This window comes from Penicillium nucicola (genome assembly GCF_028828085.1).
Source record: "Penicillium nucicola strain IBT 29836 chromosome Unknown utg000009l, whole genome shotgun sequence".
In the NCBI taxonomy this organism is placed as follows: domain Eukaryota; kingdom Fungi; phylum Ascomycota; class Eurotiomycetes; order Eurotiales; family Aspergillaceae; genus Penicillium; species Penicillium nucicola.
Genome location: NW_026643133.1, coordinates 651,864 through 721,659, shown reverse-complemented (window position 1 = coordinate 721,659; position 69,796 = coordinate 651,864). Strand labels below are relative to the sequence as shown.

General features: G+C 46.6%; 15 protein-coding genes across 15 annotated transcripts; 10 read left to right on the top strand and 5 right to left on the bottom strand.

The window, feature by feature from the left end:
• Positions 1–564: 564 nt before the first annotated feature.
• Positions 565–879, top strand: N7511_008522 (uncharacterized protein; the record flags this gene model as incomplete). Its single annotated transcript, XM_057130899.1, has 2 exons — positions 565–762; positions 856–879. The coding sequence occupies 2 exons, from the start codon at positions 565–567 to the stop codon at positions 877–879; spliced, it is 222 nt and encodes a 73-aa protein (XP_056981630.1).
• A 5,268-nt stretch (positions 880–6,147) lies between these two features.
• Positions 6,148–7,080, top strand: N7511_008521 (uncharacterized protein; the record flags this gene model as incomplete). The annotated part of the gene is made up of 2 exons (XM_057130898.1): positions 6,148–6,790; positions 6,896–7,080. The coding sequence occupies 2 exons, from the start codon at positions 6,148–6,150 to the stop codon at positions 7,078–7,080; spliced, it is 828 nt and encodes a 275-aa protein (XP_056981629.1).
• A 2,601-nt stretch (positions 7,081–9,681) lies between these two features.
• Positions 9,682–10,395, top strand: N7511_008520 (BTB/POZ domain-containing protein; the record flags this gene model as incomplete). Its single annotated transcript, XM_057130897.1, has 1 exon — positions 9,682–10,395. The coding sequence occupies one exon, from the start codon at positions 9,682–9,684 to the stop codon at positions 10,393–10,395; it is 714 nt and encodes a 237-aa protein (XP_056981628.1).
• A 705-nt stretch (positions 10,396–11,100) lies between these two features.
• Positions 11,101–12,426, top strand: N7511_008519 (uncharacterized protein; the record flags this gene model as incomplete). The annotated part of the gene is made up of 1 exon (XM_057130896.1): positions 11,101–12,426. The coding sequence occupies one exon, from the start codon at positions 11,101–11,103 to the stop codon at positions 12,424–12,426; it is 1,326 nt and encodes a 441-aa protein (XP_056981627.1).
• Positions 12,427–15,160: 2,734 nt separating this feature from the next.
• Positions 15,161–16,187, top strand: N7511_008518 (uncharacterized protein; the record flags this gene model as incomplete). The annotated part of the gene is made up of 3 exons (XM_057130895.1): positions 15,161–15,178; positions 15,246–15,330; positions 15,388–16,187. 3 exons carry the CDS (start codon positions 15,161–15,163, stop codon positions 16,185–16,187), a joined length of 903 nt encoding a protein of 300 aa, XP_056981626.1.
• Positions 16,188–17,300: 1,113 nt separating this feature from the next.
• Positions 17,301–18,348, bottom strand: N7511_008517 (uncharacterized protein; the record flags this gene model as incomplete). Its single annotated transcript, XM_057130894.1, has 5 exons — positions 17,301–17,321; positions 17,372–17,512; positions 17,587–17,952; positions 18,019–18,113; positions 18,168–18,348. The coding sequence occupies 5 exons, from the start codon at positions 18,346–18,348 to the stop codon at positions 17,301–17,303; spliced, it is 804 nt and encodes a 267-aa protein (XP_056981625.1).
• A 6,777-nt stretch (positions 18,349–25,125) lies between these two features.
• Positions 25,126–25,605, top strand: N7511_008516 (uncharacterized protein; the record flags this gene model as incomplete). Its single annotated transcript, XM_057130893.1, has 1 exon — positions 25,126–25,605. The coding sequence occupies one exon, from the start codon at positions 25,126–25,128 to the stop codon at positions 25,603–25,605; it is 480 nt and encodes a 159-aa protein (XP_056981624.1).
• A 3,083-nt stretch (positions 25,606–28,688) lies between these two features.
• N7511_008515 (uncharacterized protein) lies at positions 28,689–29,117 on the top strand (the record flags this gene model as incomplete). The annotated part of the gene is made up of 3 exons (XM_057130892.1): positions 28,689–28,908; positions 28,958–29,013; positions 29,067–29,117. 3 exons carry the CDS (start codon positions 28,689–28,691, stop codon positions 29,115–29,117), a joined length of 327 nt encoding a protein of 108 aa, XP_056981623.1.
• Positions 29,118–31,256: 2,139 nt separating this feature from the next.
• On the top strand, positions 31,257–32,216 carry N7511_008514 (uncharacterized protein; the record flags this gene model as incomplete). The annotated part of the gene is made up of 1 exon (XM_057130891.1): positions 31,257–32,216. One exon carries the CDS (start codon positions 31,257–31,259, stop codon positions 32,214–32,216), a length of 960 nt encoding a protein of 319 aa, XP_056981622.1.
• Positions 32,217–33,823: 1,607 nt separating this feature from the next.
• N7511_008513 (uncharacterized protein) lies at positions 33,824–34,127 on the bottom strand (the record flags this gene model as incomplete). Its single annotated transcript, XM_057130890.1, has 2 exons — positions 33,824–33,931; positions 33,966–34,127. The coding sequence occupies 2 exons, from the start codon at positions 34,125–34,127 to the stop codon at positions 33,824–33,826; spliced, it is 270 nt and encodes an 89-aa protein (XP_056981621.1).
• Positions 34,128–37,117: 2,990 nt separating this feature from the next.
• On the bottom strand, positions 37,118–37,423 carry N7511_008512 (uncharacterized protein; the record flags this gene model as incomplete). Its single annotated transcript, XM_057130889.1, has 1 exon — positions 37,118–37,423. One exon carries the CDS (start codon positions 37,421–37,423, stop codon positions 37,118–37,120), a length of 306 nt encoding a protein of 101 aa, XP_056981620.1.
• Positions 37,424–41,733: 4,310 nt separating this feature from the next.
• On the bottom strand, positions 41,734–43,569 carry N7511_008511 (heat shock protein 70; the record flags this gene model as incomplete). Its single annotated transcript, XM_057130888.1, has 1 exon — positions 41,734–43,569. The coding sequence occupies one exon, from the start codon at positions 43,567–43,569 to the stop codon at positions 41,734–41,736; it is 1,836 nt and encodes a 611-aa protein (XP_056981619.1).
• A 3,145-nt stretch (positions 43,570–46,714) lies between these two features.
• On the top strand, positions 46,715–48,199 carry N7511_008510 (uncharacterized protein; the record flags this gene model as incomplete). The annotated part of the gene is made up of 7 exons (XM_057130887.1): positions 46,715–46,775; positions 46,838–46,882; positions 46,938–47,308; positions 47,376–47,447; positions 47,504–47,667; positions 47,730–47,879; positions 48,115–48,199. 7 exons carry the CDS (start codon positions 46,715–46,717, stop codon positions 48,197–48,199), a joined length of 948 nt encoding a protein of 315 aa, XP_056981618.1.
• Positions 48,200–61,170: 12,971 nt separating this feature from the next.
• N7511_008509 (uncharacterized protein) lies at positions 61,171–64,071 on the top strand (the record flags this gene model as incomplete). Its single annotated transcript, XM_057130886.1, has 1 exon — positions 61,171–64,071. One exon carries the CDS (start codon positions 61,171–61,173, stop codon positions 64,069–64,071), a length of 2,901 nt encoding a protein of 966 aa, XP_056981617.1.
• Positions 64,072–69,119: 5,048 nt separating this feature from the next.
• On the bottom strand, positions 69,120–69,428 carry N7511_008508 (uncharacterized protein; the record flags this gene model as incomplete). Its single annotated transcript, XM_057130885.1, has 1 exon — positions 69,120–69,428. One exon carries the CDS (start codon positions 69,426–69,428, stop codon positions 69,120–69,122), a length of 309 nt encoding a protein of 102 aa, XP_056981616.1.
• Between the last annotated feature and the right edge of the window lie 368 nt (positions 69,429–69,796).

Sequence of the window (69,796 nt, the reverse complement as noted above, 5' to 3'; positions counted from 1 at the left end):
ATGGACATAGATAAGAAAGCACACCTATTCACATATACCGGGCCAACCTGGATCCATATCAGTATCTGCATGTGTGCCCCGTGACTTGAGCCTAGAACTTGACCGTCATACCGTTTGCTAGGTTTTTGTTTCTTGTAGCGTACGTAGCCTGCTACTTCTTCTAAGAATGCGTCTAGAATTGGGATTTGGGGTTTGAGATTCCGAATTCCCTTCGCCTCCGCTACCCCTTGCACTGCCGACCTGGTGGGCTCGTTTTTCTGCCATTTTGATTCTTTTCAGCCAAGATCCAGACAGGTGGGGCTTTGCCAGACGTATGGCTTCCAGAATGCGTTGTTGCCTCTCCAATGCTCGCTTGTCTATGCTCGAAAGACCCTCAAGTCTATCTATCTCCGATTCTAGATCGTGCACAAGAGAATAAGGATAAGCCAAACGCGTCTTACTGGCCCTTGTCTCTTCTTGTTGCCGCTCTTTCTTTGAAAGAATCCAGGACCAGTTGTCTACCTGGTTCAGCCATCCCGAACTTTTCAGGTCATAGTTCAGGAGTTGGAGGACTTGTTGCTCCATATGTACTATAACGGCAACACTTTGAGCGTTCATGCGAGTGATCACATGCTGATAGTCACCTTCCAAGACGCCATTGTGCGATACTGGCTCGTCGATACAGGGCCAATCTCTGTGGAGTACTGGCGATGGAAGGAATCAGCTTGTCCAAGTCTCTCGTTTGGCGTCAACACCTCACCTTTCTGGGATATTAAGAAACAAGTAAGTGCGAGTGCTCGGAACCCAGATAGACTCTTAATAGACCGAGCTTCTGCTAATAATTGTAAGAACCGAGAGAATATATCTTTGGCATAGAGTAACATGATGACCGTCGTTTGATCCATGACTGGGAGAGCTCTCCTAAAATAATCTCTTTCCTCTCGTTTTATATGCTCTTTTTGCGATCCCGTCGTCTCTGGACAACTTAAGTATTTAAAGAACTCCTCGACGATGTCCTAGCACATTGTAAGTTCTAGTCAACTCGTGTGAATCAAAATTCTCATACATCTACCAAAAGATCTCGAAGGTCGTTAAAATCCATGAGGGTCTAAGATGGTAGCAGACAATAGGATTGAGTACAGACTTTATCTACCGCAGTCGCTCTGCTGGCCAGTGATATATGGACAAAGAACCAGTTGTCAAATTGCAGTCCTGAAATGGAGCACAGAGAGACAGATTGAGTCGATGATGCATCGAAGGTAAAGACAGCTCCCAGCCAATTGCAGGGCCATCGGCTCTTCTTAGCCCATTATTTCAATGGCCCCACTATTCGACCATAAGCGCTGTTGGGATGACCCTGAGCATGTTCAAATGGGCTCAACCCCCGGATATCCAAATCTAGGGAGCGAAAGACCCTTTTTAGATCCCGGTGTCCAATTGTGACTTGAACTGTACCTGTCTTACGAAGCCGGCTTCTCTCGTGTCGTGTATTTATTCCTAGTGCCATATCCCTACATTGGGTGTCACTGAAACATGTTGCGTCGGCTCAAATATCCATTCACTCTTTTGAAACGGCGAAAGAGACTCAATTACATTAATGTAAATACGCCCCCAGTCGAAGGATGGCCCATAAAGGCTCAGATTCCTGATCAGTATTCCTTGTCTCCTTGCAAGGCATTGATTGACCTTGATGGGTCCGTTGACTCAAAGGAATTACCGGAGGTGCACGCACAACGACTCAATGCGATTCAGCGCCGGGCTCAACGGCTTGACCACTGGGGTCTGTTTATTGGACTCGTTCCAGTGTGCGGTTTGCTGTGTCTTTTCCACCGTGTCTGATCTTACTGACTGTACCCACAGCATCGGCGATATCGTTAACACTGCCCTTGCGGTGAGGCTACTCTATGGTTGTCGGAGGTTGGGCACCAAGCTCCCTCCATCGCTATATAAAAGGATGGTGGCCAATATAATCATCAGTCTTCTCATTGGTTCTTTTCCTATTTGCGGAACCATTCTTGACCGGTGCTTGGTCAGATGCAACAAACGAAATGCTCTCATCCTTCAATCTTTTTTCAATTCCCAGGGCTGCCAAAGGACGAGAGACTGAAAAATACAATAGCAAATGAAGGGGCGATACAGGATTGGTTAATACGAAGGCCTATCGTTACAGGGCGCATGAAGCATCCTAAGTTGATACGCGGGATAGTCAAGTTCTGGGATTTAGACTGATTTTATGTAAGACCACTAATAACCATGACTACTATAACTTAGTTTCGTAGATAGGTGGCGTTCCGGGTGAATGCTCAACTGATTGGATCGATATCGGCGACTATGTCTCATTGAACGTCAACAGTGCAAAGTGGTGAAACGCTCTCTCAACTTTGTCTTCCGCATATGTTGCATTGATCTCACCGCAATATGCTGTATAGTCTCTGTGACACTAGCACGGTTCTTTTTAGAATGCATTAAGCCCGACTTTTACGAAAAGCAAGGGGGAAAACGGAGATAAAAAAACGAACGATAGACTCTGATGAACACTCAGTTTGACTTTCGGTAATACCCAGGAACGCTAGACGTATCAATGTTTTTGGAAAACCGTTTTATGTTACCTGCGTATTCCAGATGTGATTTCCAAAAACACCCACAGTTGATCAAGGTATAATCCCTTAATCGGGCCTGAACAGCGTTAGCGCGTTATGTCGACCATTTTGAAAACGGTGGTCAAAAAATGAATTTGGAGACTAATACCAAATAAACTGACTTATTGCGAGTACGTCAAATCAAACTTTTGTATTAGTCCCAGAAAGTTGCTGCAAATTTGTGGACGCTGTATATTTATTTATTCAAATACTAGAAGAATGGAAGTGAGGACTCCCGCAGATGGTGTAGTCTCTAGATAGCGTTACCTTCAGATAAGCTTGTTGTGGTATTTCTGGCATTCATCATCACGGAGATCTCTGTCCATAACGGTTTGCGGATTTGAAACCCCAAGCACATTGTAACGTTGACATGACGTGTTTCCCAGATGGTCCTCCGGGCGTTACTTTTACTAATTGATCAAGGCGATTGGGTGATAATTGTGACAACAAAAAAGTGCTAAGAGTTTGCACGTACGATGAATGGGTCGGCCACATAGCTACGTAATAAAGTAGAGTCACGGCCAGCGGATCCTGCTACATACAGCGCATTGACAACCCATGATAGTAGCCCATATTCTGTGATAGCCAGTAGCAAAAGTAATGTATCTAAAGCAGCAGTGTCGACCCTGCTCTGCCGAAAATCACAACATGAATTCTTGTCTACAGTGCTTGCAGTTTTCCCATTTGTTTCCGTCCTATCGTGAACAGACCACAAAAGTTTTCGAATAAGACTTGTTCTTGCATCTGCAGACCCCAATGTGCTGGCAGAGATTCCAATAAGACTAGGCTGACATAGATACTTGTCTGCAATGCAGATGTAGATCTTAGTTGAAGCGAAACTGTGACATAGCGTATGATTTATTGTACGCATACCGGACCGAGCATTTGGGTCCTCAGTGGGTGAGAGCGAGACTTGTCTTTGATTTCTCTGAGCTTTCGTTCCAGGAATGGGTTAGTTGAAGGTATTTGTTGGTTTTCTCTTCTGAGCTTTTCGATACGAGTGCAAAGAAAAGGGGTGCTGTCGCTGGGCATGATTTCTGACCTCTACGCACCTCAAAAGGTCGGCTTCTTATCTTTTGTGGCGTGTACGTGAAAGGTAGACGAACAAAAATCATTAATTGTTGTGTCTTTTTTGGAACTTGGCATCCTCAGCTGCACAAAAAACATGCAACTAAATTTAGCCATGCGAAGGGCTGCGGCGCTGTCGCGCCACTATTCGATGTCCCTGATTTGATAAGTATGCACCACCGGCGAAACTTGCCCTCATTGCCTCATCCTCAAGTTTGATCCAATACCGACAGCAACCTTATCTGGTGCTCTAAAAAAGACCGCAGAAGCGGTTTGTCTGTCTTTTTTTTTCCATCTTTCAAAGCATTTCTGGGCGGATACCTTGGTCAACGAAAAGGGCAGGCATTCAATTTCGGACCATAAGGCTGCCGGAAAGATGGTATAAAGTAGGTGTCAGTACAACTTTCTTGGTTGAAGGAGGACTCTCAATGGCCCCTTCTGTCTTACCATGGGCTATCCTTCCAAGCTGTCAGGTGGACAGCTTGAGCACGTTGATTCAGCTGTATGAGCCCTATACCGATATTGAGCAGTTGAAATGCCAACCAGTCTGCGTAACCATCATTGGCTATGAACAGCCACAGGCATACGGTCCTGGTATTCATACATCATTATATGAGGTTCAAGGTGAAAACACCGTATGCAACTTTTTGCAGCTTTCTGCGGCCTGTAGCCTCAAGCCACAACCACTCTATGCCAAGCAGTCTGTTTCTATAGATGCCGAGCACACTGCTAAAATCTTTCATAGCCTATGCCTGGAGTTTAGTGACGTTATATGTATCAAAGCCCGAACCGTGGACGAGGCTGTTCACAGATTCCTACAGTTTCGAGACTGCACTGATGTTAGAGCCGATAGAAAGCCCCAGTTGATTATTCTCTTTGAAATGATTTCATCACAGACTACAGTAGATGAGACGGGCGTAAAGAAACACCTCGAAGCCAAATTGGCCAAAGATGGGAATGCCTCCCAGTGGACTTCGCAACTATTGCAGCATTTGATTGTGCAATTTGATGACCCGCAAAAAACGAATTTGCCCGAACTTTTGACCCGCATCCAAATGTATACTACCACAATGAAAAAGAGACGCGAAAAAAAGAGCCACATATGGACACTTGGAGAGCTCAACTATCTATTTGAGCAATACATCGTCACCAAAATGCCTTTTGTAGCATACCGTCAAGATCTGCCGAGGCTTAGCAGCCCAAGGCGGGGCGCCACCTGGTATCCAATGGCGTTTCGAAAGCGGATATGGCCCGGAAAAGAGATACAAAAACATAACGGCTTATCACAATGGCTCCAGGCCATGGATCACGATAGCGATTTGAACAGCGTTTTGGCCCCGGTCTTTGCAAAGATGTTTCTGGAGGATGCCGGCCTCCTCCCGCACGGTATGTATTATCCCACCGAAAGAGCCCACACCACACTTATCAGAGTATGCTGGTGCATTTAGATTTCCTCCCCGCAGAGCTCGTTGCAAGCATATATGGGCCATTGTGTAGACAAGCGTGGCACTGTGCCGTTCAGCAGTGTGTCTGGATAACCCACAAAGGACTTAGCAGCTTTTTAGATGATGTAGTCTCAAAAATGGGGCTCCAGATCACGGATCTCTGGCACGATGCGCAATTGGGGCTACAAAAAGTCCGAGGAAAGCCATTTTGCTGCATGTGTCCATGGAGCCTGCAACCCTGGGCCGTTTTCCCTTGCGGTCACAGCTTATGCGAGCGCGACGCCTGGCGTTATTCTGGGATCCAACCCAATGATGCCGGGCACCCGACTTTGGCCCAATTCAAAGCCTGCCCGGCATGCCATGCACCGGTGGACATAAAGTTACGGCTTCGCCCGTTACAGGCCGGTTATCGAGTCGCAACATTTGATGGAGGTGGTGTCTTAGGAATAGTCTCGCTCATTGCTCTTCGAGCTATTACCGCGAGCCTTCCAGAGGCACTGTCCGTACATCACTTTTTCGATCTCATAGTCGGTACAAGTACAGGTACGTTGAGTTGGGCCTTGTGAGTCTTGTGCACATAAACGAGGTTCAACTGACGGTCAGAGGAGCAGGCTCAATCATAAGCGCTGCGCTTGGTCTTATGCAATGGCCGTTGTCGTATTGCATTGAGATGTTTTGCTCCACGGCAAGTGACGTATTTATGAAGAACCGCGGATTAATAGCCCTTGTGCGAAGATTGCTCCGTCTCCACAAGACCGGGGCACGATATGACATGAATGTATTTTGCCACATACTCAGAAATGCCTTTGGAAATGACCTGATGCGACAGAGCACAGTGAGAACGAAACCAGATGTTGTACGTGTAGCCATCACGTCGGCAACCTTCGATTCACAACTATGCTTATTCCGTTCCTACGGAGACGTGGTGCGCGAGGTAGAACACGGAAAATACAAAGCAGAGAGCTTGTTCGATCTTCCCCTGTGGCAAGCGTATGTTTCCCGTTACTCTGATGACCATGGCCTTGGTTTGTTCCCAGATAGGATATGCTGATCTTCTCTGGTTCTTACGTAGCATTGCCACAAGCTGTGCTGCCCCCTTGGTCTTTGAGCCAGTGAACGGACTTCAGGATGGGGCTTTTGCTGCTAATTGCCCTGCTTGGGTGGCAATGATGGAGCTGAATGAGCTTTCTATGCTAGGCAGCCGTCTACTTGATTATTCGGTAAGCTTTGGGACTGGTCGGTTTCTGTGCCCGGACAAAAGCCGTTCGCGGAGATGGATAAAGCATCTCGTTCCAGAATGGGTTTCGAGATTAGGCTGTGGTTTGGGCAGTGTAGTGGACGCCGATTCTATGTATGGAAAATTTTCCAGTGCCCTCAATCGAGCCGAAAGGGATGGTAAACATTATCGCGTGGAGCCGTCGTTGAGAAAACCGCCAATTGCACTGGATGACGCAGCCTTCCTTGCAGATCTCATCACGGAGACAGAACAATACATGGAGTCCCCTCAAGTCCAGCAAAGCATTTCTCACTTACAGCTTGCAATGCTTGCGTCTTGTTTCTATGCTGCTTTGCTGTCACCGCCAACCTTTAACTCCAATGTAGGACAATACTGCGTCCAACTAGCAGTTCTGTCCCGATGGCCCGAAGATGGGGACATATGTCAGTCACTCGGTGAGAAACTAGAACATGCATCTTTTGTTATGGGTACCCTGACGCGCCCGTACACGATCCCTTTGTACTGTACGATTTACGTGAGCTCTCTAGATACGCCTATTGACATAGGTCTCACTGTTGACGGAATAACATCGCACCCTATCAGCGGGGCCCCGTTGTCTCTGATGCAATTGATGTACCTGCAACATCCGCCATTCTGGTCTCACTCTACTGCTCGTAAGCGGGACGGCTCTCATTTGGCCGATAGTTGCAATAAACGTCGCCGTACTACCTAAGATGCCTGCGAGATGGTTCTGGAACTGACTACTTCCCGAATGTGACATTCGCCGCAAAGCCTTTTCCTTTTCTCTGCGAAACTCTGAAAAATATAGCATTGCTGATATAACGATACTCTATGACCGTAGTCATGTTTGCAGTTTGCAGATTTACGGAACTTTGAATTTCCGTCGCTTTATTCAAGCCGTGCTCGTGCCTTGCATTGCCAGATTGGTTCTTGCAGCCACATCTAATCATTCATATGAAAGAACATCGTAAAGAAGAATGAACTGTAACTACCAAGATCGGTATCTGACTATGAGAGACTGAATGCGTTTAGTTTTCTCTGCCGCTGTACGCCTCGACGATTCTATAATTTGTGGCTGCAGCAAACTCTGATTCAATGTTCCAATGTGCTGCTACCATCGCCATTTGCTCAAGATTTAATCAATATTCTAGACTGATAACTTTGTGTGCGTCATCGGGTAACATTACCAAGGTCAAAATTGTAAGACTCGCGTTTGTCTTGGTAGCCGGAATCCAATCTTTGTGTGTGAGGCAAGCTTTTGTCTGTATCTTGGCATCGGGTTTAGAGCACTCCTATCTCGGTATAGAGCTCGTTGTGAACCGTGACAGGTAGAAGGTAGTATATCAGACTGGGTGATTGCGTAATCCCTAAGTGCGGAGAACGAATAGGAAATAGCATGCAAGTTTCAGCTCTTGCTGTGCTCATTCAATCTGTGCTTCTAGCGCCATTCACTCCATGCAGCTATACGGTGCTTATATATTCTTTTTAGCCTTGGAGGTGCTACTGTAACGAGGCGCTCCGTCAGCCGTTTTATTTGTAGCCGGATCTTCAACAGAGATCCTGATCCCTAGCTTGAGTCTGACATTTGGTCAGATCTGTGTCCTGTTCACAGCAATATTTGAGCAGATACATGTACCTTTCCTGCTAATGCATCGAATTTTCCCTGATATGAGCATGGCTACTTTTTGGAATCTCTCTTTCGCCACTAGGCTACGAGGCATCTCACAATGAGCTAGAAAACTTTATTTAAACCGAGTCCTTAAAGCTGTTTGACACCCTTGAACGCGGCGCGAATCTGAAGGATGTCGGTCTCCACGACACCAACCGTGTCATCACTGCAATATACGGTTCTCTAGGTCTATAGTCAAAGTCAAAATGGCGATCAAAGGCTGCGAATATTCTTTTAATCTTTCATTCTTTCATTCTTCTTTTCGTCACTACTTATGTTCTTCCAGGGATTTCAGGGACGAAGGCAGAAGAGGATTTGAATATCGTATGTCAATGACTGAATGGATGCGCCTGATGACACTGGTTGAGTATCAGAATAGAAACATGGTTTGAAATAATAAACAGGCATCGTAAGATTGGTATGCAAGTCATAATTAGAATATTTCGTCGGGCGGCTCCACGTTTGCTGTAGCAGAAGTCCCAAATCTTTGAGCGACATCAAGGAATAAACTAATGAGCAATTTTTGACTTTAAAGCAAGTCTCGAGTATTTTGCACAGTCCAACCACCTTGGTTCACCCACGCTCATCAAGCAATTCTGTGGACTTTCCTCGGCTAATGCGCGGGATCTAGTATATGCAGGTTGCATCAGCTAGTTTTATTCCTGAGGCCGATTATCAAGATAATCAAATGAAAAGCGGAAACGAACCATTCTATGGGGGCAACTCGGCTATCAGGTCATATGGAGCGTAAAGACGTGAGGGCCTCGATGAGATGCAGACTGGCCGAGAGCAAAGCCCATCTCGGGGAAACCTGGATGGCTCTATCGCATGCCATCGGCAGTAGGCGCGTGACCGTCGCTTCCCGCAATACACACATCGTAGGCTGGTTGACCAGTGGCCCGGGAAGCTGGAGTATGGGGGAGGTTGTAAGGCTTCTTCTATCACAAGGTCGCCCCAGTGATCCCTATCAATGCCAAGCTGTCTTGATACATGATGTGCGCAACTGAAAAGAAGTAAGAGTCTGGAATCGCAGAGTCATACCAGAAAGGCACACCTATCTGAAAGCCGTACCCAGATCCCGTTGATGAAGCGCATCGGGCTTACAGCTTTAACTCGATAGATTTCCGCAGAAATTAGATTTGTCTACCATCTATTGAGCTATATATGCAGTACAATACCTGGCATTGACAATCTCGGACTGCATTCTAACGAATCTTTGTTCACGACATCTGAAAGATCAGCGAAATTGACGCAAGTGTTGTCGTTGTCAAAGACTTCAAAGGTCCCCCTGACTGAGACAGTTATGCCATGCCTTCCGCTCTGTTGGCGTGACTGTAGTTTTTGCGTAGCGGATCCGATGCATCTCGCACCACACTGGCACATTACGTCTCGGATCTAAATTTGGCACTGATTAAACAATTATGTGTTATTCTTTTGTAGCCCATGGACATTGTTTGGAAGCTTTTCAAGGACCTTCCACCTGACTATACATTACCTCCAGTCCCTACACTGAATGCCCTCTCGAACGCCCTCTTTCCTTGCTATCCCATCTATTGGCTCAGCAGAGACCACGGTATGACCGAGCTATCCAAGAAAAGCGCGAAGGAGTTTGCAACATTGTAAGTAAGCCATGTCCACTGCAAGATGGCATGCCTGATAGAATTCTGCACTAGCATTCTCCCACTCTACTGTGGCCCGCACGTAAAAATTCGGATCGACTTCAGCGATCACGAGTATACAGTCTCTAAAGGTCTTCTCTGCGCCGAGTCGTCGTACTTCTCCGCAATACTTGAGAAGCAGGATCCCGGATCTCAGCAGCAGACAGCGACTCTGAGCAAAGTGGAAGGCATTGTCTCCAGACAAAGCGTCGAAGCCTTGATCCAATGGTTGTACCTTCGCATGGTGATATTTGATGTAGAAGACCCCGGAGATCAGATATCAGCCGCCATAGAGCTGGTGAGACTCGCCGACTTGTGCAGCGTGAGCGGACTGGAGCCTCAAATGGCTCGTTTTATCAAGAAGATTCTTGTTGCCCATCCAAACCCTCAATCCGAAGGGTTTTGGAGACACGTGGACACCAACACTTACTGCCTCACCCCACAGCACATTGCAGCGGCATCACATCTACCCCAGGGGCACCTGGTCCGTCGCATTTTGGCAGCGGCTTCCGTTGAAGGATATCTTCGGGATCAAAACCACAAATTTGCCGAGGAGACCCAAGAATATCCTTCCTTTGGAGCCGACCTCCTCTGGGAGGTAGGCATGGCCTTGAATGAGATCAAGCCCACCAGAAAGGTCGCATTTAAGGACCCCATCAGTGGACATAGAGCGGAGATCAAGACGGGTCGGGAGATTTAAGAAATTCGATTCAGTCATCAAACTGCACTGCAGTTTGGCAATATCTAAAGATGTCGATTTGCTCGTAGACTGTCGGGAAAGGTCAATAGAAATCCCCTCAGATAAATAATCAGAGACAAGGTCACCGCCGCCGTAGATTAGGTGGCCCGTTTATATATATCAGTGGCTTTTCTGGTTCACCGCACCCACTCATCGCGTGCCTTGGAAGGAAAATTGGAGCTCAGGCTCATCCCTGGCGCGTATAAACGCAGGGCTTCACCGAGAGAATGGATGCTGTACTTGTGATGACCGACAAGCAACTGTCCATATTCTGTCGAAGCGCGCGTAACAGTCTCAGGCCGGTGAGATATTTCCACCCACCACGCCTATTTTATCATGTTTCAAAAATAGCTCAATCGGATTTGAATTATTCTCCCTTTCAAGCCCCCTTCTCTATGTTCCAGGAAATAACTCAATGCTGAGAGAATTACTAGACCAGACTTCCGTGTGATTTACTTGCTAGTCGTGAGCACCTGCAGATCTTGAATATTCCGGTGCCTGGGACCTCAATGAACGTGTGAGACTGAGATGCCACAAGGGGTAGTAACGAGCCCTGAAGACAAATCAGAGTATCGAGTCCCTCCAGTCCATGGGAACATTGACCGCAGGCGTTCACCTTTGATGTCGGCCCGGTACCAGCAACCGCCGCAGTCTTCTGATCCGCATATGTCTGACCCCCATGTCAGTCATCTAGAGTTGCTGAAAGACTCTTTGAGTGTATCCCAAACCGCATCACGGACAGGTAAAGATAGGTGCCTGGCGCGTCCGACGGGATCCCAATTCCTTAATCAGGAGGAGCTATATGAGAGTATTGAGCTTCTTTTGGGGCTCGACATCCAACAGAATACAGGGCATAGCCAAGGCTTCGAGTCTTCATCGGGAGGCATGCCTTCATATCGCCCGTGTAGTGAGCCAGGTAGGCCCGGGCCAACTCTTGGCCTGAACGAAATTAGACATACGTCAGTCGGACCCCATTTTGATGGAAAATTAGTGACTACATTACAAGACGCTGCGTCTTTAGGTGACCTTTTTGATTTAGCTACGCGCAATGGGGTTCAGCTGGAGAATATCTCCTCAGGCCTCAGCTTGATCCGATCTGTCCTACAGCGGTCACATCCGGAGCAATTCGAATTGCGAGAAATGGGCTTGCCTGTGACACCAGCAGGAAGGGTACTTCGGCCTGGATCACAGGGCTATTTCCTACATCTAGTGTCACCTTTCCGAGAAAGGCCTCTTTGTTTGAGCGCTCAAGACTATTGTGATCACTACGAATACGAGATCCTCACGTGCGCATATATAACGGGAGCTATTCTGACACAATGTGAAGCAGCGGCACTTTCATTAGATGAGACGCGGTGGTCAGTGTTAAAGTTGGCCCTAGACAACTACCAAGACCCCCGATGGAACGTCATGCATCGAGCCTTCTGGCGAGTCTGGACCTTTTGCAGACTTTTCGGCTCTGGCAAAGGACGCGAGGAAGATTGGCAAGGCCAACAAGCCTGGCTTGAAGGACATACCATCCATAGCAACAACGGATTTGGCACTAACACTCAGCCTGGGAGCCTTCAAAGCGAGGTTCTCGACAATCCTCCGGAGTTCTTTGCCACTGGTAACCCAGGAGGGCTCACGTCGGAGGAATTAAAGGATATGATGTTCATCTGGCGCTGTCTCCGATGGCTGTTACGAATCCGACTGTACAGAGACACACTGCCACAAACTCCACGGCGAGACCAAGCGCAGGGCAGCGTGAAGCTGAGTGAGAAGACTGCGAACACCGACTGGCAGATCACAGATACTTTGGTTGATTCGCTGTTGAGCCTTGGACTAGCCGCTACCAGACATCTCTTGTCCACTCGTGGAGAACATCCCCTGCAAGTTGCCCACAATCTACAATGGACTTCACGGCCCATCATCTTTAGGCGAGAAAGGGGTCACGCATTCCTACTAGAAGCTTGCCAGAGGAAACTTCTGGAAACAAAGGAACGTGGATAAGGGATCCAGAAGAAAGAGATTGCGATGATGCCGTAGCAAGGAGTGAGAAACTACCCTCGCATTGGAATTCTATCCGTCGTGACTTATAGTTGGTAACCCGCGATTAAATGAATCGGAATCTACAGGCCCAAAGCAAGAGCCCTGCGCCATACGAAAAGCTCGCGAGTCAGCTATGTTAAACAACTACTGCGCGTTTTTTGACCTAAGAATTGTGGAATTGACGAAAGAGCTTGTATCTGTCAAGGATGTAGAGGCTCGATCGAGTATTCAGAGAATCGACTGAAAATTCCCCAATCTTCGTCTTTTCCAGTGGTCAAAGTCTACGTGAGAGTTGACCAGGCTGGCGAAGGGGATTTGCGAGACTAGCCCATTGACGAACTGAGTGCGGATCGTATTTTTGCTCCATCCGGATAAGAAAAAAAAGTCTCATCGATATAAGTAATGTCAAGATTAGAAAATCCTTTGGCTTCACGGAAACCACCATGCGACCTACCACTAAACAGATCAACTATAGATTGAGACACATGGGACTTTGGGAACAGTAATCTAGATTGCAGTAAAAATAGACTACTAAATGTTTTGTGCAGGCAGACCGATATGACTGCAAAAAGAACAGCTTTCCGCTATCAGACATGAGCGGGTCGGCCCTTGTGCTACCTAAGCGCTACCCAGCTTAATGCACGAGAGAAGGTCAATCACCTCTTAAAATAGTATGACTCTGACATGTGCCAAAAGCCAAAAGTATCCGACGATGGGCAAAATTGAACCACTCGGGGCGAACACATATTACTTGGACGGTGTGAAGCCATGTTTAAGCGCTGCGGCAACAGTTCGAGTTCGAGCCACACTAGAAAATGGTTTCCCAGGTTGCCTTGTACAACAGTACTTTAGGACTCCTACAAAGATTCTGTCGGTCGTCAAGCTCGGAAATTGAAATTAATTACCCGCAACGCCTAGACGAGGATTTCACGCTAAAGGACTCGCGCGATGCTTGCGCAAAGCTCAGAGGTTATATTTGCGAGAATAAATTCAGCTTTGGCGACCTTCTACAGACCACTCCCGATCTACAAACGGCACTGCGCGAACTCTCAAGACTGCAAAGTATGCTCTTTTGTGAACCTACCACCGGTTCCTTCACCAGCACAAAGCACATTGCATATCAAAACCCGACCGTGCCTACGAGGAATCTTCAGAAATTGCTAGATGAGATAGAAGAATGTGCCTGGTATATTGTGGAAATTTCAGAAGACGGGAGGGAAAGTGGACAAACAACGTGGAGATCAAATCAGAGTTCCCGCCGAAGTTATGATCATCATAGATACTCTGAGCATCATGAGTGCCGCTGATCAGGCCTTGGTCTGCGTCAGCGACAAGTATGGATTATTCGCGGGTTCCAAGAATTGCTATCCCAAGTATATGAAGTAATCTTCTTCTCTTTCTTCTCGTCCGATACAGTAAAAGGTAAATTTCGTTCCATCTCATAGCTAAATTGATTAAATCATTCTATGGGCTCCAAAGTAGATGTCGGTGGCATTGACGGCAATTTGCCCGTTGGGTCGGTTGGTTTAACTGCTAAAAATGGCGCTGATATATAGAGAGTAAGCCAGCTTTCGCAATGCAATGAAAGTTCAGATTCCGTTTCATGGGGGAAAGTTTGTCCCTCTTATAAATGAACGGCCCGAATGGGCGACAGACCGATGACGTCCCTGGTCAAATAGTTGTAGCTCTGGATGGTATGCGCATTAAATGCTGTTACCTATCATACAGGGTCCAGCCAGTTCCGGTACTTAGTCTCTTCACGCATTTAGGAGTATTTTTGCAGCCACCACTCTGTAGTACCTCGATCATTCTGGGCATTGGAGAGGGGACTGCTATTTAGCAGCTGAACATCTGTATTGGCTCTATGAAAAAGTAAGCCAAATGCCAATCCTCAAAAGCTTAATGGGAAAATATCATTACACAAACCTTATGTGAAGCCTTAGGAAGACCATGATATCAACATTCCCAGCTGTAAACTACCAGACTGTGGCTGCAGAGCCTTATTGATCTTCCTGTCTATGACTGGTGTCGGTTTCTCAACAAGGTTAGTGTATGTGAAAATCTCTAGATATTACGTTAGACAACGTTTCCAAGATACGTTGCCGACATGTTTCATCCGTCATATGCATCCGGCGGTGTCCCATCCCATGCCATTTCTCGTCCTGGTACCCACGTCTGCAAAGCACTACATGACGCTCATTATATTCCGATATGATTTTAAGGTCACTAAAATGAAATACTGTGAAGCCGTCTGAGCATAAGACCATGGCATTCCCAAGGCCGATTGCGCCAGCCGTAAATGCCTAGATGCTCGGGATGTGAGCCACCCATAATTCAAAGGAAAGTGATATCGATCCATAAGCAGAGACTGTTCAAAGAAAGGGCTATATTGCAGCGGCTCGTCCATTCCTCGTTCCGTACCTGGTAGGCGCACGATAAAGCGGGGTTGACGTGGTGCATAGCGAAATCCTTGCGCAGAACTATGGGAGCAACGTCATCATAACTCAGTTCCCTAAAGCCTGGTATGTGGTCAAAACACCCCGTCTGAGTGATTCTCGCCAAATATTCCGAGTCTTCAGATTCCCCTTCTCCACTGGTGCGCAATTCCCCCGCTGGCTTCTCGCCCGGCGTGACCCAAGGCCTAGTTATCGTGGCTAAGTACCCTTCACAGTCAACTCTACCTGCACATTAAGGGATGTCTCTGTCATCAAAGGTCGGTCCAATCTTGGTAAAAGCAAGAAGCATCATACCAAGAAGGCATTGATCTCACGAATTTGCAGATCAAAAGACTGAACGCCCAGTGGTCGTTCGACTGCTTACCTGGACGGGAACTAGGCAAAGGAAGCGTTGCCGATGTCTATCTAGGTGGGTAGAAATATCGGCCCCTCGTCCCGCACTTTCACCCATGTTGATTATCACTAGGGACCAACCACTGCACCCAGGAGAAAGTCGCCATCAAAAAGCAACGGATCCCCTGGTCATCTAGTCCGAAAGGCAACACACTGCACCACGAATACAGTGTCTACCAAGAGCTGGGCCGCGGTGAAGGTATCCCGACTGTCCATGACTACTGCCGTGAAAGATACAGATACAGAGGTGAGAATAGATATCGATGCTATTTGATTATGGAGCAGCTGGGCCCAAGTCTCTACAAGACCATGCACCATAGATTGGGAAGACCTCGACTGGCAAGCAGCGGACTTTTCTTCTCCCTGGAGGAGGTTGTGAGCATTGGAGACAAGATGATCTGTGCGCTGCAACTTGTACACAACAGGAACTTCATACATCGGGATGTTCAACCTGGAAATATTGTGTATGATCAGTTTCGAGAGCGAGTGCTGCTGATCGATTTTGCCGTTGCTGAAAGGTATCGGGGCACCACGGCCCACAGGCATGCGCCCTGGCAAGCCACTCAAATGGTAGGATCGCCTGTTTTCGCCAGTCTGAACAGTCATCGTGGTCATTCAGTGTCGCGGCGCGACGATATGGAGTCTCTTGGTTATGTCCTGGTGTATCTTATACGTGGACAACTCCCCTGGCAACACCTCCCTGCCGAGACCAAAGATCTGATGTTTGCGAAGAAATCCGCTATCACGACCAAGGAGCTTTGCGGTGGATTGGAACCTCTGTGCAAATTCCTCCGCTCGGTGAAACGGCTTGGGTTCGGCCAAGAGCCCGATTACGACGGCTTGCGCCGGGTGTTACGTGCTCTTGTCGTGTGAAATTCTCCGAGTCTATACACACATATCCAACAACCCAACTATCTTGTCATGAGGATCGGAAGAGTTTGAATTGGGAGCCTTGGACTTCGGCACCATATATATAATCAAATCTGTCTCGCCACCGAAATTAAACAGTCTGTTGCACAGGACTCGAGCTATATGGCTCTCCTGGTTGATGAGACTGATCAGATGTCCTCTTAGCTGAGCACTGAGTAACTATCTGTCTCCTATTTGATCTGATCCTTTTGGAACTCCAATTCTTCAGGCCCATTTACGGAAGAATCTGGCTTGCTCTGCCAAAGCCTAATGGCCTGGAGGTAGTGTAAGCCTACCTCTGTAGATTAACCCCGCATAGTCGCGCCTGCCATTTGAGGCCTCCCGAATAATTATCTCCCTAGGAATATACTCGGCCGCTAGTGTGATCCAAAGTGCTATAGCTTGACTCGCTGGTCCCACGTTCTTCATTGAAAACGTTGTGGTTCACCATCCCTGTGGAACTTGCTGGTCCCAATCTACAAGATGAGCTTGGTCGATGTGCTTTTGTACATGCTGCTTTATATGGCTGTGTGCAGACTCTGCAACCCTTCATTGATTCGCAAGTTGATATCTGAGAGATAGAAGGTATTGAACAAGAGACGAATGGCAACTGAGAGAAGTAAGAAAAGAATCAGCACCAACAAAGAGCGGGTCCTGGAAAATAAAGCAGTGAGCACCTTAAACGAGGATGGACCATTTCCAGTACGTAGAATAGTTTCAACACATTATTGATGTTCACTAATTACACCTCTGCTTATTTCCAAATTCAAATACTTTCATAGAAAGACACTAAGCATTGAGATCGGCGGAAAGCTGAAGGGCGCCTGGGTTCTCTGGGATACCTAGGACCGCCGCTTCCATAGGTACGATAGGCAACGGGCGATTTGAAACTGTCTAAAACAAGAACCACGCTACGGGCGAAATCACCTTGACAGATACTGAGCCGGTCAATCAAGCCAGAGCTCAGGGCAAAATGACACAAGCATTGTTGCCTGGATCGGAATTGGGTAGCCCGCTAGATCTACAGAATAATACAGGATCAAGAAAACACTAGCGTGATCAACGTCGTTCGACCTACTAAATGTCACCGCAGACATTCTGAATCGGTCAGCTGATGCTTCAAACAGCGCCGCAGCAAAGCCACATACCTTTCTTCTGTTGTTGAAATCAAAGTAGATTCCAAGCCAATAATCGCGGTCGCGACAGTCATCATCTCCACCGCTTGTTACGTTCCAATGGCAAGAAGGCTTGTGCTCATTCATAGCGTTGGAAGGGAAATCAACCCAAGGCTATACAGGGTCTATCAGCAGGATGAACTCGAATAATCTCTTGGGCACAGCAAAAGGCCCAAAGGGATACGGACCTTTGGAACCGGCCAGTCGGAGAAATGGACGGTCTTTGCTTCCATAAGAGCCTTTTGAGGATTCCAAACTTCGCGTGAACTCCCAAGATACTTGGCGTGGACAACCTCACGGAACTCTCCTGTCAAGAGGGTATAGGGTCGGTGGGGAATGATGAGCGCATGGTCTCTGTAGATGGCATTCACGATCTCCATGTCATAGTCTGATGTTTGTGATGTTGCAGTAGCAGTTACGATGCGGTCAAACTCGAGCTCAGAAGGCTCAATTATCATAAGATAGCTGGTCATAACGCGATGATCAGGATCCAGCCAGTAAGCTCGAGGGAAGGCCAAAGGACATGGAGGCAAAAAGAACAATTCGTCCATATGCTAGATTGCCGAACGTCAGTGATACAATCTTGGAAAGCTACGATCCATGCTTCATCGTATACATACTTGTAACATGGTAACATCCGAGTCTAAGCTAAGAACGCGACTATATTGCGTCTGATTAAAAGCGAGGAGTTTTGTAAAGCTTTTCGACCACGTAGCTTAGATTGTGTTAGTTCATTTGGTCTCTCAAGTTCAAACAAGACATCACGTACGGTCTTCTCTGTTTCCCGTTTGGACGCGTACAGGCACTAGCTTCACATTATATTCATCCCGGGCTTTGCGAAGTAATCGGCTCTCCGTCCCGTTTTCATTCTCATCAGCCGAAAAACTCAACGGGTACATCAAGAGCCGATCAGCTTTACTGTGCAAGCGATGTAAAGTCTCAAAAATCATGACTGAGTTGCACAAGTAAGCAGTGTTGGTGGCATATTGCGAGTACGCAAATCGCGACCAATCCACGGCATCTTGGCCTTTCCCGTGATGGGAATTCCCGAGATCAAGCCTTGTTGCTGAAGATCGATCACATAGAATAATTTTTGTCTGAAAGAAGAGAAGTGCAAGTACTATGGTGAAGCCTATTGTTCGTGAGGCGCCCCGCAATGTGCGTAGCATCATGAAAACCCAGACATGTAATGCAAACTAAATGAATCGAAGGTTGAGATATGTCAGAGCAGCGCTGACCGAGTGTCGTTATAAGAGGAGCTGTATGTCAGGCATTAAACATGACCACGGGGGTGAGGAAAGGAGATGAACCAAACAACGGTTGCACCGTCACTTTTCTCCCTGAAGTCTTAGTATTTTAGGAGACGTTTTCTTTATTCAAAATTCCAACGAAAAAAGATATACCATCCAAGCGGAGGGCAGAAGCTGACAGGGCAATACAATCGATTCAGTTACGGAAAAACACGCAAAGAGAGATGAAATAAAACACAAACGCAGATGTAGCTAATGCTTTCGTCAAAAAGATGGCTGGTTATGTCAATGAAGAAGTTTATTGAATAGAGGGAATTTGACAGAAATGTTGAAATAAACCGGCAAGTGAGTAGGTGGCGGCAGGTGAAGTGTAGTGTCTCAGCTTGGGTTTGAGTAAATAACCTAGACTCAGGGCTCACATGGCAAAGGGTAGGCTGCTATCAACCGAATTAGGCAACGAAGATCGGTCCAGTTCTAATGATGAAAAGCTAAACTTGTCACCTACAAGCACAAGCGCGACTTGGCAGTCCTACTCATCCCTTGCTGTTTCAAACTTAAAAAATAGTTGGTTTCTTCTCTTCCTCTATAGTTTTACAGGTTGTGACTCTACCAAGTAAACGATATTGCCGACGATGAACACCTGGTACGGAGGTTCAGACGGCGACAAAATGGTTAAAAGTATAGAGCAAGGAGACAGATTGCGTGTAGTTTGTGGCCAGTGGTTCTGGAAAACGGCCAATTTCTTACCACCAGGGCTCTTCCTCACAAGGTAGGCGGAGCGCGACCTCCCCGATCTCTCTTCACTACTGACTATGATGCAGCTTCCTCCTCTTCCCGCCGGTGTTGCAAGGCTCTTTGGCCAACAATCTGAGCAAGGAGAATGCCAGCATTGGTGCTGCTTTTGCATGTGCCGCATGTGGCTTTCTGCCTTTGTTCATGCTTCCGTTCACGGGGCTCAGGTCACGAATATTACTTCTAGGGAACAGGTACGGTCGGCTATCCTAGAAAAGTATCATTCTGGGTTGCTGACTCCGGATATTAGACTATGTCTCACGGCGGGCCTCTTCGGAGTATTGAACCTTGCAATACATCTCGCCTACGACCTGACGATCAGCAACATGGTGATAGCTGCGCTAGCTTTGGCTGTGTCACAGATTGTCTGCTATGCTGCCGTCATCTGGCTACGCTCTCGCGGCACTGCTAGACAATATACCCGCCAAGATTGCCCTTGCGAGCAGCTCCACAATTTACAAATGGAAGATAAGCCACCAAAGACCAAATCACCCAGTAATCTAGAGCATCCGATTTGGGTGTGAGGGCTGAGCATGTGAGGGCTGAGCATGTGAGGGCTGAGCATGTGAGGGCTGAGCATGTGAGGGCTGAGCCTTTGTCGAGGCTCACCGCTGGTGAGCCACTATGTTCCGGAACATTGAACGAGTAACAGTGCCAGCACCTCATAATGAGAAATGAGAAATGAGAAACGGAATGATAACTCCTGAAGGAGCAAATTGTACTCACACTGGCCTCCCTGACTGGTGCAATCTCGGAGATGTTAGCCCAGCAGTTGTGTTAGAGTTTTGTTGGGTACTATTGTCTATTCCCAGAGCTTGATAAGTGTGTCATGGAAATTCTATTAGATCTCTCCTTTACTCCAAATGAAATGTCGGGATATAGTTAGATACGGCGAAATTTCCCCGGAGACCACTATCCCTCACATTATTTACTTGAAGAATACGCGCGGACGCAACTGGATTCATTAGATGAGCAGTCATCATTAGATTCGCAGTCAGGTACTTGGTTTCTTACTGTTAAACAAGATCATCATGATAAGTTCTCCGCGTTCTACATTTAAACTATGACTTTGGCTATCAGGCATCTGCTTGTCACTGAGAACAAAGAGAATATATCGTGTCTGGGGTACGTTTCCTAGTATTATCTCTGTTAGTGTAATCGCGCACAGCCTGATAAAATTCATTGGCTGTTTTCACTTAATTGGGCGAGGGCTAGCATCCAACGGCATTGTTTGATGACTTTCGCGTAAGCTCTGCTGCATAAACTGGCTGCTAGTGATAAATACACCTATCAAACTGAATAGAGTCGCAGCTATTGATCAAAACCACCGCGGCAGGTCACGTCCCCATTCAAACTGACTGTCACTTGCTGCTGCTGCCCTATCAGCACCAGTGAAATGAGATACTACTGCCATTCTGGAACAGGAAAACTTGCGACCTGCATTTTCTTTGTATTTTATACAGTAAGATACGTCGCATAGGTCTGTTAATAGCTCAATAAGTCTGACCGAAAAGCTCAACCCCTAGTTCATATGCACAGCTGCAATCATCATGACGGACAGCAAAAGGATTTGCCACAATCGCTCTTTGTTGGAGGCATTCTGTTGCAGATATGAGAAATGAACTGTTTACCTGCAAATAAGTATCCCAAGGGCTGCGAAACAGCTATCGTCCTCAAATTAGCATAGAACTTTCCCGGACTTGCGGTACAGAGAAATGCGAGAGAAAACAAGACGCTGGTAATCTTCTCTGATGATTAATTAGCTACATTGCATCCAAGAGGTCTTGTTACTGCTGTGATGTCTATTTCTCTGAGTCGGGTTCATCAAGCAACTGCCGGTTAGGGCTGGTAATATCACGTGTGTCGACTGGATTAACTGAGGATCATCTCTCCCGGGACCGCCTAACCCTGCTTCACACTTTGTACAAGCTTGACTTTTTTCGTAGCATCATTGTGAAAGAGAACAAAACAAGCTCACTGCGGGCGAAGGCTTCAGCGGGTCTCATCTCAGCATCTGACGTAGGCTCAGATACACCTGGCTTGCTGGCAATCTTTGGAGCCTCGGTCTGTGGTACTCATCCCTGATATCAAAGGTGAACAAGCTTATACCTACAAGTCTAAAGACCAGTTTCAAGGGGTAAGCTCGTGCCAGACGTACTTTGTTCCTAGTATCGAGTCCGCTGTATAGTTTCGCCTGCGTAGCGCTACCCACGGGCCAAGACGGCGTGTATCTCCCGAATCAATTATTTGTACCATGGCCAAGTGCAAACCCAATGATAAGTCATACGGGTTGGCTGTTTATCGCATTCTTGTAACGACGAGGGACTTTGGTTAAGTGTCCTCGGAAAGGAATGTGGTGGACTGCGTTTGGCTTTGCTTAACTTGCCTCGTGGTGAGTATAGCTTCACATTCAGAAATCGTTGCAAATACAGACAAAAGCCCTCCCTCCCTTCCATTTTTCTCATATAGAAGAATTTGAAGCGTTGAGTGTGATTCTATGGTTGATGTTCCTAATACTTTACTGCTAAACAACATTGCACTATCCGTCTAATACAGCACCATAAACTTTCCTAATGTGCTTTCCCATCATTCCAATGATATCGGCACACCCCAGACTGACTGTCCAGTAAGAGCAGTTCAAAGCAGCTGGTGCAGTCGTATGCCTGAAGTGTCAGATATGTCCGACTTGCTAACTATTGCTTGCGCTCTGCTCGGACTTCGCTCCAATGGCTGCCTTACTTTAGCTGAGTGACCCAGATATTCATTCCAATTGATACAAGAGAAAAGGCAACTGCCATACATGTGGAAATTATAGTGTGAGTTCCGAGACTGGCCTGCGCACCATATTTCCCCAAAACGTCCTGAATGTGCTGCGTGTAGACATAGTATAGACTGATTGACCATGAAGTTGCAACGGTGAGTAGAATCGTCGTAATCTACGCCAATTAGTAGAGCCGGTGTCTCGCTGACTGGTGCGAACTTACAAGGGATGAGATCACCAGCAATGCACTTCCACGAGAAATAAATATTCTTTTGATGCCAAAGACCAATGTCAAGAATGCTGCCACATAGGCTGATATATATATGCAGATGATGGCTCGTGAGCTGCGTAGATTTCCTGAGAGATAGACCTCTCCGCCACTCGCTGACAGCCCGTTAATCTCTCCGGTGAGAGACCTAACTATATCTCGCAGGTTGAATACGAACGAAGTGCTTGGATCGGAACATCGATTGATGATATTGTCTCGGCCTTCGCAGTAACTTAGGAGGCCAACGTGATAGTACCTGGGCAGATCTGCTTTGATGTCGTTGAGCAATGTGTCGAGAGTATCACTTACTTGACTAACGATGGTCGCTGCGCCCCTTGCTAGATGCAGATGCTTTCGTGCCTCTTCTCTTGCATTTCTAGAAAACTGTTGCATTGCATACGTGACATTCACAGAGCCCATACCGACAGTATCCGGTGAACGTCGAGCCGCGGCATTAGCGATCTGTGGGAAGTTGTTCAGATCTACCTGATTATTGAAGTCAATATTTCACCGCAGCCTGTAGAGTGGTAGTGTGTACCTTCATAAAGTACAAGTTGAATGGCGTAAATGGCGACGTGCAGCCGACAAATACAATTGCCAGGCAAATCAACACGGCGACGGGAAAGGACAATGCTGCGATGGGAATAACTCGGTTTAGTCTAGCTCGGGAACTGGGTCTCATGATGGCCATCCTGCACCTAGAACAATCTGGACGCGCGGAGTGCCTTTCAAATAGAAAAAGCAGCGGTCGCTAAGCCATTGGCTTTGCAACTGGGTGGCCACATATGAAACATCAGCTGGAAGACATATCCCAACTTTGCTCATATCCTAGTAAGAACAGCTCAAGATTGCTGCAGATTTGCCATTAATGCACACCAGCTGATTTGGTACTCTCCAAAACCGAAAGTTCAAAATTATCATGATTGCTAAGCTATCAGTATATCTACAAAGACTCAGCTGGCCTCACGGGCTTCTAGACCGATGTTGACTGTCTGATTCAAACTGGGTGGTAAATGTTAGACAAAGTTTTGTATGAGACGATGGTTAGGAAGTACTCGCGTATCAAAGTAGGGATCTAACTGCCCCATTGATTACACGACACCAGCTCCAGTGCTATGTCAACATGCCAGAAACCGAAGCATAAAGTCGGCTTGTCGGCCAATCTAGGTTGAAATTGAAAATGATCCAGGAAAGAGTAAAAGCAAAAGATATAAAAGAGACATGTATCTTAGTAGCGCGTGGATGGCTTCAATCCACTGCTCCTTGCTCAGCTTGGTGCTACTCAGATCACAAGCTCAGTCAGCGTTTTTCAAATAATTGAGTCTACATTTCCATTAGTTTTGGATAATTATATTTCCAATAGATGCCACCATGTTCAAGCCATTCATTTGTTTATATCAATAAGCGAAGAGTCCACACTTGGCCAGATGCGCTCAGTCAAGTAGAGCAACTGACTCCAAGATAAACCACACCTGTTTACTCAATCATACTTCGAAAACTAATGCTCTCCAAGGCCCTAGACCTCAATGTCTGAATGACTGCCCCCATTTATATGATAAGTGGTATATGCATATAGATAATGAGGACGACCGAGTAGTGGGCCGTAGCGGCAAGGACAGGCAGCGACATATTGCCGCGTAGGGCTTATGCCTCATACTTCAATGCCTTGTGCTGTCATTTATATCTCATCGAGGGCATGTTACTGCCTACGGAAAGATGTCACGCTGTCTTACAGTGCCCAATACAATTGTGACTGCTGTCTATTGTGGGCTATTGGATATTTGGTCAACATAATTGCTTGGAACCATTCCCAATCCCACCACCAGAGCCCCGAGAATCTGCAAAAGGTGCAGCAGCCATTTGGACCAGCTCATCGACCAGAATCAGGCATGTAGAACACGTGTCCCTTGCTTAGCTTGATCCCGAATGCTGACTATGTCGATCCGCAAATTTCCAAGAACCAAGAGGCTGCATTCAACCCAAGGATGGTCCGAATACAGACGAGATACACATGATCCAAAGAGCCGTCATCTCTTTGATGGCTCGATAAGAGGGGTTCCATGGCGCGACCCTCCCTTCGAGTTCTACAAAATTTCTTTTACAGACGCATGGGAAAAAGTGCCGCATGAATTCCGAACGCGCCCAAATTTCGAGACTGCATTTTTTATGCATAAGGAAAATAAACCTTGAATAGCTCCTATCCCTCATAGAACAGCCTTCCTGTGACGACTCTCATAATGGTGCGGTATTATGCTGCGCATTGTACGAAGGATTTCGCACAGAGAGAAAAAAGAATTGCCCCAAGGAATCCTGTCCACTAGCTGGTGAACCTGCAAGTTTATGCCGCGGCGGATTGCGACGGATACCTTAAGCCCAACCCGCGCTAGTTCAAATTCCGGTCGCGCTTGCCTACCCCATTTAGTGCTTCTTTACATTTAGACTAAAACCGTAGCGCAGTACAGAATTAGTCATGGATCATGAAAGAATACGCAGATGTACCTTATGAAAGAGGCATTTTGACAGAGCCGACTTTCATTCCTTCCTTGTCTTGCTTACAGCTATAAATAAATTCAATCCGCATATCCAGTCAACATTGCTGGTACGAGATCAAAACATTGGCTACCATTTTGAAGCTGTGCAGACTGCTGCCTTTTTCATGATTCAATCCACGGTCGTCTTGGTAGGATTCCTCGGGGAGGGCAATGAGCGAGACAGCGTCCCGCTACTGGTGGAACAATCAGCAGCATTCGACGGGTTGAAAGGAAAAAGCTCTTTTCGTGTCGTTGGGGGCTTCTTCAGGCCGATGAACCACTGGTGCATCATGGTGTTCTACGAAGGATCCCTGATAGGAGACCCTGCTGTGGAGGGATTGCGCCGACATCTGGCCACATTTTGCTTAGACAGGAGAACTTACGAGCATGTTGAGCCGATTGCGGAGCCGCTTTTTTCGGAGACAGGAGGACACAATCCATTTGGAGCCTGGAAACAGGAGACATTGATTTGCTATGTCAGAGGCTCCACCTATCGCCTGATGTGGGATGGCGTTGTGCACTTCGAAAATGCCAAACTATACACGTCCGCCGTGGACGATGCGTTAGAGGCAGCCGGGGTAATGAGTGTGGATTATGATATATAGAGAGTCATTGTGCAAACACGTCTGGGCGAGGTCAACGCAGTGTGGTGACCTGAAGCCTCGAGGTAGCTGCTGAGATCCATGCTCAAATTTGGCTTTTTCGTGTTTTGTGCCCTCGTTCTCTTCTGTCTCTTTTCTTTTCTTACTTCTGAATCTTTTCCTTTACTTGAGGAGTTGGACATGTTGACTGGATGTTGCTAGTGTACCTATATTGTGAGCGATCATAGAAGGACGGACATATCATCTACTAGCCGTATTGCAGTAGCATGACTACTACAGCCAATGGTTTCTTTCTGCGGTATAGCCTGTCCTACATCTTCCACAGGTTCTTGCCCCAAATCTGGAATGTGCCAAAGATCGGTGCACGGCCATTCTACTTTGTAGACCTGACCCATTACTGAAGCCCACAATTTACCGACTTGCCGTAATTGAGAGCCCGGCTGCAGACCAGCAGGGAACCTCTCAGGGAAGCCGCGCATTAGATTTGCAAAGTCAACACGCTTGTATAGGACATGATGCGGTGCTTCTCTATGAAGGGACAGCCGATTACTGCAAAAGCCACCAGGTTCATTGGCCCAAGTGTCGCAAACTTAGCGCTGGGAATAGACAGTATGAAGCACTGGAAAAAAGAGATGACAAGAGAAATTACTCTACCTCGGGCTTTCAAATTTGGCAAGTTTACTTTGAATGATGTTTCTAGCCCATTATAAAGTCTCAAAGCCACGCAGGTCACTATGAATGCTCGAATTATGGTGGCTCGCGTGAAGAAACGGAACCGGAGGGGAAAAAAAGGTCAGAGACGCAAGGAAACGTTTCGCGACAACGCCATTTACTCCAAATTGTATCAGACTTCCCAGTGTTACTTTCCTGATGCATTTACAGGCTACGTGCATCGACGGGTCAAGTTGGATATTGAGATGTATTGGTATGGAATGAGGCGCAGAGATCTTGCAATATTGACCCACGCACGACGCCACTTCGTTAAAAGAGCATACAAGAACTGGGGAAGCGTTTCTTTGCGAGTCATTCGCATGCTATTTCAAGATCCAAGATTCGCCTTGATGGGTGAGTTGAAGGAGTTGGCTGTCAGAGTGGCGCGGGACCATTTTTGTCTAGAAATGTCGCACTTCACACGCTGGATGGCGAGGCTAAGGTCAATACCGCTATGGGAAGCGCGCGGGTTTCGATCAATGCTTCAGGAAGAGCTTCATTACAGTTGGGTGGTGGGGAAGGTGTGGGCTCATCCGCCGCCCAACACATGGTATCATTACGAACAAAGATACCGTACTGACCTAGCTAGTATAACATATTGCAACTGCAGATTTTGAATTTCTCTGCGGTATTGTGATTGCGATTTTTGCTGTCGCACGGGACCTATGTATCGCCGGATGACGGATTATTGCGATGCTGTTCCTCGTTGTCCATGCAGGCAGCCCATGGTGGCGATTGGCCGTGCTTTGGACTCGGACCTGAATTGACAGACTAGACGTAGAAAATCAGGTGCAAGCGCCTCGTGTGTCGCATCGGAGTACTTCAAGTGTAATTTTCTCCGCAACAGACACCACACCAATACCACATGCTTTTGCAAAGATCCCGGTTAGTGAACAACAGCATTGCCCATAATTGGCGAGCCAGGCGGCCACTTCCTATTGCAGGACGAGACTTGGAGCTATGTCCTCACAGAACCCATACATCATGATCAGGGAAGTTTCACGTTTGTTCTTATGCATTTGGAGCAAGTTATTAAAGAGTTTGCAAGACAATCGTTAAATGGATCTTGTAAAGCTTGAGTCACTCGGTATTTCGTAATAGTGTGGAGGTTCTGCGCTAACCGACAGCGGGCCTGGTTTGTAGAACGTGACAACGTGCCAGGGTTGCCAATTGATAGGTACATGCTTGATCCCAGCCGGAACGAGATGCAGTCTTGTGATATAGATTGAAGTAGGCATTGCGCTCGTGCATTACGAGGGAGCGGTATGGATTTGGAAAGTGTCAGGCAGAATGGCAGCAGGAAAGTTCAAACTGCCAGTAGAAACACGCAATGGTGCTCAACAACGCCGCGCCCTTCTAGCCGACGCCCCATTCACGAGCACCTTATGCTTGATCAGTGCGCGGCACAGTCTAAGGGCCTAACATCGTGGCCAGGACAGTGTGGCTTCACTTGATGCGCTGGTGGTGTCGTGACCTATGGCCTTGCTGGGCAATCCTGGGGCTGTTCATGTGCTTTTTGTATGTGATAACAAAGAACCTGCTCGGATCTAGACAGCAACGTGTGGCAGAACCAAACTGAGTCCCGGTCGCTGGGACAAACACGATTCAGACACCCATCTCAATGCGGCCCCCTTCCCAGTTGATATGGTATAATCCCCGCATAAATTTTAGACAATAGCTTCTCATCGCCATACTGCTTTCTGGACAGTGAAAGAGCTCAGGTGACTAGTTGGCCTGGATTACATTTAGGGCTTAGGGTTGGGGTTGGGCTTGTCTCGGAAACCCGAAACCCGATACCCGAAACCCGATACCCGAAACCCTGACACCCTAACACCCTAACACAGAATGGAACGCAGCCTGCCTGGCATATCTTTGCTAATTCTTGCGGATACTTCCAGGAAGGCGAACATCGCTAGTGACCCGAGCTGTCACAAAGAATAGTTCAATCTGTGATAGGCGACCTTTGCCACTTCTTTGCAGAAAGCTGGACAGACTAAGAAATGGTGAAAATTGCACAAGCAGCAATTGCACTCTCATTGATATCGATTTATGTACCGGATGATCATGCTTGACTTGGTCTTTACGAAAGAAAAAGGGCATGGGGCTTGAAGACGGAAAGGACGGCCACCGTGGTACCTTTTGGAAGTACAAAGAATGAGATTGTCCGGTGGGGCTAGATATCAATCATGTGTCTCGATCTTAATAACAATGGACAATATCTAGACTAGGAGAACGGACCATGCTGAGGACAGTCTTCGCGAATATAAAAGAGGCCATCCAAATCGATTGTGATCACACCATATACTTTCCCAGATCATTGCCTCTTCTCAATCCCTCTCCGTCTTTGACGCTCCTCCGTCCCTGTTCTCGCTACCATGGTCAAAGGAGACCCGCCCACCAAGGCTGCAATTCGGGACGAGAGGACCTTTTCCGAGCTAGAGACTCGGCCGACCTGGCCCTCTCTCAAGCACAGTCTTGATCTGAGAACGCCAAATTCGCCTGGAAAGATTGCGTCCACATCGAAGAAAGCTGCGAGGCCAAACGGCAAGCATGTCCGTATGGCCTTCAAGCGGAGCGCCGGCCTCGATGTGGCTGGTAAATCGGCAGACAGCAGGTCATGCTGCTGTCCAACACCGATCTCAAGAACCACCCGCGGCTCTTTCTCAGAAAGCAGTTTTCACACTGTCCAAGAGTACCCGGGTAAGCATCGACTCTCGGGTCTTTTTTCAATGGATGATTTCGACAAACCAAAGTGCCGCGACTCGCCGTTTCGCTCACTTGTGGTATTTGACGCTGGCGGTTGAGGCTTGGAACCCAGTACGTGGACTTCTGCCACACGTCCAGATGCTGGGGCACTTTGCGGTAACGACCGAAAAAAATGCTCTAGTCAGGCTTTTGGAGACCTAGTGTGACCGGGCTACTCGACCTGTGTAGTCACATACATGATTGGTTGAAGGTCACAAAGGGCTCAAGGTGGGATCAGATTGGGGTTCTCATGAGAGTCAGCTATTACAGAAATCCCACGGCTAGAGAAGCCGGACATCATAAATATAGACGATTGTTATATGAACATCGCGTAGAGTCCTGGTGCTTGACTGTCCCTCTGGCGTGCCCAGTATGATTCATGAGCAACGGGAGTTTTATCTGGCGTGCGCTTCAGATCCCTGACTGGCTACAAGACCAGAAAATAAGCCATCAAAAGTGTGACATAGGCTACTTTGAATGGAAGCATTTCTTTTGCTGGGCTATGAATCCACAGAATCACAGCGCATGTGTGAAGACCGTTCAGATAGAAAGAGCTGTCTGACATTGAGTAGGCAACCTGATTGTCTCCACTAGGCTCATGATGAGTATTATTTGAAAAGGTATTTTGTAGTTCTTTTGTATCTGCCATCTGCCGTGAAAGTGCAGCAAAAATAGATCTCGGGGGGCGTAGTGCTGCCTCACTGGAGCTGCTACAGTGATAGTCAAAGCCCTCGCCTGGTTTCCCAGAGCATAATATGATACTGTCCTGTCCTCTCAGCTGCTTGTGGGCGTGGAGCAATTAAACCAGGAAATAAACCGCAGAGGAGCAGCGCGGTCACAAAAAGCATGCCAAAAGAAGCATATCGAATCTTTCAAGAACTAAATAAAACGCCATCTGCAATAATCCGTCTCTGCATATTTGGTTTCACCAGCCTAGTCTTTTGCTACACTGCACTGTATTTTCAAGACTCAATAGGTATGCTGCTAGTGTAATTCCCACCATACGTTTTGAGGGCACTATCAAGCACTGTGGTTGGCAGTTAATCCGGAATATGCGCAGGCTGGACGAGCCCGTTCAGCCTATCCTGGTGATCAATTTGGCTTGCTACTCCCACGCAACTCTTTCGTTCTCCTAACGATTTATTGACGGATATTGGCAAGGGTGAAAGAGTTTCCTGATGGTGAGCTAATCATAGAGCTTCTCCGATTTGTTAGATTTGGTAGCTACCATAGCCTTGAGGAGCGGGTAAAACGAATGAATTCTGGTCGGAAATTTGTTAGCTAAGTATTATGTGGCTACTGTGATCTTCGGTTACGCGAATATATCGAGACAGGTCATTGCCACGTTAACAATAGCAGCTATTTTCTGACACTTTCCTAATTAAGCTTAAAAGAAGAACGGCATGGAGCAGAAAATGATAGTACATTATCGTGAGGTTTGGCCCATACAACTACTTACTACAATAACTCTCTCACAAGGTAATAATAGCTCGTGTAGAAGCAACACACATAGCCCACAAACGTCTCGTCACTGGACTACGTGAGAGCCTTGAAGTCCACATGTTCAGTGAGTCAAATGCTCTCGTGAAATCTGCTTATGGACAGTAACTTACTTGTGGGCTTTCTTCAGTACTTGTAGTCTTTTGGTTGACCAGTGCGCCTATCGCATGGCCATATATTGGGCGGAGACTGGTTTGGATCGAAGCCTGCATGAGGAAAAAGGAATGGGGCGTCAATGTTACCAAATACTTATCCATATGCGCGTAGTGCTTTTGTCAGTCTTTTGTCAGTCTTTTGTCAGTCTTTTGTCAGTCTTTTGTCAGTCTTTTGTCAGTCTTTTGTCTGTCTTTTGTCTGTCTTTTGTCTGTCTTTTGTCTGGCTGCGCGGATTCAGGACTGGTGAAGCGGAGGTGGCGGTTCTGTCACCAGACAAACCACGCTCGGTCGAGACATGCAAGCGATATTCAGAGATATTGTCCAGGGGGCTTGACCGGCACCTTACAATTACAATCACCTCCGTAACCATTCCTTACCGAAGAGAGCATGCTCTACTGTAGGCTAAACTGGACGTGTCATTTCCAATTCTGGTGGTTCACATTCCACATTTAGATTCGTTTAGGCAGTTCTGCAACAAATGCGATCCTTAACTTCGTAACTTTGTCAGACATGGCTCTCAAAGAAAAGTAGCAATACTCTAACATGCAACAGGATCATCTTCTCGAGCTAGAGCAGCTAAGCTCACCGCTAGCTTGGAATAGTCAAGGGATTCACAGCCCAATCCTGGCAAACAAAAAGGCTGGCCAACACACAGTAGATGACTGGGTCTCTGAAGACCGCTACGTAGACTCCTGCACTGTGCTGGATACGTACGACTGGAAACCACTTCCCCCGCGGCCCCTTGATCCGAACAGAGGTAGTCACCGCACGTCTGCAGATTATCCATCCGAGCGTGTCAATCACCACAAGCCTAATGTAGTTTTTTCTTTGAAGTCCCAGCCCAATCTCCAAATTCATTCATGTTTCGGACGCTTGGCAGAGTCCAGTGTCAGCGAAGACCACGATCAGAAAAACAAGCCTCTTCCTCTGGAGCCATTCTACCCTCCTGCTGATGACCGTCAAGCACCACTCGGGCCAGCGAATGCCGACCGTTACCATCGGCCCCGGCTATCCTCAGCACAGCCTCAAATCGCCGCTCAGAGCTTCCCTCGTCCATCTCCCAAGCCCTTTCGCCAGCCAAGTTTGCCAAGCCCGGAGCAGCTGTCTGAGCAGAGACTGTTGTGCATGTTCTTCGGATTTGATTTGATGGGTCTGTCCCATCTTCTCAACAATGACAGGCTGCGTCGGGTTCGACATTACTTGGCTTCACAGCCGCTCCCGGATATGATGGTCGATGGCGAGAGATATCCAACTGCCACATGTGCTTGGTTAAGGAATTTCATTGTTGATTCTCCGTATCGGCTGAACCTTGATCGAGGGCGACTGCGTGGCCTGAGGCTGGATGACAATGCCAGTCACAATATAAACCGGGGATTCGGGCTTTTGTGGGACTTTGTGGAAGCATGCGGTTCAAAAGCCAGATGTGCAATAAATGAGAGGAGCAATCTCGATGCAGCAAACAAGGAGGACCAGCTCCGATGGTTTCAGGTAAATATTCCCTAGTCATTGTCTGTTCGGCGTCTCCAATTCCTTCTCTTCGTTTCTCTTATTGCTCTGAAATTCTTAACTAACACGCCTGGCGCCCTCCTTTCTCAGTACCGTGACATTCAGCCGGCGGAAACAGAGCACATGCTTCAGATCTGGCATGTCCTGAAATCTTTACTGTTACAGCATTCTGCCCTAAAACAGACACGGAGGCCAGGACCGGACAGGCATGCTCGTGTGGAGTTCATCTCGTATACTCATCGCGGCCGCATGCTAAAGCTTCACGCAGAAGGAAATGTCATTGGATTCATGAAACGCGGATTGGGAGAAATCCAGCAATATCTGACGGGGCTAATAAACACGGGGCATCCGTTTTGGGATGGATCCAGTATTGACAGGTTTTTCGAGGAAGCTTGCGTAGAATGGCAAGACAAGTAAATTGAATGGCAGGGATGCTGCAGCCCTGTAGTCCGTTATACTTTCCGTGTTGATTCACTATACCTATATATCAACCCTATTATACTTCTATATTCGCGAACTAAACTGAACGAAACAGCTTAGCACTTTCATCCGAGGGCCTATTTATCTGAAGGCATACTTGAAGGGCCTGCTTAAAGGGCCTGCTTAAAAGGCCTGCTTGAAGTTAGGATCTGAGGTACACACCTAGAGCAGGCAGATTCAATCCACAGCATCTTCTCATTCGTGCCTGTCCTCACTCAACAAAGTGGTATGATAAAAACAGTCTCCTGCCTCGGCCTACTCTACGTGACAATCAATATCTTCCTCGATTCAAACAAGAATTACCTAGATCCAAGCAATCTTTGAAAGGATTGCTGTCGAGCTTCTGCCTCCGCTTCCGTCCCTCATACTAGTCACAAGGTGCTCTATACTCGCCAAATTCATCAGCGGTGGGAAGTCAATAATTGTTCAACAGCCGGTTTTGGACCGAGAACCCTTCAGTGGTGTTGCTTTTTCACGAGCATGATAAACCTGGCTTTAGCTCCAGGGCCTAATATAGCCACACAGCTACTCAAAGGCACAAACCCTACCCCAGCGCAACTCTATTTGTCCTCCCAATTATATCGTATTTTGTCACCTCCGTGCCTGCCTCGGGATGGATTTTCTTGAATGACTCCTCGCCATACTTGGAAGTCCCAAAATTAAATAGCCTGGTGGTTGCCAGCGAGAGCCAAGCCAGGCATCAGCTTTCTAACGGCTTAAGTAAACCGAGGTATCGTGGCTTTTAGTCACGGCTCAGCGTGAGGATTCTATGGTATCATTCTTACTAGAACGCCACACGAAAACATCTTAAAATCTGTCAGCCGAGAGCATTGGCAATTATATGCCATCAACATCGTTGACCCCGATGATGCCAACAAAGGAGTTGTTCGTTTCAGCCAGCCTCCGCCAAAGGAAAGGCGACGGCTTGCACACTCATCAAGAACCCCAACGGCTCAGTGCCCAGTCCCCATCCAGAAGCAAAGTCAAAGTCGGCGCGGAGAACTTCAGTATACTGGAGGGCTGCCGAAGTAAGCCTCTGCCACTCACGCCAAATTCCGCATGGCAATTACGGTCATTCGAATCTCAAGACGACCAAGAAGGCTTCCCCTCATCTTGGAATGCTATTACTCTAGCAGATAATATCCACGGCGTGTTTGCGGATGAAATTGAGCTTCAAGATCTATGCCAGCCATGCTTTCCAGATACGGAAGCGCCTCTGGAATGCGACGATGCTGGAAACGAGTCTGAGAGTCGGCCACTACTTACAACAGCACGTAGATACAAGACCAAAAGCCACCGTAGCTCGTCACGGTACAGCAAGACATCAATGCGGATGTACTGCAGGGTAGAGGCCACAGCTCTAGGACGATCGCAGCGCAGTGTCTTCGCGTCCCTCCCATTGTCTCTCCCATTCTCGTCCTTCCGCATGACGCGGGGTATCAGAAAGTTGTTTTCGGGATACAATCGACTGTGCAACGTTTCAAAACCCAGGTGCATTAATGAACATGACTTTTGGCTATTGTTGAAAAGATTCTTCGGCCTGGTGCCACTTCCGCCATCGCTTTCGGGGCTTTTCCCTGCCAATGATGAGATCCCCTACCTCAAAGATTATTTAAGATCCAAACCAGTCCCGGTACAGCATAGCGACAGTAGAGATAGCGATAGAAACCTGGTCAAAATCTGCACGAGGTTGGCAGAGTGGGTTTTCCATCCCCAGTCACCAGCTACAGATTGGGAGATGTTCCAGGGATTTGGGCTTGTTCATCGATTTTGCAACGAAATGGAGTGCAGAGAGCTGGATCCCTCGAAATTGACGGTCCAAACAGCGTGGCTTCGGGTAAATTCTGCCTTTTGTGCACACTTTCAAAGCATCGGTACTAACGCACATCCAGAAACATAATATTTCTTTCCGGAAAGGCCAATGTATGTTGCAGGTTTGGGAGACTTTGCGGTATTTGCTGTTAAAGAAAAAGCATTTTGATCCGACGCAGATAATAAGGGGCGGGCTCCATCAAGTATACTTGGCGCTCTTGACCCCGGGGCTCAATGCCGACGGTCGCTCCGGTAGCACACCGGCCACTTCTCCAAAAGGACTGTCGCGATAAGGTGGGCGACATGCGTAGGTTCTGAGCCACTGACTCTATTGGTGATCTTTCCCCCGGCGCGCTGTTCGTAGTTCAAAATTTCCTCATTTTTCATTCAGTGTCCAGCTTCACCTGACATAATCTATCTGCTACTGTAGCTTCTACTCTCTGACGAATCTGATGTAAACGTTCTTCAGTAAAAAAAGATTGGCATAATTACTGCATGATGATATCTCTTCGAGTCATCACTTTTCCTCCCAACCAGTAAACGTTTGGACCGGGTCTTTCCTATTAGCGCTCCAAATTTGGAACACGCAGGCTGTCGAGCCTTCACATACGGAGAAACATCCTGGCTTGGCTACATTATCACACATTTTCTTCCTTGTGCATATGCTCATAATAGGCATTTTGGCAGTGTAGGACGACCCCAGCACATGAGTGGAGTGGTGTGCGCTTCTCAACGTCTCCGGCACATGAGCATTGAACCAAAGTTGGATTGACGTTGAAGAGCATAGACCATGGTCTCGGTGCCGCCCGTGGCATTCACAAACCTAGCTTGTCAGTGGAAAGATTGTAATAGACCAAAAGTGGGCGTCTCATCATGTGCCACTTTTGAACGGTGCGTTTGGGGCCAGGGATGCAAGATGTAACCTAGTACACAAACAAAGTCGCAATTCCCCCACTGTCAACAAAGAAACTTATCAAGTCGAGTGTACAGTCAGGGCATTCCATTCCAACCTCGATTTCTTCGCAGACACGCTGAAGCTCAATCAATCATCCTGATGGCATTTCCAGGCAACGGCATCCCACATGTTGTGGTTACAAGCCCTGGTCCCGAACGCCTGGTTTTAGAAATTATTTGCCCGAGGCTCCGACCATGTATGACATGTGCAATGAAACAAGTTGAGCCTCCAAGGTACCCACGTCTCATTGGGTATTGTCGAAGGAGATGGGTCGGACGCAGAGAGGCACGAGGCTCCTTGCTCTCTCGCTTCGGACCGTCGATACGAGACTGTCGATAAAACAGGTCAGTCCCAAGTGAAGCCAGAAGATCTTACGCTATGACCCATGCGATACTTGGACTGACCGTTACTTTGGATACTCGACCGTTTCCAGGTTCCAATTTACTTCAATGTTAGTTTTGATGCGGGGATTTCCTCCTCCAATCAACTGGCCAGTTCTGCACGATCGCATGTCGAACTCAATTACAAGACGGGGCTTTGTGTAATTGTTAACCAATATTATGAGCTATTATTCTAACCCTGTGGTACAATGTAGTAATTTATTTCCGTGATTTTTTGGAGATCGGTTTCCCAGGACGAGTCAACTGGCCAGTTCTGCACGATCACACTTCCAACCCCATTGCAGGAAGTGGCTTTGTAGATTCATGAATGGATACTTTCAGCTACCATCCTCACTTTGCGCTTCATGTTAGATTTATTGAACTATCAGTTTTGAAGTATTGGTTTCTGAATTGGCCTATCGCCAGCCAACTGGCCAATTTAAATCATCCAACCTCTGCCCCCATTTCCACAAAGTGGCAAAAGATAATGTATATTTTTGCTTTCAAATAATCTGAACTGCTATCATGGCTTTTTCACCGAATGAACACTGCTGTATGCCTCAACTCAGGTTCTGAACCGCATGTAGGGCTACCATGTAGAATATGCATGGCCATATTATTAGTCATCATCCAAGCAAATTACCTAATTTGTGAAGGAAGCCAAGTGGGCACAAGAACTTGTGAACAATACCCACGGGTAGGGGACAAGTTCGGGAATAGGTAGGAGAGACGTTCTTGCTAAACCCCCACAGCGACTGAATGAACTTCGTGTATGCGAAGCGGTCGGGCGGCAAACGAACCGAAGAATACGGAAGGAACATTGCAATTTTACAAGAGATCAGATACTGCTAGACGCCTAGCGGCTCATTTGGAACTGTATTGGGAGCCAACCACATCAACCGTGGCGGGCGAACCCGAATAATCACTTGGAGATATGGTGTATTGTAGACCATATTGCGGCGCAAGATCCCATCCCGCACGGCACCCAGATCATCACGCCCCATTTGATGCGAACAAACATCCTCATGAAATGTATCAACTCGTCCCCAGATAGGACGCGGTGGAAAGTGCGAGGGAGAGAATCCAGTGATATGAAGTTCCACCCACTCCATCCAGAATACACCTAACTGCTCCCTGATATACTCAAAAATATCTGCTATCCCCGTTGAGACCCCCATCACATCTGGACCCTCCCATTGAGTAAATGGAGACGATGGGGAGGTGGCCACGAGGATGAAATGCTTGGCTGAGCGTAAGCGATATGAGTTTGTTCAATGGGTCTGACCACCTACACCAGGAATGGATCCCTGACCTCCCCCGCTCTTCTGAAGCCATTTCGGGACGAACGGTTGCGCACTTACGACCGGTGCCTTATGCGTGGGCTGCATCCGGGCCTGTTGTGCTTCCCCTGGCTCTTCTTTGATTACCGGCCGTTGGGTGAGACCTGGCGAGGACCGGGAGTTGACGGGTGGCCGGCTGCTGAAAATATCTTTTTTTCCACATATCTCAGAAGCCTCACATGAGAGACTACTGATGGGAGAAGCAGACTGGTTGCTTTTGCAGCATGTGGATGGCATCTTGGAGGTGGTCGTTCCTTGGCCTTCGCTGAGGATCCTTGGCACAAATACGCATGCGTATACAGGAGTATGCCCAAGGAAATATTTTTGAACATCATGGGGGCTACGTCACATGTTTATATACATGTACATATTTCGTGTCACTGACTCAATACCCAACGGCTATCCACCAACGCGAAGATCATAGTGGATTTGCTGGGGCATGTCTCAGTTTTCAATCTTAATGGGGATGCATCTATAGAAATAATGCATGTACGCCCTCTGCTGATGCCAGAGAGACGTGGTTCACAAGTATGTATTCTGTATTGTTTGCAATAGTAACGTACTCGACGTGAAGCATTATCGTTGTGAGCCAATCTTCAGTCAGTCTAGCTGTCTGGATCCGAAGTACCTAGCGCAGCATGCGCATCAGAGTGAGCGGCATGTCGATAGCGCAGGTGTGGCGGGTCAATGAAAACCAAACAACAAACTCTCATCGGTTTTAGTACGATTGCTTCACTGGTATGCTGGTGTAATGCTTGGCTCATCCAATTTAAGCTAAGCATAACCCGGCGTCCCAGATAGCGATATTGATGCATTGCATAAATGTAATGAGCCTGAAGTGCCAGCCTGGTCTTGGGCGACATACATGTTCTATGGGTCAGGAGCTGAGCTTTGCTCCGTGGGTCAGTCTTCCGAGTACCTCTCAGCCCCAGACGATCTCTCGCAGAGATCGGAAAATCCTACGGTATCTGGGGTTTGAAAATGATGCAAGGGTCACATGTGCGATTATTGAGTCAGAGGGCTAGCTGCTTGTGGGTGCTCATTACAGTGAGGATGGACGTCCAAGGATGCCAAGGGACGGATGGTGATTCGGGGGTTATGGAGAGCGTACTGTAGCTTAGAGCATGACTCATTCATATGCTCTGAGAGATCACATACCAATTCGCTCTGGAATCCGTGAGAGTGATCCCCACGTCTTTAGCCCAGCTATTTCCGCGGCGGAACTCTTGATCTCCTCTGTGACGTGTAGGCATCCGGAGCATGACTGATCGTAGTACTTCTATTCATGGGTTCTCGATGGAAAATTTTAAGCAAGTACCAGTATTACCATTTTCTGTCTATCTCTCAGCTGCAGTGCTAGCGAGACGTTGAACCATGTGGGATGTCAAGTAGAAGTAGAAGTAATCTGATAGTTGAGACGAAAAGCCAGAAGACTGCCCATTCCAGATGCTTGCATATGTTCCAATGCAGACATTCACGAAAGCACATGAATCGTCATTGTCTGTTCAATACTATAATCATTGATGTCGGACAACAAAGTCCAAAGACGTAAGCATTGCCATTCTGTCCCAATTTCGAATGTCTATCTACTCTAAATATAGGAACACACTGTAATCCGGAATAGTACGTGAAGAGCATATACTTACTCGCTGGAAAGTTCTTTCTGTCAGGGCAAATCCTGTTTAGACATGCTGCCTGAAGTATCGCTTTGACAATTGAAATTGTTCCTTCGGCGGCTATCTCGAGCACTGCAGCAGCCACTTTCACTTAAGAGTAACAAGACAAAATGCGTAAGTTCAGAATTCAATCCTCAGCACGACTGTTGACTACACGATCTTTCCTCGCTCCAAGTCAACCATTCTGTTGTCAATGAAGGAACGACTGCTTGTGATGAGTGAAAGATGACGCATGTAGACCACCCACAAATACGATGCTCTTACGTGCTATATCAAGTGACTTTACCAATTATTTACCCAAGTGCAGGACATCGGCTTCGTTCTTGACTAAGCAAATCATATTCACCATGCTGTAGTCACGTCAAGATTGGACAAGGTACCTGCATATATGAACAACACAAGGCGTCCTGGTCGGGTGTAAATTACCTTGAGTGGAAGTTGAAGCTGAGGACCAGTAGCACATTCATATTTGACTTGCGAGACGCTTGCCTCACGATTGATGTTTGGTTCAATCAGATGGAGAATATTGCGCCGACATGCAATAAAGCGCTGCTCAAGTTCCTGGACCATCATATTCGTTGGACAATTTACCAGAACATACAGAGTGCAAAGTCTGTTAGTCACGGCTGGGCTTGCGGAACTCAAGACTTTCAATTTTTAAAATGTCATATCGTCCGAGCTTTGCAACTGGAGGACCAGTCTGACATGCTCCATTGTAGTGAATTTACCGGCACGCTTCTCACAATAATGTGTGGGGACGAACAAAGGTCTCAGGCTCTCATTTTGTCTACTTTGATAATTTTCATATATAATAGCTCTAACAGAATACAGTCATATCGCCAACTCAGATTTGGATAATACGTTAGCTTCGTGACTCAAGTCCTAGCATGACCAGCAGAAAAAACATGGTGAATTATCAAGTCATACGATCACTAATGATTATGTGATTGAGGTAAGCGTGAATTTTTGAATTGCTATTCAACCAAAAGGTGACACTCTCTCGAGGCCCTTCCGTAAGATTTCCATGAAGCTCAATACTCCTGAGCATGTTACCCTTTTCCCCCCAGTAGTTTTCTTTTTCTCTGTTCTATTTCCTGTTTCGTGGTTCCGCAACAACTCAATACCTGGCAGATTCTGTGATGTTCATTTTCGGACGTTTTCAGAGCAGATGGATCAAGTTGAGCAGCAAGAATTGAAGAAACTCGTCGAGGCCTTGCACGCGGCACTTTGCGCAGGCCCATATCATGATGTTGCTTCCAATACGATCATTCATCTTTATTTGAAGAACCTCGGGTTTTGGAACCGCCGCTTCGCCATTCATTGCCAGTCGCTGGAGGATATGAGAAACTGCGAGGCAGAACTTCAAGACAAGAGGTGTAGAGCCAGTAGACAGGAGAAGGAGAAACAGCGGAAACATCAAGTATCGCAGATCGCTTCGATCAACACAGAATGTGAAGCCGGTAGTGAAATACCTCCCTGTCACTTTGGTTACTCTTACTGAGTCTCACAGCGGAAAGATTATCACGCATCATGGAGGGCGCCCTGGGAACACGCGCACAACTTCTTCGCCATCGGGGTTTCACGTTATCCTTCCAAGTTGATGGAGGCGACCGCAGCGAAGTAGGTGACTCGAGAGGCTTAGTAAAAGGTATACAGAGGCATCTGGCTCACTGGGAGCCATGGTGGATGAGTTTAGAGAACTATTTGAAATTCACCCACCAAGATTTGAAACTGGAGATGGGTTTCTTTCGATGTCTTTGGGATCCTTCTAGCGCTACCAGCCGTCGCTCCGGGATCAAAAGTTAGTTTGAATCATTCTCGCCTGCAACCCATCCGTTACCCAGGCTGACAGGCTCGTGCGCTATTCCATTAGTTTTCGGTATTCTCGAGCAGCGATTAAAGCGGTTATCAGGAGAACAATCAAACGGCCTGGATGCCCTGAAGAGTGCATGCTCCCCTGGAGATGCACGCCGTACCCATATACAGAGTTGTATGCTATGTGCCCCATTTTCTCAGTTCAAGGCCCTTCTGAAAACTGTAGCTAATTGCTCAAAAAAGTGCTATCCAGCCGTGTTCAGGCAATGCGAGACCTGTCACAGTTGCTGCGTCTTCTGCGTGAGGTATCAAAGCCTGGAAACCCAGAACGGGTACTAAGAAAGAGAAAAAGGACTATGTAAATTTTCACACTGTATATATATACTAGCCTTCTTGAGGCTCAGTCTGTCCGAGTCATGAACACCATCGCAACAACTCTCCGACCGCATAGACTAGCTCCGTTAGTAAATGGGGAAGCCGCTGAACGAGTGATTTCTTCACTAGTGCCAGCATTTGCGTCAGAAGCTTAGACCTGGTCATGCATTCGTGGACACCTTTAAATCTAGGCGGTTAGTCCAGCAACGAACCACTGTTTTATATATTTTCTAGCGCTAATAGAAACCCGCGACGGGTGGATAAAATTCAATCACAGTAGCTGGTTAAAACGGTCTGGAAGCCCGGAAAATGAATGGATAGCTGTTTACGCAGAAGAGCGATACAATTATCAATTAGTCAGTTACTGTAATAAGCATATTTCCGAAAAATAACATGAGCTTCCTTGCTTTCGTCTATTATAAGTTACAAGCACTGTGTCGAGGCGGACAGCTTACTTTGCAAATTTGACCCTACATAGCGCCCCCTCTAGCATTTCCAACGACCTTTAATGTTCTTATAGTTACTCTATCGGCCCACGGGAATTCCAAAGATTATTACGTCTCGGCAACGATCTCTTAGTTGACGGGAATCGGGAAGCTACAAGTAAACATGACACGGGTCAGGTTCGCAAAGTAAAGCCAAACCAGTCCGGTTGGCTGATGAGTGAATAGAGCAATATGTTTACTCTACCTTTTTCGAGACAGGAATATTCGACTCAATGACCATATCTTGTAATTCCTTTTGCATCAATGCCAACGTATCTCGTCCAGCACTCTGGTTTGTACTGAGCCAACTCATGATCGCGAAGATCTTGGCCTGAAATTTGTTCTTTTGTTCATTGGACAATGGTGACTTGCCCTCCGTGATAGCGCTGTTAAGAGCATAGGAGTGGGATTCAAGGTTACGCATGGCTTGGAGACGGGCAATCTCAGCCTCGTCATCCTCCTGATACTTTTTAGCCTCTAGAAGCATATGCTCAATCTCCATCTCATTGAGACGGCCTTTGTCGTAAGATACCGTGACCCGACAGGGCTTATCGGGTCCTTTCTCGATTGCAGAAACGTTCATAATACCGTTGGCATCCATGGTAAACGTGACTCCAATCTGGGCTCCACCAAATGGAGCTTTGGTCTCTCTACAGAGTTTGAAGTTGCCTAGCAATCTGCTGTTCTTGATACTGGATTGCTCGCCCTCGAAAACCTGTATCAAGATAGTGGGGTGGATGCCGGAGAAAATCGAGAAAGTCCCGGATTTTGAAGTGGGAATGGTAGTGTTACGCTTGATCAGCGACTTATCACAGTCCGCTGTTTTAATCCAGAGGGGAAATGGAGCCACCTCAAGAAGTAGAATGCTTTGGGTGGATTTAAAGGAGGAATCGCCGGACAGAATAGCAGCCTGGACAGCGGCACCATGTGTGACGGCCTCATCGGAGTTCACCGATTGGTCTGCCTCTTTTTGGCAGAAGAAGTCGGAAATGAGCGCCTGTATCTTGGGGATTCGCGTGCAGCCGCCGACCAGAACAATCTCATGGACGAATTGCTTGTCAGTCTTTGCATCCCGGAGGACCTGCTCGACAAGCTTCATGGCACGGCGGAAGAGGCCATGGCAGAGAGTCTCAAAATGCTTGCGGGTGAGAAAGGTGTTGAAATCAATCCCGTCGAGAAGGGAGTCGATCTCGATGGCTGCTTGGGTGGTCGATGACAGCGTCCGCTTGGCGCGCTCACAGGCCATGCGGAGGCGCTGGAGGGCTTGGGAATCGGTAGTCAGATCTCTGTTGTGCTGACGCTGGAACTCGCTGGCAAAGTGATTGACGAGGCAAGTGTCAAAGTCCTCGCCACCAAGGTGAGTATCACCAGCGGTAGCTTGGACCGCAAAGATCCCGTCTTCGATCGCTAAGAGCGACACGTCGAAAGTTCCACCGCCCATATCGAAAACAAGAATGTGGTGCTCCTCAGGTATCTTTTTGTTGAGGCCATAGGCGACCGCTGCGGCAGTGGGCTCGTTCAAGATTCGGAGGATATTGAGACCAGCAATGAGCCCGGCGTCTTTGGTGGCCTGCCGCTGGGAGTTGCTGAAAGACGCAGGGACTGTTACCACGGCGTCGGTGACAGATTCACCCAGATAAGCCTCCGCGGCATCACGAAGCTTGGCAAGAATCATGGACGATATCTCTTCGGGCGTGAAATGCCTAGTCGTACCTTTGAAGCTGACCTCCACAACGGGCATCGAGTCTTGGTCGATAACCTTGAAAGGCCAGTGCTGCATATCAGCCTGGATCTCGGGGTCGTGAAAGCGTCGGCCGATGAGACGCTTGGCATTGAAAACGGTGTTCTGCGCGTTCATCGGAAGTAGGCTGCTTGTAGCGTCCCCAATCAGGCGCTGACTGTCCTTGAAGGCTACCAATGAAGGGGTGATACGGCTTCCCTGGTCATTTACAATGATTTCAAACCGATTATTGCGAATCAGTCCTATGCGAGAGTAGGTGGTACCCAAGTCAATTCCAACTGCACGCCCCATGATGTCTTATGTGAAAGTAGATATCTTGCGAGCAGACAGATTCCTTAAGTGGGTGATTCAAAGCTAGAGACGTTATTAATATGTAAGGCCCAAATCATAGTAGTAAGCCAGGAAATATAGGTGCTCCTGAATTCTTGCCCTTGGTCTTATAGGAAAGCTGTCTTGAAACTGATACCGGCAAGAATAAGATATCTCGCCAGTTCACCCGTCTTTTCAAGGATTTTTTTCAAGGATTTGAAGAATTTATTACTTGCTGTTTGCATTTTCTACCTTTTGCGAACTTTTTATGTTCGATACTATGTAGCAATTACTCCGCTAACGACAGTGGCTGGACGAATGCCTCGGATCTGCTGAAGTCTGCAGGACTTCATCATGTATGCACTACGCAAATAATTTTGCAGTATTAGCGTACAGTTTAGTGGGTCTCATACATGAGTATAGACGCAATAGACTCAAGTCCACGGTTATGGGACGAATCATTTGAAGTTCTTCATTACTAAAGGATCTGTCGAACCACAGGTAGCGACCTACGTAAAAAATCCCAGCAACAGCCTTCGGAAATTGGCTTCTTCACCATGCCGCAAACTTGCATTATTGCAACTGGTTTCAGTCAATGGCTGGCCGGATTTGGCGCAAAATTGCAGAATAAAGCATTAGCAGGTAGTATTTGGAATGAACAACCACTAATTCCACGATGTGGGTGTAGCTCTAATGACTATTGACAAAGAGTGGCTTTTAACGCTAAGAGTATGGAGGTCTTGATGATAAAAAAGTCATGGGATATTAGCTTTATCAATCTGACATCTTCTCTCGGGTTTGCGGCACGATCTCGGCATAATAGTTGCCCATGCTTGCTACCACATACTTTCCGTAATCGCGACCAAAGTAAAAATCTCTGTGCAGCCACTGATGACCGCGTTGCTAGAATCAGACGGCGTAAAGGCGCACTGTTAATTGATTTGCAGGCTAGCAACCCATCAAGTCGAGACAACATCTGCTTGGGCTTTTTGTGAAGTCGGCATCATACGTTCAAACAAGCCAAAATTGGAGACAGAAATGATTTCAGATATTCAAATTATTGCTCTAACAGCACGTAAGATGGGGTCCAATGCTTCACATAGGGTCATAGAGCGGTGTTGCAGTTTGTCACGTCATGGCCAAGAAGACATCAGGGTGTATTGTAACATCCCTAGTGGCTATCAGATACTGAGTGGTACGTGAATTATATCCTGAAGCACAATCACTTGATAAATTAATAAATCGAAATAGGTCCATGGTTTGAGAAGGCTTACTACTGTAACATCCTCCCAGTGATAGCCATCGAGCCCAAGTCAAATATAAGATCTGTTCCCACCCACCAAGCATTCTGTGTATCAGTCTAATCCTCAGTCAGAGATTGGCCTCCAAACACCAGAATTCATCAGCAACCATGAGTTTGAACCTCAGCCTCTTTGTCACTCATGTCCAAACCTCAAGCCATGAGTCGAGCTCCCCGGGGCAAACACCAATTGACCCTGCGGCTTCGATACAGTCGACTGCATCCCCGAAAGCATTGTCATTCCCGGATTTCCTCCGCAAATTCTACAGCACTGAAGATTGCACATCTTTACCATCGCCTTGTCATACAACTTCTCCAAGACGAGGTATGCTTCAGGAGTCTCCGCTGAAACACTCGGTGGATTTTCACAAACACCACTAGTTCATGATCGATTCGCCGAAGCCACTATTCTTCTGGCTATCCTTCACATTACTGTAGGCGTCTCTATACTGCCCTCGAATTATTTGATGCATGATGCTCAAAACACAGCACATGTACCTACTTTAGAGAAAATCTGCAGCGTTAATCAGTTAATCTGCCTGGCACACTCCTAGCGCTGCTCGTCTACACGAAGCATCAAGGGCCATGAGAGATCTGTTTTCTGGTCCCCAATAGTTGTCAACTGCTGTCAAGTATAGAGTTCCCGAAATGTATTCATACGTTGTAGCATATTAATTGGATAAAAACATCAATATCCCAAATTTCGGCCACAAAGGAAGAAAGTTGGTACACCTCAGGCCGCATAGTAAGGAGATTAGTGTAAAGGCAATCCTCGTGGAGAACCAATGGTCTTTCGCATTTTTAATGACTTCGTTCAGTCTCATGGGGTTTTTTCTACTTAGTCAAGGAGTGGATGGACAGTGACCTTGGTTTCTGCTTTACTTTCTGGGACTCCCCGGCGCATTTGCCAACCTCGGACGAAATGATCCCCCCCATTGTATACAACACAGGCCCAGACGAAGTATCGCTTCTTGCTTTGTTGAAACTGACTGCAAATGCAATATGACCAAGCAAGACTATTGACTGATACGGTTCTCTGGAACAACGGCTCTTTATTGGGTCGCCATTCCTGCTTCAGTCGCTTTCTAGCTTACAAGGGTCTTTATAAAAATGAAAGAAACTTTTTTCACAACTGAAAACCGGCTTTGGGGAGATCTGGAGGCGAGAGTACTTCGCTAGGGGTCGGTTGGATTATGAGGCTGGCAACCATCCAAGACTGAGCATGAAGCTAATTTTGTCATGATCTACATCGGCCGGGTTGCTATTTGGAGACAATGACCACAGCAGGACTAAAGAGACCGTTAGAAATTAAGTTTTTGTGGATGAGAGCTTGCTGTGTCAAGTCAGAGGAATTAATCGCTATGACGCACCAATTTGGGTCATTTGGGCTTGTTTGTCGTTTGATTTGATGTACTTTCGTAGGTGCATTACGCAATGCAGGTGCCCATTTGATGTTTGGTAGAGCGTGGAAGTGCGCCGTTATCCAAAAATTGGTTGGTCTGGCAGGTCAATTTTTTCATGGTTCAAATATGTTCGCCTTGACCGGAGTAAGGTAATGCTTGCGTGGAGGCTGGAGCTGAGCCAGTCTTTGTCTCATTCCCTCCAGATTATTTGCAGGCTTTGTTAAATATTAGAAGTATGCGCCTTTCCCTGAGTCATAATAGCAAGATTGTGGCCAACGCCGATGATTTCCTGCTTTCCAATCATGCCAGGGACGATCCTAGTTTGTGACTTTGTCTGAATTTGACCAATTTAACTCCAATCTTGATCTCGAGCTTCTGCTCGACATTTATCGTACTATAGCTCTACAGTCGACGTCTGATTTACATGTTAGTCACGCTGGCCGTTTTATTTTCGCGGTCCTCCTCGTCTGGTCTTCTGCTGGCATGTAAGCCTGCCTCACTTCCCGCTTCTTCATACCCTTTTGCGTGCTCAGCTATTGTAACATAGATTTCATCATGGAAAAGTACCAGGAGATCAAGAAAATAGGAGAAGGTATGTGTTGCTACCACAATGACTGACATTGACACCTCTTCAACTTACGTCCTAGGAGCTTACGGCATCGTCTACAAGGCTCGTAAGCTTGGCCATCCAAGCGCTGTTGTGGCTCTAAAGAAGATTCAGTTGGAATTTGAAGATGATGGTATTCCTAGCACTACGGTCCGCGAGATAAGCCTCCTGAAGGAAATGCGCGACCCCAATATTGTCCAACTGCTGGACGTCATCCATGTTGACAACCGTCTACTCTGCCTCGTCTTAGAGTTCTTGGATATGGACCTCAAGAAATACATGGAGAAACTCCCACACAATCCACGTCGGGTGGAGCAAGGCTCTCACGGATGGGTCCATGTCGACGAGAGGCGCGGGTCTGGACAATGCCACGATCAAAAAATTCATGGCCCACCTGGTAGAGGGTGTCCGGTACTGCCACGATCATGGAATCCTCCACCGCGATCTAAAGCCACAGAACTTGCTTATTGACCGTCAGGGAAACCTGAAGCTGGCCGACTTTGGCTTGGCACGAGCATTCGGTGGCCCGTTGCGCACATACACCCACGAGGTAGGAGCCCAGCTCTGCCAACGCACTGCCTCAACATAATAACACATGTTTCACAGGTAGCTACGCTGTGGTACCGATCTCCTGAACTTCTGCTCGGAGACCGTCAGTACTCTACTGGTGTCGATATGTGGTCAATTGGGGCTATCTTTGCCGAGATGTGCACTCGCGTGCCGCTGTTTCCCGGATGTTCCGAATTGGACGAGATTTTCAAGATATTCCGGTGGGTGTATCGTATCACCTTTGCGAAGTCTTCTTTACTCATACAATGATTTCCCTTTGCAGCCTACTCGGTACTCCCGACGAGGAGACTTGGCCAGGAATAACCTCGTTCCCTGAATACAAGGCTAGCTTCCCCAAATGGGAGCGCCTCAGCACGCCCATTGTGCTTGGACTCGAACCAGCCGGCTTAGAGATGCTGGCGGCTCTACTGGAGTATGACCCGACTCATCGGCTTTCTGCGGAACAGGCCTGTTTTCATCCTTACTTTCCAAATGGCAGCTCGTACTACACGAGTCCTCCCAGCGCAATACATATTACTAGATTCTGTTCATGATGCTAGTTCTTCGATGAGTGGTAGCGTGGCGGGGAAGAGTCTTGCGTTCCGAGCCAGCGTAGCCTGCTTGGCTCCTGCTGATGTTAAAGTTTGGTCATTCCTATCTGAATAAAGCTACGGTGATAAGAAAAAGACCTTGGGGCTCACATTCCAGGACGCTGTCATCCACACGCTATGGCACCCCATCAACGTATTCTGATTTCACTTTGACGTAACGTTTACGTCCCGATCATCTTTTGTTTGCATTATGGGCATGACAGCTTTGACATGGATACATTCGTTTACTATGCTATCAAAGCCCTGAGAAGGAATGATATTTTGGCGTACAACAGTCGCTGATAAATCCCAGAGCCATTTTTCGCCTCTTGGCCCCTTTTAAAGTCCTAGCCTATTTTAAGTTATATTATAGTGGAACTCCCAAATTAGGTCGATACTAAAAAATTGGAAAATCAAAATTTGGCATCTTTTATCTCTCGCGTTTTCTCAAACTGGACACAACACGACGTTACCTTCAAAGACTAACTAAGTGGTGGCTGGAGCGTCTGGGAAAGGCAACCGCCGTATGTTTGCACTTGACGCATGGGCGGTAGCTAACAGTAGTCCCGGGAAGATCAACTTTGAATCTTTCAAGAGTACTGGGACATTGAACTAATCTGTTTATGAATATCCTGTACGTCAAGCGCCGAGATATGTCTCATGTGGTTGAGCCCTTGATATCATTGACAAAGGAAGGGAAAAGCCACTCAATTCGATTTTGCGCTAAAGATAATCCCCTGGCTTTGTGGAGCGTTAGCGAGCTACAGAGCGCGCTCAGGGCATCGTTACACAGCAAGGCTCTAACCGAACATTAGAGCCACTGAAAGAACAGCATAGCAACTTCTTCACTCAGGTCCACCCTGCACAAGTTGAAGATAAACTTCAGTATATAAGCAAACAACTTCCTGTGCTTTCCAGTAGGAGGGAAATGCTCCAACTACTGCAAAATAGATGTGGTTGGAAAAAGCCATTATTCCAAACTCAAGCACCCCAAAGCTCAAGTAACCCAAGCCATACCTACGGTACGTAGGCCATGGGCGAAACTCCCAACTACTCAGAGTAAGGAGCTTTAAGGTTTTCACAAGGGCGGATAGTGTTGAAAAGCGACCTAGGTGAACTCCATATCTTATCCACAATCAATGCCAGATAGAAGCTTACCGGCACTGCGCAAAGATCAACTAAATAATATATCTGCTCTTTGGGGTTTTTGCTTTTTTCAAAGTGGTAACGCGATGAAAGGGGTGTTGGTATGTAGCCAAGCTTCTCTCGAACGTTACATAGTAAAATATGCTTATGCTGGTTAAACGAGGCTAGGCATTCGTTCTAGCTGGTATCGTCGATCATTGTGTCTCTGAAGTATCTCACACAATTGAAAAACAATTTACAGTACCACGATACCGTCATAAGAACAAGGTAGGGGGGTTGATGATTCAAACTTTTGCATGCTTATTTGCTCCGTCCGCGGTTATTACTCTTGGTCATTCAAACGAGCTCGTAATCTAGGCTCAGGGTGACATCGACTTTCCAATCAAGTAGCTTTTTTGAATCCCCTCAAGTCATTCTGAACAAATGAGATACGATTATCCTAATTCCATTCCAAATTTAGGATTTGATTCACTTTCTTCGTCGATTCAACGGCCTATGTTTCCACTCTTTCATCTTACGAGGTGGATCCAACAAAAATGCATTGCTTGACGTGATTCATAATGACTGATACCAGAGGGCAAAAGTGCTTTAGTTCACACGCCTTTCTGACCTAGCTCTTGTATTGGAAGAAACATTGATACAGAAGAGCTAATCAATGATGACTGAGGTGATTATGGCGATCCATTTGTTCAAAGTGTTGCCGATCCGGCCCCGTAAGTGGGCAAACCATATGGTGGAAGGAAAGGCTAGACTTCAATTACTGCCCTTGAGTTCTGCGAGCAAGCATAGAGCTCGAGGTTGTCTCTCGTGGGTCAATATCGTGACGCATTCATGAACTCAATTCCGTTGTCTGCCGATTGAACTATCTCTATTTCTAATAGTCATTTGAAGCCTGATTTGCTTAGACTTCAATCTGACTGAAATAATTTGATACCAATGAATGACCCTTCCGCGCTTATCTGCCTTCTCTCATTATCTCTATACCCCGAGCTCTCCCTGCTCAAATGCGAGTTAGCCCAACTTGTCAGACAGCTTGAACATTTGGATTTTCTTGTGTTTTGTTTTCTTGGCAATTATCAAATCCTTGGGCTTATCTTTGTAGAATATAATCACCTGCGCCTCTTCGAAAGAGGCACTGGGTCTATTCGTGATGTCATAAGGTACAATGAGCGAGCATATTGCATCTTTCTTCAGCCGAACAGCTGTATTGAACCAATATCTCGAGGACCGATTATCCGGTCCAAGCTTGGACATCCCGTAGATGTGAACGAGTGATACATCGTGCTTCTGGTCCTCATTATATACATCAAAGCAGACCCGAAGAAGCATAATCTGTGTAATCGTTTCGTTCTGGCACCTCTTCAGGCCACTTAGGAAGTAAATGGCCGCAGTAAAAGTGTCTCCGATACAAAACATTAACTGCGTACTGTTTTGTAGGCATCTGTCCATCAATAATGGACGTGTATCTTTGTTCAGAACTCGAGCTAACATTATTGCGTATTCGAGGTACGTTTCGTGACTTTGTCTAGACCTTTCAGAGCTGTGACCAGCTAGTAAGGCAATGAAATAAAGAACAATACAGCGAACTTGGGTATTTTTCAGTTCCGGGCGTCGTTCTAGACATTCAACCAAAGAATGAAGGATGGTTCTCATGACTAAATAAGTACCTTGATCTGGATACCACGGATGGTTGCTGTTCGATACTTCATCTGTAACGTGAAACAAATTATTCAGAAGATCGTTCAATTCAGAGATAGCTTGAGCGAGTTTTCGAGCTTCTTCAGTCACTTCTCGGGCAGATAGGTGCCGAAGGAGGCTTGGTTGAGATATGCCCTCCGTAGTCTTAAACATCTATGGCTTTTTGTAAAATTGACCATTGAGCAGAAAAATAAAGATTCAGAGATACTCATATTACCTTTTTCTATTTTGTGTTATAGCTTCTTCGTCATTGAATAATGCAATGGTGCTCGGGTCAAGAACTTCGGGGCGATGAAATGCCGCTATATATGTGAAGCTGAACCACTCATTTCGATCGACTGACATGACTAATCTGTAGTATATACGTGCTATATTTAATCCCTGGCCAAAAAAACCCAACCATGCGAACAAGGAATAGGACGAAAGGCTCGATCATGCTGTCGGCATAAAATTTGCGGCGAAACAAAAGATAGTGGTGGATTTTGCTCAATATGTCTTGACAAACATGGGGCCTAATTTATCCTTCAGTCGGACTGCTCAAATGCCGCCATATGTTGAAATTTGGGATAACGGGATAAAATTTGACCACTGATCCAAGTTGGTCCTTCCGCAGCTTTTGGATGTGGTCCCCCGACGAGGTCCTCGAACTTGGCTCTATGCTGCTATACATGACTCTTGGATTCATGCAAACACGCGTTAGGTCTTCCGATAGCACAGACTCTCAATATGACACGAAGCATGTTTTCCTTTTTGAATTGACTCTATATTCCGTCTGCGGGCTTCACTGTAGTTGAACCAAACATCGTCCAGGTAAATTGAAGTAAGAACAGACAAGGTATGATACTATCTCCATTCTCATAGCCTGAATCCAGGCCAAACTTATTCTAACAAGGGGTACATGGGCCTCAGTATAGGCCAAATAACTTCTCTTCCCTAACATCCTATAGATCTAGGGCAAGCTAGTTTGCAGCAGGGACACTCGAGCCAACGCTAACCTCGGGGCACATGAGCCCCAATCTGAGCCAAATATCCTCTCTCCTCCCTTTGAGACCTTAGATCTAGGCCAAGCTCGTTTGAACCAGAGATACTCAGATACAGGCCGACTTTAGTGTATCAGATTGCGCGAAGAACATTCGTCTTACCATGAAAAAAATCCTGCATGCTTTCCGATATAATTAAAAACTATTTCTCGCGAAGCTTTTTCAAACGAACATGATGGGCCAACGACGCTAAGGAGCATCCGAGACAACACCAGCCAGAGCCAGACATTGATGCACGTAGCTACCTCGAAGGGATGCAGTGTGATATTGAACAGTATTCTGGGGCATCTACGACTTTTATCCGGAAATGGAAGGCTTGTGAAAGAGATGAAAAAGTTCCGTGAGAGCCATCAGGATACACCTTCAATTTCTGCCGTAATACCTGGCAGATTTATAACCGCGGCTCTTTTGTTTGATTCTGGCACTGATACTGTATCAACACACGTAAGGAGGATGACGAAAACCTTTATTCAAGGCTATCAAGTCATAGGATTATGATATAGTAAAAGTCTTCGATCTGAGTCACATTGAAAACGATATCATGCAAAAGGTAGAGGTTCGACTTCAGTGGGTAAGGGAGATGATGGAGGCTGGACGGCCTTTGATTATTCTGAGAGGATTCTGGTCAACTTTCCTATCTTATTCTTGTGTGAAGAGCTCAAAAAAGGTGGCATGGCAAATGATTTTTCCCTCCGCAACCCCTGACAGCGCGTAGTAAACCTCCTCCAGAAGACGCGTCAAGGAAGGGCAAAAGGATGACGCCAAATTATCGTAAGAAAGTAATTGGTTATATAATTAAAGGTAGCACTGCTATCTGTCCCTTCCAATTCAAGCAACATTATCACCAGCTCAGGGCGTATTTCATTGTGACCATTCTTCCCATCCCCACTTGGGTTTCGTGTCAATTCTATGATCCCAACCATGGCCCATAACCAAGCATTTATTCGGGTAACCCTTCATTATATTGAAAGAAAGATGCATTTACAGTAAACACCCACCAAGTCAAAAGTTCTGTTGTCCTCACTCTCTACTGCGCACAGGGATTAACGAGGTGAGCAGAGTAACTGTGCCGAAACATTGTATTGGGCAACAACCAGTGAATTTTCACCGCAGTAAGATCTCGTTTTTATTGAATTTTTGGAATCAGATTTAAAATTTCTGCTTTTTGTTGTAGCTTAATCTCTATCATTAATTCCATCACTTACATGAGCTTTGACAACGTCCAAACCTAGCCTAACGACATCTCATCGAAAGAGAAATCCTTAAGTGGGTTTTCGAGTGACTGTAAAGTACAAAGCCATGTCAATCTCCGTATGAGTGTGACGTTTAATTCATAGCTGGATTTGATTTCAATTACGATAAACGTACGGAAATCCTCAAAACGACCCGATGTATAGCCCGTTAACTGAATCGGTACGGCGGTGTTTGGTCTTCTATTTTCACATCATTGCAGATAGTCAACCCCAATATTGGGTGGACAGCTAATTTCCCCGCGTATTCCTTTTCCAACTACGAAGTCGTCTTTGTTGTTTCTGAGCTAGTAGTACAAAGAACGAATCATGGCTTTTTCAAGACGAGCTTGATTTCTGTTTCTCACTCTGTGTTTGATATTTAAAATACGCTTCCTCATATATTTCGTGATAATTGCAAGGTTGCTTCCAAAATATCAATGGGCATGTGCTAGTCTGATAGCGATAAGAACTGGTCCAAAAGGCCTCTAGTCTTATATTTGCAAGACCCACGCAAGCGTAGCCTAGCAATTCCTACGACTTGGAAAATGTTGCCGGATTTGGGTGTGGCATGATTTGGGATAAGTTACTAGAAGGCGGTCACATATTGTATGAGACAGGGAGCTCAGAAACTACGCTGAAGCTCTCCAGGCGCTTAATTCACACTGAATTGAACATATCTACAGTTTTAGTCTCACTATCACAATTTCAGGCTAATATAAGTTTGTTTTTCAAAGATATGAGACAAAAGGCTGATCAAGTACTGGACAATCTTCCGTTTTGGCTGGCAAACTGGATTGAGGTAATATTGAGAGATTTCCGAAAATAGAGAAAGGAAAGCATATCTAAACCAAGAAGCAAGCTATGTGGCCCGAAACAATAGTTTTTATTTGATAAAATGGTAGCCTGGGACGATGTTTTGTAAATAGACCAAATGGGGTGTAGATTAAGACTCAGACGTAGAGCCCAGGACTCGCAAAACGAAAGCAACATGGCCCGCTGAGACATCTATTTCAAAGATCCACACAAAGTCAGCAAAACTCCTAGAGATTCTGCAGAGACAGCGTATGCAACGACAACTTACCGAATGTTTGCTTACACATGCCCTCGGAACGACAAACGTCCTCGCAACTCACAATTTACGCCATGCCCTACGATCTTGGTGAACAGCATATTTTTGCAATCAAGTAAACGAAAACAGAATCTGTTTTACAAACTGCTTAGGGCTGGGCCAATTGGATTCTCAATGATGAAGACGCTTTGCATCACGTAGACCGGCTTCTGTCTATGACATTTCCTGGGTATTGCTCAATCAAAGCTTGCCTCAAAACAAGAAGTTAATTAGCTCCTTTGAACGACCCATGGATCCAGGGAATTTTTCCATGTCTACTAAGAAGAAAATTAAGAAAGATATACAGTACTAGCCGACTAACTTATGATATGCGTTCATTACACTCAATGTTGCGAAACCTTAAAAACTCCTGATACCAGGGCTTTATAAAGTTAGACTGGATCTTACTTCGTTGTCGTCAAACTTACCTTACTTTCCGGGAAACTCTTCAGACGTTCCAAAGAGAAGGCCTTCGAGCATTAGATTGAAAATTTGCATCAGAAAGCAGTGATCTGGGTTGGGCGATAGGGTACTTACCAAAAACATTGACCGCAGAAATTTCTGTTCATAGGCGTTCCGGATCGCGTCTCGCTGTCTTTATGTGTTTTGAAGTCTTTCTGTAAAGTCTCCAATCTGACCGCATGTTCGTCTAAAAAGACGATCGAAATTCCGGCTACGAGCTCTGTCAATATGCCTGCTCTTGAGGTCTTCGAGAGCGATATAATTGAAATGCAGCACTCACTTCCATCTCCGTATTTAGTTCACAGCGAACAATTGAAAAAGAGGCTGTGAGCCTTTTCAAAAGCTTTTGGTACGTGAAAATCTTGGAATTACCACAAACGCAACTGCCCGTTATGTCCATGTTGACCGTCATACTTTTTTAAGTCCACCTACGGATGGGAATATATCAATATATAAGATTTGTCCTGATTAAGTAGAGAAGAGCAAGTTATAACTCTAATCAAGAATTTGCATTTTGCTGCTTTTACAACCCGATTATTTTTACATCATATGTGGCCAACGAGTTTGAACAGACATGTGATTGTTAAGATATAAGTGAGCTATATATTGCATTCACTGCGTTCCGGTCTGCGCAGCTCACTTGTGAATTACGTCAGCTGGGGTGGATGTATAATCAGGAAAACTGAATGGTTGCTCATCGCTATTGCATAGTGGCTCCATATAAATAGTCATGAGACCAACCTTTTCATTACATGAGCAATATTTCTACTATAGAGTGTGTTTGCCTTGTTAAATTAGTTGATGTTAGTCTAGAATCCTTGCTTTACAAACATTGAAGAACACAACCAGGCCTAAGCTTTTAAAAATTCATGCTAAGACCGCAATACTGCTCAGTCCCCAATTACTCAACTATAGGAATTTCGATTATTCGCTAACGACCCGTATTATTACTTCTGTGACCTTTTCCAAATCGGCACTGCTATTCCCGTTTGTCGTCATTGACCTATCTCTTTAATATCGCTGCCGGATCGAGCATTCCTCTGGCCGCTGCGCCATATTTAGTCCATCGCTCTGAATTTTTTATTTATTCTGACTCTATTTTGACCCTATTATGACTAGAAGCTGACTAGGAACGAACTTGGGACGAGGAGGAGTGGGGAGGAAGACGTGACCCCTTCCGGGTCACCAGCATGGGAGAGATAGGCGATGTCATCGGCTGCAGCTTTGGTTTCCCTATAACGGTCAAACCCATATTGTTTATTATAACTCAAATAGGGGTAACTTACCGAGAAGTACCAGAAGGTGGGAGAAGCTGCGGGCAGGGAAGTGATATCTTCGGCTGGATTGACTGAAGCGACTGAGAGGAATCATGCTTCCTGCGATTGATTGATTGACATTAAGGCATAGGGCACTAGACCATCGATGAAGAAGACCGAGACTCTTTTGTAAGGCCTTCACACTGTTTTACAGAACCTTAGAGTTCTCCTTCCATCTTTAAGCGTTAAGCTTGAGCTGCACAATGTCGGCGTTCAGCTGCTGTACTTGCTCCCACCTTCTTTGCATTTTTTGCCTGCTTCGAAAGCTTCGTTGCGTCAGCCGTGCCGCTCAATTGGAATCAAGAGACTTTTGCATAGCCTGTGGTATTGTGATGGGCTCACGGGATTGCAATGTAAGTTGGCTGACAGTATTCCGCGTCACACGGTGATCTTCATATATGTGGAAAGCCGACAAAACTCCATGTCGTTTCTTACCTTTTCTTCTGATACAGGATTGTCTATTGGTAGTGGGTTGGAGCACTTCTTCTTTTACAGCCACGAACATACAATGTCGATGGTTAGCCTGGGGCTGAAACAATTTGGCTGAAAAAGTGGGATAAAGACTCCGCGATTCAGCCCGCCAAAAGTCATCAATTAGCTAATAAAATGGGAGATTGTGACAGCTTCTCAGATCGATCAGGGCAGCCAATCGTGCTTAAACTGGCCATCTGAGCCTCACAAGGGGAGAAGCGTACTACTTTGGTACAGGAGTCACTCACAGTTTTCGAAACTGGATACATGTAAGTGAAAACTCGAACAGCAGTGTTCCTAATTTCTGGTCTGCATTTTAATGTACCCATCTCTTGACCTCATCCCAGATCGTGCTAAGATATTTACAGCAGCTTATTTATAGAAAGAGATACCACCAATCTTATCTTGGTATATGTCCTCGCCTGTTTCTTCTCGCCTGTGTCCGGTGGCCGTGTCGTAGGTTACATCGGCTAGTACCACAACTCGGTAATTAAAGTTAGGCTCTTATTACTGAAATGGAGTGTTCAAAGAATTGATCAGAGAACATAAAAAGTATAATAAGATAGATTGCAAGATTTCAAAAGGAACAGCAACGATCGTCATCTATCAATGGCTCTTCTCTCGTGCTAATCGTAGTTGGTAGTTGTCAGAAGTAGCTCCTGCTTTTCCATACATTATTGAGGGTCACATTGTGTTTTTCACTCGGTTTCCAAGGGATTGTCAGTGGTGACGTCGATCTAGACGTGATAACTCAAGGCTTCGGTCAAATGTATAAGTCTCACGATATCGATAAAAGTGAATCATGCTTATCGCAAGAAATTTGCGCCCTTCCTGTATTGAGACAATTCGCAGGTTTTACAACCCTCAAGGTCTTTCCTCGCTTGGCATTGTTCACGTGCATTGTGGAATCCTTTACCAAGGCAAGGCCGAAGCAGTCATGGCAAGGCTGATAAGGAGAGCGCGGGGCTGCATTCTGAAATTGAAAGAAAAGCATCAATGAGCACTGATAGACATAGATTACTTGAGTATGAAGACTATGCAAGTTGGGGTGAAAATGAAGTATGAGAATGCTGAGGAACGGGAGAATATAAGACACCAGATATGAGATCCATCTCTTTTATACGCCTTCTCACGGTATGCCACAGAAACTGAATGAGATGATGAGCTGTAACTCTTCTTTGAAAGACCAAATTAATTGACATCATAATGGGCTAGTCTTTCGATTGTCTACCTTTTTGCCGGGCACTCCATAGGGCTATACAATCCTACCAACCTACCCCGTCTAGACCCATCAACACCACCGGCATTATTGAAATAAAGATATACCAATGAGCCCCTTTTCCTTATCACTATTTATCAAATCATCGACTTGAATACTTCATTGTCGTTAAGTACTGTCCACTGCGACAAAGTATCGACTATACTCTTTAGATTCATCCTCGCGCCTTCTGTACTCTACCATGAATCGCTCACAGTTTTTTTCAGCCATTTTTAGTAATTCTTACCAACCTGAATGACACTGAACCGGTCGATCTAGACAGAAACTCAATTGCTGAGTCAGAGGAAAGCCACAAAAGCAACACAACTCCATCCCCACTGCTTTGAGCTTTGTCCTTGAATGCTTGGTTCCTTGGAACTATCTTACCATTGATTCTGTTCATGGGGAGATTTGTGCATTTCCAATACTATAATAGCATCAGTTTATGGCTTAAGCCCGAACCAGGTATGTGCGTATGGTCTACATTGTCGTGGGCGAGCCCTACACATAACAGATCTAATACTTCGATTTCGGGTTAGATAGACCAGCATCATAGCTTAAATTTGAGAAAAGAAGATTCTGACGAAAAGCTTCATGCCTTAGTTAGTTGAAATGAGCTACAGTTTGCCGGTCTCCCAGCCCCAAAATAGATGAGAACTAAAATAATATAATATCATTGCCGGCAAGCACATCTCTGTCACTCATCAGAGTGGACCTCTTAGTTGTCTCTAGGTCGATACTTTCGATTAGAAGGCTCTAAGGTGTCACGGCCCAATGAATATTCTGAGCTTCCAGCACTGAGAGAACTGCCTGTCAGTGGGCGGATATCTCAGGAGGAGTTCTACGATGGCCCCAATGTGCTGCACAGTCTCCACTGCTTGAACTTCGCCCGGAAACATTTGGACCTGGAATACTACGCAAAGCCTATGAGTCTCTCTTTAGAATATTGTCGGATTCACATTGACCGCATTGATCATCTTCGACAGTCATTACTTTGCCATGGTGATCTTATACCCATCACCATGAAGCCCGTCACCAAGAACACTTCTTTGCCTAACCCAGTCACATTTTATTCTGGGCAAACTGAGCGAAAGCATACCTGCCAAAGTACGGACGCCATATGACACTGGCTGACTGCCCGTGGGCAACGAACGGGACATATTGAGTCTTAGCGCCAAATTGTAAGATAATACAGCTTTAGGGTTTAGGGTTTATGGCCTTAGGGCTTAGGGTTCAGGCAGTATATAACCGTTATAGGGCTTACCCCCAGATTTGACAAATAAGCAGTTTATTGCAGGAAGTGGATGTCAGTGCACTTACTTAAGTTGAGCGCAAAGAATAACATCAGGAGGATTGCCAATCCTGCGTACACTTCCTCATTCCAGAGTATACCATTGGATTTGTATTCCTCTGCCTTCAAGCGCCTCTCGTGCAGCGTCATTGGATTCCTCACGGGAAATCACCAAAGCTCAAATGGAGAGAACTACAGGACCTGAAGTACCTCGCTCGACAAAACGTTGGGGATAGTGTTTTTGATCTTGTTCGCAACACATTGGTCCATACTTATGAGTGCTGGTTACCAGATCTTGAAAGTACCAGGCCTCATCTCTCATTAGGCAGATTCTCGCAAATAACATTTCACATGGACTCTTTTTCAGTGGCTTTTTGCATCATCAGCCCGAGAGGTTATATATTCTCTGTCTTTATATGATGACTTAGGTTGAAGTGGAGGCAAGGGCTCCACGGAAACTTAAAGCTCACAATGATTGCATCACTGAAAATTCCAAAGGGTATCGTTAATTGTATATGATCTGTTCCATAAAGCCTAGCGTGGCCATATAGATATCGCTGCTCCCGCTAATTTTTACTCAATCGTTTCCTCCAAGAATGAGCACTTTCCACATTTTACCATTCCAACTCTTCCACCTCATAACAACAAGCCTAGGGCCTTACGATCTGTTCAATTTATTGAATGTGTTTCCGTAACGTGGCTGTTACAGTCGATAGCGGAAACGGCTTCTACCCCCCAGACTGCCTTTCTTCTCCCAGGCCCCACTTCCAAGGCACTAGCGTAGGTCTTTTAATGGCCAGACCACACCAAGCTGAGGGCCGCAGTAAAATACCGCATACCTAGTACCACAACAACCAAGCTTCACTACTTAAAATTTAGGGTGCAGATGTAATTTTGCCAAGGAGCTACAGTACCGTACGCGGGCTTGGTACACTGACCCTCAACTTCATGTACTCCGATCAATAGATGATTTGCGCTAAGGCCTTGGCAGTGGAACCTGGGAGAAGAAAAGCAGTCTGGGGGGTAGAAGCTGTTTTCGCTATCGACTGTATCACCAGCCGGCCTACGAAGTCGGATTTCTCAGCCTGTACGAGGCGTGGGCTACGAACCTGGAGTCTTTGTTACTCCAGAGCCAATGAGAGACGCAATGACGACCAGAGGAAACGAGTCCGCAATGTTGCGGCCTGCCGCCACCGCAATTCTAGCGACCTCGAGGCCCCTTTGGCACACAGGAACGATTTAAAAACCATCCGACGATAACGGTTACAACCTCTCATGCCGTCACCCCAAGGGGAGTTCACAGAGCCTCTCAGAGGCGCGGATCGAAGTCGAGCAGGACACCTGTGGGGTAGAATTGGATTTGTGGGATTAGGGCTAAGGTGTATCGCCATCGGCTGCTGGCTCCCTACCCCGAATCGGAGGATACTTTGGTTAGTGGATGGAAAGATTATACGCTGCAGGCCTGGGTGTATAAAGAGACCATCTGCAAGACATGGTCGGCCTAGAGAACGAGAGGATACTAGGTATCAGGAAGCAAGAAATCACGCCAACTTGTGGACTGAGGTGTACTATGGCAACGATGGCTAGGAAGAAGGTTGGCGCGTCACCATCGGCTGCCGACTAGAGATCCTTACAACACTGTCAGTATAGCCCGAGAGGACGGATGCGCATGTCGGTTCACAAGAAGCAGGAAGGTTGTTATGCCGTGACCCCAAGGGGACTTAACAGAGCTGCAACTTGGCCTAAAGGGTGGGCTTAAGGAGCAAACGGGTATATGAGTGTGGGGGAAGGTTTTTGGTCCTGCTGGAACCCCAAAGGCTAAGATGTTGAAGGCAAGAGGATCTACGGACATCTAGGAATAAGAGTACTAGTGAGCTGGATAAGGAGCTGGGAAAGCATGGGGGGAAATTGCCCATCTCTCCGTTGTATTGGCTTAAAAGAACAGACTAGATCTTAGTATACCAATGCAATATTATATCTGGGTCGGGCCCAAGGCATCAAGAACGGCTTTTGCTGAAGAATGCACCGTGGAAGGAGATTAATGCTAGAATCACGAGTGCTCTAGCCATCCTTCCGTCAGAGGGTACAGTGCAGCAGAAAACCGACCGACTCATGTCAGCAGTGTCCGAAGCGGTGCACGCTTTAACGCCGAGGGCGAAACCTTCACCACATGCGAAGCGATGGTGGACAGATGACCTCACTCAGCTCCGTCATATATACACGTACTGGAGAAACCGTGCTCGCTCCGAGCGACGGGCGGGTCGGAAAGTGCCTCGGCTTGAAAAAACGGCTCAAGATGCGGCCAAACAATACCACGATGCCATCCGCAAACAAAAGAAGAAGCACTGGAATGAGTTTCTCGCAGACAATGACAACATCTGGAAGGCCGCCAAGTACCTCAAGTCGGGAGACGATGCAGCGTTCGGGAAGATCCCGCAGCTCTTAAGAGCGGATGGAACTACTACCAACGATCACAAGGAGCAAGCGGAGGAATTGCTATCCAAATTCTTCCCACCTTTACCAGGGGACATCGATGAGGAGGGAATGAGACCACAAAGAGCGGCCGTGGACATGCCAGCCATCACTATGGAAGAGATAGAACGACAGTTATTTGCAGCGAAATCGTGGAAGGCTCCGGGAGAAGACGGCCTACCGGCGATCGTTTGGAAGATGACCTGGCCCACAGCCAAGCACAGGGTCCTCGATCTTTTTCAAGCCTCGCTGCAAGAGGGCTCACTGCCAAGACAGTGGAGACACGCGAAGATTATACCGCTCAAGAAACCGAACAAAGATGACTACACCATGGCAAAGGCATGGAGGCCTATCTCACTCCTTGCGACACTCGGAAAGATACTCGAGTCGGTGGTCGCAGAGAGGATCTCGCACGCGGTGGAGACTCACGGACTGCTCCCGACGAGCCATTTTGGAGCGCGAAAGCAGCGGTCCGCAGAGCAAGCACTGGTGTTCCTGCAGGAGCAAATCTATGCGGCATGGCGCGGCCGGCGGGTGCTGAGCCTGATCAGCTTCGATGTTAAAGGAGCCTACAACGGAGTATGCAAAGAACGACTGATCCAGAGGATGAAAGCCCGAGGCATACCGGAGATCTTGCTTCGTTGGGTAGAGGCCTTCTGCTCGGAACGAACGGCGAACATCCTGATTAACGGGCAACTATCTGAGACTCAAAGCTTGCCACAAGCTGGACTGCCGCAGGGCTCGCCCTTGTCTCCGATTCTATTTCTCTTCTTCAACGCAGACCTTGTGCAAAGGCAGATCGACAGCCAGGGAGGAGCAGTCGCCTTTGTGGATGATTTTACCGCATGGGTGACTGGACCGACTGCGCAGAGCAACCGGGAGGGAATTGAAAACATTGTCAACGAGGCGCTCAATTGGGGAAAGAGAAGCGGAGCGACATTCGAGGCCGACAAGACGGCCATCATACACTTTGCTCCCAAGATGCGCAAATCGGACCATTCACCATTCACCATCAAGGGGCAGACAGTGGTACCAAAAGACCACGTCAAGATCCTGGGTGTCGTGATGGACACAAGACTCAAGTATAAAAAACATATTGCGAGGGCAGCGTCTAAGGGTCTTGAAGCAGCGATGGAGCTTCGGCGACTCCGTGGTCTATCCACGGCAACTGCGCGGCAGCTATTCACGTCGACAGTGGCACCAGTTGTGGACTATGCCTCCAACGTGTGGATGCACTCGTGCAAGGATAAAGCCATGGGGCCGATCAACCGAGTCCAAAGAGTAGGAGCGCAAGCCATTGTGGGGACATTTCTCACGGTCGCGACTAGTGTCGCAGAGGCGGAGGCTTACATAGCTACTGCGCAGCGTCGATTTTGGAAACGAGCCGTGAAGATGTGGACAGACATCCACACTTTGCCGGATACCAATCCTCTCCGCCGGTGCACCGATCAGATCAGAAAGTTCAGAAGATACCACCGCTCACCGTTATATCACGTAGCCGATGCGCTTAAGCAGATCGACATGGAGACTTTGGAAACGATTAACCCCTTCACGCTAGCCCCGTGGGCGGAACGCGTTCAGACTGACATTGATGGACAGCACGAGTCCCCGGCCGAAGCAGGCGGGTACGTGCAGGCCGCGGTTAGCAGCTCGGCACGGAACGAACTGGTGGGGTTTGGAGTGGCCATCGAGAAGCGGCCACCTCGAATTCGAAAGCTCAAGCATAAAGCGCTGTCCATCACCTTGGCTGCAAGAGCGGAGCAGAATCCATTCTCTGCAGAACTGGCAGCCATGGCACACGTATTGGGCACGCTGGCGGGACTGAAAGACCACACGATCACACTGCTCACAAGCAACAAAGCGGCGGTTCTCATGCTGAGGAATCCCCGACAACAATCCGGCCAGGAGTTCGTGTGTCGGATATACAAGTCGATTAAGAAGTTGCAAAGAAACGGGAATCGTGTCAAATTCCGCTGGATTTCCACCAGTGAAGACAATAAGCTGCTAGGTCTGGCTAAAGCACAGGCGCGAGCCGCAACGCAACAAGATGCCCCCTTACAAAAACGCGCCCCGAGAATGAAATCAACCACACTTAATCTCGCACGGTCTCAGGCAGTCCCTGGACATAGCCTGCCAATGAACGTTGGGAAACACGCCAAACGAATAGATGCAGCACTTCCAGGAAAACACACACGACTGCTGTATGATCGCTTATCGTGGAAAGAAGCGACTGTGCTAGCCCAACTCCGGACTGGCATGGCTAGACTCAATGGGTATCTCAATCAAATCAATGTAGCAGAAACGGACCAATGCGATTGCGGACAAGCGAGAGAGACCGTGGAGCACTTCCTCTTCCGATGTCGGAAGTGGACTGCCCACCGGACGGAAATGTTACAATGCACCCAGATTCACCGCGGAAATATTTCCTTCTTCCTAGGAGGGAGACAGCCTTCTGATGATCAGAAGTGGACGCCAAACCTAGAGGCAGTACGGGCCTCTATACGTTTCGCCATTGCGACAGGCCGACTCGAGGCCACTTAAACATATCGACCAACACAACTCCCACACCCCCTCTTTCGACCCTACTCACCCATCACCTCGTGCTACAAACGGTAGACGCGCTTCAACTGCCGAAGATAGGATGTTGAACACTTGGAGAAGCGCCTTCAAGTCAGCCTACTAACAAACTACTAACCCACGAGAATCCGCTGCGATACGAGCATCTGAGACGACATACTCTGAATGCAATCATGTATGGGCTCTGATGAGACACAGTACTGTATATATTATGACATGTATAGTAGATCAGCGATAGTTGCCCTTTCGGCTTAGCCGCCGGGCGTTAATGAATTGTTTGTTTGTATCACCAGCTCCGACATTCTTTTTACGAATCAACCCCTGAGAAGTTTGTGACGCTGTTATATGCGATCCGTGCTAGAAAGCTCGATCTAATACAAAAGATTCCCGATATACCCCAGCTTCTGAAGGACTTCGATTCTGAATGTCAAAGCACTGGTCACATGCATGAAATGATCCTTGGATATGACGAATTCCAAGTCCAGAATTTTGCAATAACCAACTTTGGCGGCTATATCAACTCATTAATGCTAGCGATAAATGAACGGTCACTCGAGATCATCCGATTTCTACTTAACAGCGGGGCCAAATCAAACGTTCCCAATATGTTCCATGGGTTTATGCCGCTATATGTTGCAACGTTAAACGGCGACCTTTGTACTGCACGTCTTCTGCTCGAGTATGATGCCTGGCCAAACCGCGTGACCGACCAGCAGCAAAGACTACCCCTTGAGGTTGCATTGGAGAAAAACGATATCGGACTATTGAAACTACTGTGTACTTATGGTGGCTGCCTATCGTCCTGATAGCTAGTTCATGGAGCTACCTGATATCACTTGATCGGAATTCTCTTCAAACTTGTCATACCGTTTAGTATATAAGGACTGGGGAAGACTAATTACGGCGTGATAAACGCACGATGGGAATGATATACTTTCCCTCATCATTTGAACGAGCTATTTACGGTACAAACCAGGCAAGGCTCATAATATAAAATGCTGTCTGGTGTACGTGTCTACATAGACCTAGGGCTATTAGGGATGCTGTCAATGCTAACTCAGGGTCTAAATCGAGATTGGAATCGAACTGAGTTTTGCAAAAGCTAATGATTTGTAATTGGATCGCCCTTACTTTGGCAACCTACGTTCAGGGGGTACAGCGGCTATATTTAGTCTGACTTGGCAAGTTATCCTCACCACGCGAATCAGTGGAGATTGTACGGTCAAAAGTCCTATCATTTTATCCGAGCATTGCGTAGAGCATGTAAGCACTCAACCTATTTAGTTAGTATGGAGAGAATCAGATGTTCACATAGCTCAAACTTTTGTCCACCGTTTGAGCTGTCGCAGAAATCAAGGGTCTGATAGAAGAGAGAAGGTACACCCTTCCTCTTGTCACAGCAAAAGAAAGTCTTTATAAGAGAAAATAGAGCATATAGCTGCCCACTTGGTGAAGATACAGTACTTCATGGAGAATGAGGGAGAGAAGATCATGCAATCAAGTTCGTAACCGCCCTTCTTTCACAATTATGCCCGCCATACAAGTCAAATTCGGTACATGTATAATGACTCTCTGGATCTGCTGATTGACAAAAGAAACCACTAAAAGCCGTCTTAAATACTCACCCCTCCCTCAGTCTGATAGAAACTTTTGCTCGGATCAAACAATAAAGCTTGAAGTTGGCCATTGAATTTTGATAGCCGCACGCCACAACACTACTGGTATATACCAGACCATCTAGGAACAAACGAGGAGAAAGCTCGTTTCTCGGCGTGCACGGAAATACATCAATAAAATCCGGCCGCATCATATCCACCCCACCTACGATGCCACCTAACCACTGATTAACAGGAGAAAAAGAGCTGTCAAATCACGTTATAGAAATACCACCTCGTTTTATCTTGAACAGCTCACTTTATCAATCCTGACTGCCAATATGATACTCGTCGACTGCTATACGTGGTCACAGCCCGTGAGATGCAAGAAGACGGGAAGATTATTTTGTTTTACAGTTTTGACTACTTTTCTGACAACAAGAACGATTGTCTCTATCTTAAACATGAAGACGAGATGCTTTCTGCTACTTTTTACAATTTTAAACTGCACACAACGTGATCTTTCGTCTGTGGGGGCATTTCAGTAATTTAATCTACATTGCTGTTGTGCACTATGTACGCCAGTCTCCACTCTATTTTACAGCCAGTCAAGTCTCTAAGTACCCCAAACAATAATCCAAATATTGGAGCTGACCTCTTGTCATATCTTAGAGATTTTAGTAATGGTAAGAGTGACGTTTACTGCCAAACTCTGCATTGAGCACGACTATATATCCATCATTGTCATTACACTGCTTATACCATAATTGTTCCACTCACAGTACTTGAGTTCTTTAGGGAATGTCAATGCGACGCCAAACTTTAAATTCCAGTAGCTCGCTGGTCTATTTGCGCGCTGTAAGTTGCATGGCGCAGACTTCTCTCACAAAACGCCTCTAGTGATACACAGCGTCATGACCTCACTCTTTCCGGGCCTAAAAGCCTACCAGGAGCTATAAAAAAGTGATCCGCACATTTTTGTAGCTCTATTGCCGAAGTCTGCTTCAGCGGCTATATGATGTCATTATCCATGAATAGTCTCCCACCTGAGGTATGCCTAAAGCTGGTACCTGAAAGCTTTTCTTCTGACAAAAAGAGAAATAGTTATGGGACTTTGTTCTCGCCCATCTCACTCCGAGAGCCTTGAAAAACTTTTCTCTTACTTCGCCTCGCTCTTCCCAAATGGTGCGTTCCCAAGTGAATCGCCGAATCCTGCATTATTTGTCCCCAAAGACCCCCTTCAAGCTCCAAATGATGCTCTTGGACACGGCCGCAAAGGAAGGATGTGAAATATTGGAGTTGACCCGCTCTCGGAATCTATTCAAATATCAACTACTCGATCTTCCGGGCAGTATACCCGGAATTGTAGCGCGGGACTGGAATTACATCAAATTCCACCTATCGAGCAGTCAAAAGACCGAGAAAGCTATGCCAGGCTCAATGGCATCCGACGATGTCAATCAAACATCAATACAAGACAATTATACGAAAGAGATCTGTATCGACGAGCTGGACTTCATGTACCAAATTTGTTTTGCGATTCATAAATGCAAAACCGAGTCGAGAATCTACGGAAGCAATTTCTGGGGCGGGAGCATGAAAATGTTAAGGCTTTGGAGCGACTGGTTTCCCATATCGACGACTCAGTATAGCGACCCTTACGTCGCTCCTGAGTTGAGGTTGTTTACGAAATTGGTGTGGACTGATTCAGCCTTCAATGTGGGGTTTGTTCTTTCAGCATATAGGCATATCCCAGAACAGGGGTGTACCGTGTCTCATTCTGCACCAAAAAAGTTTCAAATTCACTTTGACGAGGTGTTGATAAGGGACGATTATTTATGGGCCCTTTTTGAAGGCTTCAGTACTTAAAATAACATCGCATTTTCATTGATTCAAAACTATCCCTAGATACTCTCGATTTAGTCACTATCCCATATTTTACCGTCGATGAACAATCCTTGCCTGTGGTTGCAGATTCGCATCATTCGTGAGAGCCAAGGAGGTCATCTGTGGTACATTTGATTTATTAATCTGAAAATCTGAATTAATATATGGAAAATCACAATCCAAGGCAGAAAAATATCATTGGATTCTATGGCCAATTTACATGCTCCAAGAAAGAAAAGTCTAAAGCTGAACTTCACCGAAATACTCTGCGAAAAAATGACTTTTTTTGCACTCTATTGCTGGAGATAACGGAAATCCAAAGTCTCATCACATTGACTAGAAGAATACCGGCATTAGTCCACTTGGTTGAGTTGGAGATTTGAGCGAATGGTTGATTGACTCACACGAGAATCTCATTATGTCAAAGTCGGGCGCGAGCTTTTGAACTGTCATCTTCCATAGTTGATCCGGAAACAGACTCTACGATAAGATAATCATCGCTACAATTCGGAAACTTTCTTTGATATCTAGCAGGTAGAAAAAAGATAAAAGGTTGCCTTAAAAGTTAAACGTTCCGGAGAACATTGGGGCAAGAGATTTTTGTCGTACGGTGGAGTAATGAACGTTATTCCTGACCAGTATATTCCCAAACGCTCAGCGCAGGGTAGCTAGGAACTTATCTGTGTCCCCCAACCGATGTGAATCGGAAATCAGAAAGGACCGACAAGTCATATGACGTGGCATCTAACGTACTCCGGAGCGATATGTTCAGCTTCAATAGCAAAGTTTTCGGTGATAAGGGAGACCTTGAAATGTCCCTCTTTTGCACGCATACACCCAGCATGTCCGTATAGTGTCGATCGCATAAGCAATGCTCCGTTCTTTGCAATGCAAATATTTGGAGGGCAATTCTTGCCACATGGTAGCATGCACTACCAGTACTAGCAGCGTCGGGTAGACCCGTTTCAGCTGATGAATTGTGAACCAGCCACAAGAGACAAGTCGTTGCTGCAGGTCGCCCTGATCTGAGATCAGCAAAGGGGCAATAAGCGGCCAGGCGTAGCCGATTGAAACCCTGGGACAGACTCATCGTCGGAGTGCTGCAGCCAGAAACAGTTCCTTAAGTCATTTTAAAAAGCTTTGATCTTAAAGAGTTTGGATAATCAAAATCTCATAGACTGCCCCTCACAATACAGCCGCTACAACCAGATAGGACGATTTGCAAGATCGAACTATGATAAACCAAGGTAAATCCACTCAATGGGAGGTATTCGAGCGCGGGAAGTGGCTTGAAGGGCAACCGTCAGAAGCGGACGGAGAGGCTAAGGACTGAACTGAATTATCTTATTATTTGCAGTACTAGCTTTAAACGTCTGTTGCTCTAATCTACATCGTGTCAAAATATTCTCCGATTGTCCTGGACTGAAGAGGACAGCGAATCAAAGCCTGGGCAACGTTGCCACGTGCCATTCATTCAAGGCTATCTGCTATATAGTAACACCTCAATGTGAGATCCCATTGACAGTATTTTCATACGAAGACCCATTTAGCAGTGCCCCGAAGACTGGTTTCAACCTCCACGGCATCTTTCAGAGACCCCTCGATGAGAACCTTATCATCAAGTTTGATTCGAATTTTTTCTGGCCCGAAGCTCCCGGTGAGCTCGCGTGGCTGCACAGTCATATCCGCGTCAGGAGTGAATTTGACGGTGACTTCCAAATCACCTGACGGAAGTGATACGTTGAGAGCGCCTTTGACGGTGTATAGAGACCCATTGTAGGGAAAGATTGCACCAAATGTAGTTTTTCTGTGCATTAGCTTCCCTTCCACTGAGTCCATCTGTTGGACAAGAAAGTAAGCCAACATCACAAGACGCCATGATAAGAGTACTCACGATGTACTGTGGATTTTGGGGTCAAATGGTTTCCTCGGCTTTTATGCGACGCAGAAGTGATCAATGTTTCACAAAGGACTAAGTGAGTGCATGATATAAACCGCGAGTGGATCTCAAATAAATAAATCCCAGGGTTTTGATCGTCCTCGTGCTTACTTAATTGCCTCTATGCAGATATGATTTTTTAAAAGCTGATACGTTGCAGTGCGTGCATTGACCCAAAAAGGTTGACGCAATTTACCACCATGTCGGTTCAGTGCCCGGCTACCTAACGTAAAACACGTCAAATAATTAGACATCCCCAGTTCAGCCA